The following is a 60,857-nucleotide window of genomic DNA, read 5'->3' as shown; positions in this document are numbered from 1 at the left end:
GAGGATGGAGGAGGAGGAGGAAGGAAAGGAAGAGGAGGAGAAGGAGGAAGAGGAGGGAGAAGGAAGAAAAGAGGGAATGGAGGAGGAAGAGGAGGAGAAGGAGAAGGGGAGGAAGAGGAGGATGGAGGAGGAGGAGGAAGGGCAGGGAGGATGGAGGAGAAGGGGAGGAAGAGGAGGAGGAAGGAAGGAAGGAGAGAAGGAAGAAAAAGGGAATGGAGGAGGAAGAGGAGGAGGAGAAGGGGAGGAAGACGAAGAGAAGGAGGATGGAGGAAGGAGGAGGAGGAAGAGGAGGAGGAGGAAGGAGAGAAGGAAGAAAGGGAATGGAGGAGGAAGAAAAGGAGGAGGAGGAGGGGAGAAAGAGGAGGATGGAGGAGGAGGAATAAAAGGACGAGGAAGAGGAGGAGAAGGGGAGGAGGAGGAGGAGGACGAAGAAGAGGAGAAGGAAGAAAAGGAAGAGGAGGAGGAGGAAGGGGAGGAAGAAAGAGGAGGAGGAAGGAGAAAGGGCAAGGAGGATGGAGGAGGAGGAGAAGGAAGGAAGGAGAGAAGGAAGAAAAAGGGAATGGAGCAGGAAGAAGAGGAGGAGGGGAGGAAGAGGAGGATGGAGGAGGAGAAGAGGAGGATGCAGGAGGAGGAGGAAGGGCAGGAAGAAGAGGAGGAAGAGGAAGGAAGGAGAGAAGGAAGAAAAAGGGAATGGAGGAGGAAGAGGAGGAGGAGAAGAAGGGGAGGAAGACGACGAGAAGGAGGATGGAGGAGGAGGAGGAAGGGGAGGAAGAAAGAGGAGGAGGAAGAAAAGGAAGAGGAGGAGGAGGAGAAGGGGAGGAGGAAGAGGAGGAGGAGGAAGGAAGGAGAGGAGGAAGAAAGAGGGAATGGAGGAGGAAGAGGAGAAGGAAGGAGAAAGGGCAGGGAGGATGGAGGAGGAAGAAGGGGAGGAGAAGAGGAGGATGGAGGAAGAAGGGAACGAAGAAGAGGAGGAGGAGGGTGATGAAGGCCGGGCCCAGCCCCGCCGCGGTTTCAGCACCGCGGACAGCGCCGCGATCCGACCCGGCTGCCCCCGAGCGGGAAATGGGGCGGGGGTCCCAAAACCCCCCCGGGGGTCCCCCACAACCCCCGAAATGGGGCGGGGGTCCCCAAAACCCCCCGGGACCCCCCCCACAACCCCGGAAATGGGGCGGGGGTCCCCAAAACCCCCCCGGGACCCCCCCCACAACCCCCCCGGGACCCCCCCCCCAACCCCCGAAATGGGGCGGGGGTCCCCAAAATCCCCCCGGGACCCCCCCCACAACCCCCGAAATGGGGCGGGGGTCCCAAAACCCCCTCGGGACCCCCCCCCACAGACACGGCAGCACGAAAAGTCCCGACTTTAATGAATTTGGGGAGGGGTCCCCGAAATGTCCCCAAGCCCCAGGTGTGTCCCCAGGTGTCCCCAGGTGTCCCCAGGTGTGCAGGGGGGGGTGACAATAATAAATAAATAAATAATAAATAAATAAATAAATAAATAAAAGGTGGGGAGGGGTCACCTGTGGGGGGGGGGAGGGGACACACGAGGGACACCCCCGAGATTGGGGAGGGGTCCCAGGGAGGGGCTCAGGTGCTCGGGACCCCTCCCCAGGTTGGTTCTTCTTCACCTCCAGGTGCGGCCACGGGTACAGAGGGGGGGGCTCAGGTGAGTCTGGGGGGGCTCAGGTGAGTCCAGGTGAGTCTGGGGGGGCTCAGGTGAGTCCAGGTGAGCTCAGGTGAGCTCAGGTGAGTCTGGGGGGGCTCAGGTGAGCTCAGGGGGGCTCAGGTGAGTCTGGGGGGGGGGCTCAGGTGAGTCCAGGGGGGCTCAGGTGAGTCCAGGTGAGCTCAGGTGAGTCCAGGTGAGGAGGGGGGGCTCAGGTGAGCCCAGGTGAGTCTGGGGGGGCTCAGGTGAGTCCGGGGGGGGCTCAGGTGAGTCCAGGTGAATCCAGGGGAGGGCTCAGGTGAGTCCAGGTGAGCCCAGGTGAGTCCAGGGCGGGCTCAGGTGAGTCCAGGTGAGCTCAGGTGAGTCCAGGGGGGCTCAGGTGAGTCCAGGTGAGCTCAGGTGAGCTCAGGTGAGTCCGAGGAGGGGCTCAGGTGAGTCCAGGTGAGTCCAGGGGGGCTCAGGTGAGCTCAGGTGAGCTCAGGTGAGCTCAGGTGAGTCCGGGAGGGGCTCAGATGAGTCTGGGGGTTCTCAGGTGAGCCCAGGTGAGCTCAGGTGAGTCCAGGTGAGTCCAAGTGAGCCCAGGGGGACTCAGGTGAGTCCAGGTGAGCCCAGGTAATCTCAGGTGAGCCCAGGGGGGGGCTCAGGTGTGCCCAGGTGTGTCCAGGTGAGCTCAGGTGAGTCCGGGGGGGGCTCAGGTGTGCTCAGGTGAGTCCAGGTGAGCCCAGGTAAATCGAGGGGGCTCAGGTGAGCTCAGGGGGGTCTCAGGTGAGCCCAGGTGAGCTCAGGTGAGTCCAGGGGGGGGCTCAGGTGAGTCCAGGTGATCCCAGATGAGCTCAGGTGATCTCAGGTGAACCCAGGTGATCTCAGGTGAGCCCAGGTGAGCCCAGGTAAATGGAGGAGGGGTCCCCTAGGTGCCCCGGGGCTCGGGGTGCCCCTTGAGCCCCCCGTGTCTCCTCATGTGCCAGGTGAGGGAGGCGCGCTGGCGGCAGCGGAACCCGCACAGCTCGCACCTGCGGGGGCAAGGGGGGCTCACGTGGGTGTGGGACCCCCAGGTGGGCTCAGGTGGGTGCTGGGACCCCCCAGGTGTGAGCTGGGACCCCCCAGGTGTGTCTGGGACCCCCCAGGTGAGCTCAGGTGTGTCTGGGACCCCCCAGGTGAGCTCAGGTGTGTCTGGGACTCCCCAGGTGAGCTCAGGTGTGGCTGGGACCCCCCAGGTGTCTCTGGGACCCCCCCCAGGTGGGCTCAGGTGTGTCAGGGACCCCCCAGGTGTGTGCTGGGACGCCCCAGGTGTGTCTGGGACCCCCCAGGTGAGCTCAGGTGTGTCTGGGACCCCTCAGGTGTGTCTGGGACCCCCCAGGTGAGCTCAGGTGTGTCTGGGACCCCTCAGGTGTGTCTGGGACCCCTCAGGTGTGTGCTGGGACCCCCAGGTGTGTCTGGGACCCCCCAGGTGTGTCTGGGACCCCCCCAGGTGAGCTCAGGTGTGTCTGGGACCCCCCAGGTGGGCTCAGGTGTGTCTGGGACCCCCCAGGTGGGCTCAGGTGTCTCTGGGACCCCCCAGGTGTGAGCTGGGACCCCCCAGGTGGGCTCAGGTGTGTCTGGGACCCCCCAGGTGAGCTCAGGTGTGGCTGGGACCCCCAGGTGTGGCTGGGACCCCCCAGGTGGGCTCAGGTGTCTCTGGGACCCCCCAGGTGAGCTCAGGTGTGTTGGGGAGGGGTCCCAGCACTCACTGCAGGGGGGTCTCCCCCGTGTGCGTCCTCCTGTGAACTTCCAGGTGATTCTTGCGCTTGAAGGATTTGCCACAGGTGTCACAGGTGAAGCCCCGGGCACCTGGGGAGGGAGGGGACACCTGAGAGGGGAGGGGACACCTGGGAGGGGACACCTGAGAGGTGACCACGAGCTTGCACAGGTGTTTGGCCAGGTAAAAACTCTTGGGAAGGATTTTTGGGGGAAAAAAAGGGAATTTTGGAGGGATAAAAAGGGGAATTTGAGGAGGACCAAGGTGGATTTTGGGGGTCACACACCTGGTTTCTCACCTGAGTGCACGCCCAGGTGTCTCTGCAGGTGCTTGGCCAGGTGAAATCTCTTGGGGAGGATTTTGGGGAGGACAAAGGTGAATTTTGGGGGGATAAAAGGGAATTTTGGAGGTACAAAGGTGACATTTGAGGATCACACACCTGGTTTCTCACCTGAGTGCACGCCCAGGTGCCAGCACAGGTGGGTTTTGCCCAGGTGAAATCTCTTGGGGAGGATTTTGGGGCAAAAAAAGGGAATTTTGGGAGGACAAAGGTGGATTTTGGGGGTCACACACCTGGGCTCTCACCTGAGTGCACTCCCAGGTGCCTCTGCAGGTGCTTGGCCAGGTGAAATCTCTTGGGGAGGATTTTGGGGGTACAAAGGTGAATTTTGGAGGTACAAAATGGGATTTTGGGGGTACAAAGGTGGATTTTGGAGGTACAAAGGTGAATTTTGGGATCACACACCTGGTTTCTCACCTGAGTGCACGCCCAGGTGCTGCTGCAGGTGCTTGGCCAGGTGAAATCTCTTGGGGAGAATTTTGGGGGGACAAAAAGGGAATTTGGAGGTACAAAATGGGAATTTTGGAGGTACAAAGGTGAATTTTAGGGGTCACACACCTGGGGACACACCTGAGAGGTGACCACACTCCAGCACAGGTGGGTTTTGCCCAGGTAAAACCTCTTGGGGAGGATTTTGGGAGGACAAAAAGGGGAATTTGGGGGGACAGAGGTGGATTTTGGGAGCACAAAAGGGAATTTGGGAGGTACAAAGGTGAATTTTGGGGTCACACACCTGGTTTCTCACCTGAGTGCACACCCAGGTGCCTGCACAGGTGGTTTTTGCACAGGTAAAACCTCTTGGGGAGGATTTTTGGGGGAAAAAAAGGGAATTTTGGGGGGACAAAGCTGAATTTTGGGGGTCACACACCTGGGGACACACCTGGGAGGTGACCACACTGCAGCACAGGTGCTTGGCCAGGTGAAACCTCTTGGGGAGGATTTTGGGGAGGACAAAGGTGAATTTTGGGGGGATAAAAGGGAATTTTGGGGGGACAAAAAGGTGAATTTTGGGAGGCACAAAGCTGGATTTTGAGGGTCACACACCTGGGCTCTCACCTGGGAGGTGACCACACTCCAGCACAGGTGCTTGGCCAGGTAAAAACTCTTGGGGAGAATTTTGGGGGTACAAAGGTGAATTTTGGAGGTACAAAATGGGATTTTGGGGGTACAAATGTGAATTTTGGGGTCACACACACCTGGGGACACACCTGAGAGGTGACCACACTCCAGCACAGGTGGTTTTTGCCCAGGTAAAACCTCTTGGGGAGGATTTTGGGGGGACAAAATGGAATTTTGGGAGCACAAAAGGGAATTTTGGGGGGACAAAAAGGGAATTTTGAAGGTACAAATGTGAATTTTGGGTCACACACACCTGGTCTCTCACCTGAGTGCACGCCCAGGTGCCTCTGCAGGTGCTTGGCCAGGTGAAATCTCTTCCCACAGCCGGGCTGGGGGCACAGCTGGGCCCGGCCCCTGCGGTGCTGCAGGCTCAGGTGGGTCTGGGGGGGGACAGGGACAGGTGAGGGGGACAGGTGAGAGGGACAGGACAGGTGAGGGGGGATGGGACAGGTGAGAGGGACAGGGACAGGTGAGAGGGGACAGGGACAGGTGAGAGGGGCTGGGACAGGTGAGAGGGACAGGTGAGAGGGACAGGTGAGGGGGGACAGGTGAGAGGGACAGGTGAGGGGGGACAGGTGAGAGGGGGATGGGACAGGTGAGAGGGACAGGGACAGGTGAGGGGGGATGGGACAGGTGAGGGGGGATGGGACAGGTGAGAGGGGACAGGTGAGAGGGGGGGATGGGACAGGTGAGAGGGACAGGGACAGGTGAGGAGGGGACAGGACAGGTGAGAGGGGATGGGACAGGTGAGAGGGGACAGGTGAGAGGGGGGGATGGGACAGGTGAGAGGGGACAGGTGAGAGGGACAGGACAGGTGAGGGGGGATGGGACAGGTGAGGGGGGATGGGACAGGTGAGAGGGGATGGGACAGGTGAGGGGGGACAGGTGAGAGGGACAGGGACAGGTGAGAGGGACAGGACAGGTGAGGGGGGATGGGACAGGTGAGGGGGGATGGGACAGGTGAGAGGGGATGGGACAGGTGAGAGAGGATGGGACAGGTGAGGGGGGATGGGACAGGTGAGGGGGGATGGGACAGGTGAGAGGGACAGGACAGGTGAGGAGGGGTCTGGCACAGGTGACAGGGGGTCTGAGGGGTCTGGCACAGGTGAGGGGGGGTCTGAGGGGTCTGGCACTGGTGAGAGGGACAGGTGAGGAGGGGTCTGGCACAGGTGAGGAGGGGTCTGAGGGGTCTGGCACAGGTGAGGGGACAGGTAAAGGGGAGGGGTCTCACCTGGAGGGCACTGAGGGCACCGAACTCCTCCCCACAGGGGCAGCTCAGGGGCTGGGGGGGCTCGGGGGGCTCTGGGGAGGGGTCCCGGCCCCGGCGGCTCCGGCGGCGCCTGCGGAGCTCAGGGTCAGGCCCCTCCCCCTCAGGGGGGCACAGGTGGGAGCTGGGCCTCACCTGGGGGGTCCTCAACCCCTCTGAGCATCCCCCAAATTCACCCCAAACCCCCAAACCTCAGAAATTCCCCCCCCCCATGAACCCCAAAACTCTCCCGGGTGTTTCCCACCCCCCTGGTTTACAAACTCAGGTAACGTGAACCCCCCTCAGGGACACCCCAAAAATGACCCCTGACCCCCCCAAATGACCTCTGACCTCACAGGGACACCCCTGACCCCCACCCTGGGATACCCCTGACCCAAAAAATGAACCCTGGACCCCCCAAATAACCCCTGATCCCCCTCTAGGGACATCCCAAACCCCAAAAATGACCCCTGACCCCCCCTTTAGGGACACCACTGATGCAAAAAAAATGACCTTTGACCTCCCCAAATGACCCCTGGACCCACCCCCAGATGTCCCCTGGATCCCCCCCAATGCCCCCTGACCCCCCCAGGGACACCCCTGACCACCAAATGACCCCTGAACCCCCCCAGATGACCCCTGGACCCCCCCAAATGACCCCTGGACCCCCCCAAATGACCCCTGACCCCCCTCAGGGACACTCCTGACCCCAAAAATGCCCCCCTGACCCCCCCTCTAGGGACTCCCCAAACCCCCCTCAATGACCCCTGACCCCAAAAATGAACCCTGGACCCCCCCAAATGACCCCTGGACATCCCCCAATGACCCCTGACCCCCCCTAGGGACACCCCAGACCCCAAAAATGACCCCTGACCCCCCAGGTGTCCCCCCCCAATGCCCCCTGACCCCCACAGGGACTCCCCAGACCCCCCTAGATGACCCCTGAGACCCCCCCCAAATTGCCCCTGACCCCCCCAAATGACCCCTGACCCCCCAAATGACCCCTGACCCCCCTAGGGACACCCCAAAGCCCAAAAATTACCCCTGAGACCCCCCCCCCAAATGACCCCTGACCTCCACAGGGACACCCCTGACCCCAAAAATGAACCCTGGACCCCCCAGGTGTCCCCCACCAAATGACCCCTGACCCCCTCAATGACCCCTGACCCCCCCAATGACCCCTGACCCCCCCAATGACCCCTGACCCCCCAATGCCCCCCCAGACCTGGGGGTCTCCCGGGGGATCTCGTAGATGATCGCCGACCCCTCGGGCTCCTCGGGGGGGGAGGGGTCCCGGGGGGGCTCCCGGGGGGGCTCTGGGGGGAGGGGCTCGCTGGGGGGGTGGGGGAGGGGCGGCTCCTCCTGCTTCAGCCTCAGCCCCGGGAGCTCCTCGTCCTCCTCTGATGGGGGGGGTGGTGAGACCCCCGAAATCCACCCCAAATCCAACCCAGGACCCCCCAAATCCAATCCAGGACCCCCAAATCCCCCCAAAATCCACCCCAAATCCACCCCAAATCCATCCAGGACCCCCAAAATCCCCCTCAAATCCAACCCAGACCCCCCAAATCCCCCCCAAATCCCCTCCAGATTCCCAAAATTCCCCCCAAATCCACCCCAATCCAACCCAGAGCCCCCCCAGATCCCCAAAATCCAGCCCAGATCCCCTAAAATCCCCCTCAAATCCAAGCCAGACCCACCCCAGACACCCAAAATCCCCCCAAATCCATTCCCAGACCCTCCAAATCCACCCTAGACCCCCCAAAATCCACCCCAAATCCAACCCAGGACCCCCAAATCCCCCCAAAATCCAACTAAGACCCGCAAAATCCAACTCAAATCCAACCAGACCCCCTCAAATCCACCCCCAAACCCCCAAATCCACCCCAAATTCCCCCAAAATCCCCCCAGACCCCCCCCAAATCCAACCCAGACTCCCAAATCCAACCCAGATCCACCCCCAGACCCCCTAAATCCACCCCAGACCCCAAAAATCCCCCCAAATCCACCCAGACCCCCCAAAATTCATCCCCAAATCCACCCCCAGTACCCAAAATCCATCCCAGACCCCCCAAATCCACCCCAATCCACCCAGACCCCCCAAATCCTCCCCAAAATCCCCCCCAAATCCAACCCAGACTCCCAAAATTCCCCCCAAATCAACCCCCAGACCCCCAAATCCGCCCCAGACCCTCAAAATCCAACCCAGGCCCCCCAAAACCCCCCCAAATCCAACCCAGGACCCTCCAAATCCACCCCCAGACCCCCCAAATGCTCCCCAAAACCAACCCAGACCTCCCAAATCCCCCCAAAATCCACCCCAAATCCACCCCAGACCCCAAAAATTCCCCCAGATCCAACCCAAATCCACCCAGGGCCCCCAAAATCCACCCCAAATCAACCCTCAGACCCCCAAATCCACACCCAGGACCCAAAATCCACTCCCAGACCCCCCAAATGCCCCCCAGATCCCCAAATCCACCCCAGACCCTCCCAAAATCCCCCCCAGGACCCCAAATCCACCCCAAAATCCAGCCCAGACCCCCAAATCCCCCACAAATCCACCCCCACACCCCCCAAATTCAACCCTCAGACCCCCAAATCCACCCCAGACCCCCAAAATCCCCCCAAATCAACCCCTAGACCCCCCAATCCCCCCCAAATCCACCCCAAAACCCCTCCAAATCCACCCCCAGACCCCCCCAGACCCCCCAAATCCACCCCCAAATCCATCCCAGACCCCCCAAATCGCCTCCAAAATCCCCCTCAGGACCCCAAATCCAACCCAGACCCTCCAAATCCCCCCCAAATCCCCCCCAAATCCACCCCCCCAGACCCCCCAAATCCCCCCCAATTTCCCCCCTCCCCAATTCCCCCTCCCCCCTCACCTGTCTTGGGCAGCTGGGGCTCCCCAGGGGGGGCAGGGAAGGACCCCCCCCCTTCCAGCAGCACCTCGGGCCCCCCCACCCCGAGCTGGAGCCCCCCCAGAGCCTCATAACCCAAAATGAGGAGGGGGGGACCCTGCAGGAGGGTGGGGGGGGCTCCCCCATCCAACCCCCCCCGAGTGGGGAGGGGGAGGGGCAGGGGGACACAAACCACGGCCTCCAAAGCTTCAGGGGGGGCTGGACCCCCGGGACCCCCGGAATTGGGGGTGGGACCCCCGGGAGGGGGGGCTGGGAGGGCAGGAGCCCCCCCTGGAGCTGCCTCAGAGCTGCAGGAGGAGGAGGAGGAGGAGGAGGAGGAAGAGCCAGGAGCTGTGGAGGGAAAAGGGGAGGTGAAGGAGAGACCCCCACCCCAAAAAAAAAATAAATTTGTGAGAGGTGAAATGGCCCCAAAAAATGGGCAGGGTGTTCTCAAAGATCAGCAGAGTCTCACAGCACCCCCCCAAAAATCAGCTCTGATCTCCAGGAATCCTCTCATCCCAAAAATGGACAACTGACACCACACACCACCCCAAAAACCCCCCTGTGTGCCTCCAAAACCCCAAAAAAATCCCAAAACCCACCCAAAAACCCCCTGTGTGCCCCCTAAACCCCCTCCCAACCCCCAAACACCCCCCTGTATGCCCCAAAACCCCTCTCCATGTGCCCCCCAAACCCCAAAACCCCCCCAAAAAACCCCCCTGTGTGCCCCTCAAACCCCAAAACCCCCCAAAACCCCCCGCAAAAACCACCTGTGTGCCCCCCAGACCCCACCCACACCCCAAAATCCCCCAAAACCCACCCAAAAAAAAACCCTGTATGCCCCTCAAACCCCAAAAAACCCCCAAAACTCACCCAAAATACTCCCTGTATATCCCCCAAACCCCCCAAACTCCCCCCAAAATGCCCCCCCAAAACCCCCCAGGCCCACACACCACCTCCCAAAGCCCCACAAAATCCCCCTGTATGCCCCAAAACCCCCTCCATGTGCCCCCTAAACCCCCTCCCAAACCCCAAACCCCCCCTGTGTGCCTCCCAAACCCCAAAAAAAACCCCAAACCCCACCCAAAAACCCCCCTCCATGTGCTCCCCAAACCCAAAACCCCCCAAACCTCACCCAAAAAAAAAACCTGTATGCCACTCAAACCCCTAAAACCCCTCCCAAACTTTCCAAACCCCCCCCAAAAACCCACCCTGTGTGCCCCCTAAACCCCCTCCCACCCCCCAAAACCCCATCCCAGCCCCACACACCAACCCTCAAACCCCAAAAATCCCCCAAAACCCCCTCCATGTGCCCCCCAAACCCCAAAAAACCCCCCCAAAAAAAACCCTGTATGCCCCCAAACCCCAAAAAAAACCCCAAGTCCCACCCAAAAACCCCCCTCCATGTGCCCCCCAGACCCCAAAAACCCCCCAAACCCCACCCAAAAAATCCCCCTGTGTGCCCCCCAAACCCCTAAAACCCCCCAAAACCCACCCAAAAAAATCCCTGTATGCCCCAAAAACCCCCTCCCACCCCCCAAAACCCTCCTGTGTGCCCCCCAGCCCCACTCCCAGCCCCACACACCACCTCCCATACCCCAAACACCCCCCAAAAAGCCCCCCAAAAACCCCCCTGTGTAGCCCCAGACCCCAAAACCCCCCCCAAAACCCACCCAAAAAACCCCCTGTATGCCCCAAAACCCCCTCCATGTGCCCCCTAAACCCCAAACTCCCCCAAAACCCCCCTGTGTGCCCCCCAAACCCCAAAACGCCACAAAAAATCCCCCTGTATGCCCCAAAACCCCCTCCATGTGCCCTCCAAACCCCAAAAATCCCCAAAACCCACCCAAAAAAAACCCCTGTATGCCACTCAAACCCCTAAAACTCCCCCAAAACCCCACCCTGTGTGCCCCCTGAACCCCCTCCATGTACCCCCCAAACCCCAAAAACCCTCCAAAACCCCCCCAAAACATCCCAAAAAAAAACAACCACGTGCCCCTCAAACCCTCCCTACCCCCCAAAACCCCCCTATGTACCCCCCAAAACCCCCAAAACCCACCCCAAAAAAAACCCCTGTATGCCCCAAACCCCAAAAACCCCCCAAACCTCACCCAAAAAAACCCTCCTGTATGCCCTCAACCCCCAAAAACCTCCCAAAATCCCCCCTAAAAAAAACCCCTGTATACCCCCCAAACACCAAAAACCCCCCAAAAACCACTCAAAACCCCCCTGTGTGCCCCCTAAACCCAAAAAAACCCCCCAAAACCCACCCAAAAAAAAACCCCTGTATGCCACTCAAACCCCAAAAACCCCCCCAAAACCCCACCCTGTGTGCCCCAAACCCCCCCCAAAACCCCTCCAGTGTGCCCCCCGTCCCCACCCACACCCCAAAAACCCCCCTGTATGCCCCTCAAACCCCAAAACCTCCCAAAACACACCCAAAAAAAAGCCCTGTGTGCCCCAAAAACCCCCCTCCATGTGTCTCCCAAACCCCAAAACCCCCCCCAAAAAAAAACCCTGTATACCCCCCAAACCCCAAAAAAACCCCCAAAACCCACCCAAAAAAGATCCCTGCATACCCCCCAAACCCCAAAAACCCCCCAAAACCCACCCAAAATACTCCCCTGTATGCCCCTCAAACCCCCAAAAAACCCCCAAACCCCACCCAAAAAATCCCCCTGTGTGCCCCCCAAACACCAAAAACCCCCCAAAACCCACCCAAAAAAATTCCTGTATGCCCCAAAACCCCCTCCCACTCCCCAAAACCCTCCTGTGTGCCCCCCAGCCCCACTCCCAGCCCCACACACCACCCCCCAAACACCCCAAAACCCCCCCTTTGTCCCCCAAATCCCACCCACACCCCCAAAAACCCCCCAAAAAAAAACCCCTGTATGCCCCCCAAACCCACCCAAAAAAAATCCCTGTGTGCCTCTCAAACCCCAAAAACCCACCCAAAAAACCCCGTGTGCCCCCTAAACCCCAGCCCAGCCCCCAAAACCCCTCCAGTGTGCCCTCCAAACCCCAAAAACATCCCAAAACCCACCCAAAAAACTCCCCTGTATGCCCCAAAACCCCCCTCCATGTGCCCCCTAAACCCCCAAAACCCTCCCAAAATCCCACCCTGCATGCCTCTCAAACCCCAAAATCCCCCCCAAAACCCCTCTTGTATACCCCCCAGACCCCAAAACCCCCCCCAAACCCCCCCAAACCCCCTCCATGTGCCCCCTAAACCCCCAAAACCCCCCCAAAACCCCACCCTGCATGCCTCTCAAACCCCAAAATCCCCCCCAAAACCCCCTCCATGTGCCCCCCAAACCCCCCTGTATACCCCCAAAACCCCTCCTATGTGCCCCCCAAACCCCCTTGTGTGCCCCCCAAACCCCCTCCCACACCCCAAAAACCCCCAACCCCCCCCCCGTAGGACCCCCAACCCCCCCCCAACCCCCCTCCCCACCCCCTCCCTGACCGTCGTCGCCCTCGGAGTCGCTGAGGGGCCGCAGGGGCGAGTGCAGGTCCTGGAAGTAGCGGTGGCCGCGCTCGCACTGCCACACGGCCGTGGTGTAGAGCCCCACCGAGGGGTCCAGCTCGGCCAGGCGCGGCTCGTACGGGCAGCGCTGCCGGTGATCCTCGTACCAGATCACCGCGTGCCGCAGGCAGTTCACGTTCCGCCGGCGTCCTGCGGGACGGGGGAGGGGACAGAGGGGTCAGGGAGGGTGACAGAGGGACAGGGGAGAGCCCCAGAGTGAGGGATGGTGACACAGAGTGAGGGGGACAACCCCAAAGTCAGGGGAGAAACCCAGAGTGAGAAGCCGAGTCAGAGATGGGGACAGAGGGTCAGGGGTGGGGACAGAAGGGACAGGAGGGGTGACAGAGGGACAGGAGAGGTGACACAGGGTCAGGAGTGGTGACAGAGGGACAGGAGGGGTGACACAGGGTCCGGGGAGAGCCCCGGAGTGAGGGATGGGGACACAGAGTGAGGAGGAGAACCCCAAAGTGAGATACAGCACCCCAGAGTCAGGGATGGGGACACAAAGTCAGGAGAGAGCCCCAGAGTGAGAGATGGGGACAGAGGGGACAGGGGGGGTGACACAGGGTCAGGGAGGGTGACAGAGGGACAGGGGAGAGCCACAGAGTGAGGGGAGAACCCCAGTGAGAACCCCAGAGTCAGGGAGGGTGACACAGGGGCAAGGGAGGGGACAGAGGGACAGGGGTGGGGACAGAGGGTCAGGGATGGGGACAGAGGGACAGGGGAGGGGACAGAGGGTCAGGGATGGGGACACAGAGACAGGGATGGAGACAGAGAGTGAGGGATGGTGACACAGGGTCAGGGGAGAACCCCAAAGTCAGAGGGAGAACCCCAGAGTGAGAACCCCAGAGTCAGGGATGGGGACAGAGGGGCAGGGGGGGTGACACAGGGTCAGGGGAGGGGACACGGGGGTGACACAGGGACAGGGGAGAGCCACAGAGTGAGGGGAGAACCCCAGTGAGAACCCCAGAGTCAGGGAGGGTGACACAGGGGCAGGGGAGGGGACAGAGGGGCAGAGGTGGGGACAGAGGGACAGAGGTGGGGACAGAGGGGCAGGGATGGGGACAGAGGGGCAGGGGAGAGCCCCGGAGTGAGGGATGGTGACACAGAGTGACGGGGAGAACCCCAAAGTGAGATACAGCACCCCAGAGTCAGGGATGGGGACACCGGGTCAGGGGGGGTGACACAGGGGCAGGGATGGGGACAGAGGGTCACAGATGGGGACAGAGAGTCAGGGAGAGAGCCCCAAAGTGAGGGATGGGGACAGAGGGGCAGGGGGTTTGACAGGGGGTCAGGGGAGGTGACACAGGGGCAGAGGAGAGCCCCGGAGTGAGGGATGGGGAATCCCAGAGTGAAGGATGGCACCCCAAAGTGAGGGGGAGAACCCCAAAGTGAGGGATGGGGACACAGGGTCAGGGATGGGGACAGAGGGGTAGGGGGGGTGACACAGGGTCAGGGGGAAAACCCCAAAGTGAGATACAGCACCCCAGATTGAGGGACAGGGACACAGGGGAAGGGATGGGGACAGAGGGACAGTGGGAGAACCCCAGAGTGAGGGACAGAACCCCAAAGTGAGGGATGGGGACACAGACTCAGGGATGGGGACACGGGCATGGGGGGGACACAGGGGCATGGGGAGAGAACCCCAGAGTGAGAATCCCAGAGTGAGGGATGGGGACAGAGGGTCAGGGGGGGGACACGGGCAGGGGACAGCCCCGGAGTGAGGGATGGCACCCCAAAGTCAGGGGGAGAGCCCCAGAGTGAGGGGAAGAACCCCAAATCAGGGACAGCCCCCCCAAAGTGAGGGACAGAACCCAAAATAAGGCACAGCCCCCCAAATCAGACACAGCCCCCCCCAAATCAGGCCCAGCCCCCCCAAATCAGGCCCAGCCCCCCCAAATCAGGCACAGTCCCCCAAATCAGGCACAGCCCCCCCCAAATCAGGCACAGCCCCCCCAAATCAGGCACAGCCCCCTCCCCAAATCAGGCACAGCCCCCCCCCAAATCAAGCACAGCCCCCAAATCAGGCCCAGCCCCCCAAATCAGACACAGCCCCCTCCCCAAATCAGGCCCAGCCCCCCCAAATCAGGCACAGCCCCCCAAATCAGGCCCAGCCCCCCCCAAATCACCAACTCACTTTTCTTGCGTTTGGGTTTTTTCGGGAGCTGCTCCCAGGGTTTGCTGTGGGCACAGGGACGGGGTGGGAGGAGGGGAGGGGGCTTCTGCAGGACCCCCGGCCTTCCTCCCCCTCCTCATCCTCCTCCTCATCCTGCTGAGCCCTCAACCCAACCTTCCCATCCTCATCTTCATCCTCATCCTCATCTTCATCCTCATCCTTCATCATCCCCCCCAGCCTTCCTCCTCCTCCTCCTCCTCCACCCCTGCTCCTTCCTCCTCCTCCACCCCTGCTCCTTCCTCCTCCTCCTCCTCTTCCTCAAGTTCTTCATCCTCAGAGCACCAGGAACGACCGGGAGATGAGAGAGAGGAAGAGGAGCGGGACAGGAGGGAGAGGATGAGGAGGAAGAGAATGAGGACGAAGATGATGAAAAAGAGGACGATGATGAGGATGAGGAAGAAGATGATGAAGAAGATGATGAAGATGATGAAGAAGATGATGAAGAAGAAGATGATGAGGCAGAAGAGGATGAGGATGACGAGGATGAGGAACAAGAGGATGAGGATGAAGATGATGAGGAAGAAGAAGATGATGATGAAGAAGAAGAGGATGAGGGAGAAGAGAATGAGGATGACAAGGATGAGGAACAAGAGGATGAGGATGAAGATGATGAGGAAGAAAAAGAAGATGATGAAGAAGAAGACAATGAAGAAGAAGATGATGAGGATGAGGAAGAACACGATGAGGAAGAAAATGATGAAGAAGAAGACAAGGAGGAGGAAGACGATGACAATGACAAGGATGAGGACGAACAGGATGAGGATGAAGAGGATGAAGACGATGATGAGGATGACGAGGATGAGGAAGAACACGATGAAGAAGAACACGCTGAGGAAGAACACGCTGAGGAAGAACACGATGAAGAATTACAAGATGAGGAATTACACACTGAGCAAGAACACGCTGAGGAATTACAGGATGAGGAAGAAGAAGATGAAGATGATGATGAAGAAGAAGAGGATGAGGATAACGAGGATGAGGAAGAACACGCTGAGCAAGAACACGATGAAGAATCACAAGATGAGGAAGAACACGATGAAGAAGAACACGATGAGGAAGAACACGATGAGGAATTACACGCTGAGGAAGAACACGCTGAAGCACAGCCCTTCAGCACCGCGGACAGCGCCGCTCCCTCTCCCCCGAGCCCGGCCCCGCTCTGCCCCCCAACCCTCTCCGGCAGCGCCTCCCCGACCCCCTCCCCATCCCCATCACCCCCCCCGGCTCACCCGCGCCGCCCCGCTCGCTGGCCCCGCTCCAGCCCCAGCAGGTAGGCCGCCAGCTTGGCGTCGCTCCATCCGCTGCGGCGCCGCAGCTCCACCCAGGGCCCGTGCGCCTCGCCCAGGTACACCCGCCTCACGTCGTACTTCTTGCGCGACTCGAGGCGCCGCCGGGCCCGGTCGGTCTCGGTGAGCCGGGGCCGCCCCCGAGCTTTGCGGCCCCCGCCGGGGTCGGGACCCCCGGGAGCCGCGGGGGCGCCGGGGCCGCGCTCGGCCGCGCTCATGGCGCGGCGCGCTGTGATGACGTCACGCTGTGTTTGCGCGCTGTGATGACGTCAGCGATGCGACGAAGCGGTTCAGTGCGCGGCGCGCTCTGATGACGTCTCTGCGTGGCGGCGCGGCTCCGTGCGCATGCGCACGGCCTGCCCGTTGTGGGGTTTTTTCGGGTTTTTTTTTGGGGGTGTCACCAGAGGGGGCCGCGGTCGCATCGCTACCGTGTGACCCCAGGTGAGGGGTGTGCAGGTACACCCAGGTGAGAGGTGAACAGGTACCCTCAGGTGTGCCAGGTATCACCAGGTGTGAGGTGAACAGGTGAGAGGTAAGCACATACCCTCAGGTGTGCCAGGTATCACAAGGTGTGAGGTGAACAGGTACCCTCAGGTGTGCCAGGTATCACCAGGTGTGAGGTGAGCAGGTACCCCCAGGTGTGCAGATACCCCAGGTGAGGGATGTGCAGGTATCTCCAGGTGTGAGGTGAACAGGTGAGACGTGAACAGGTGAGAGGTGAACAGGTACCCTCTGGTGAGCAGGTATCACCAGGTAAGCAGTTATCACCAGGTGAGGGGTGTGCAGGTACCCTCAGGTGAGCAGGTACCCCATGTGTGAGGTCAGCAGGTGTGAGGTCAGCAGGTGAAAGGTGTGCAGGTACCCCCAGGTGAGAAGTCAGCATGTGAGGGGTGTGCAGGTACCGCCAGGTGTGAGATGTGCAGGTGAGAGGTGAACAGGTACCCTCAGGTGTGCAGGTACCCCCAGGTGAGGCGTGAGCAGGTACCCCCAGGTGTGCAGGTATCACCAGGTGAGGGATGTGCACGTGCCCTCAGGTGTGCAGGTACCCCCAGGTGTGCAGGTGCCCTCAGGTGTGCACATACCCCCATCTATTCACTGGGGACCCCCCAAACTTTTTGGGACTCCCCCCAAAACCAGAACCCACTGAGGACCCCCCCAGATTTAGAGGGGGGGACACAACTCCCTCCCAGTTCCTCCCAGTGACCCCCAGTGACCCCCAGCACCCCCCAGCACCAACTGGGGAGAACAAACAACCCCCAACCCCCCCAAAACAGGACTCACACCCCCCAAAACCCCCCCAGGACCCCCCAAATTCCCACAGACCCCCCAAAACAGGACCCACATCCCCCCAAACCCCCCCAGACCCCCCCAAACAGGACCCACACCCCCCCCCAAACCCCCTCAGGACCCCCCCAAACCCCCCCCAGGCCCCCCAAAACAGGACCCACACCCCCCCCAAACCCCCTCAGGACCCCCCCAAATCCACCCACACCCCCCAAAACAGGACCCACACCCTCCCAAACCCCTCCAGGACCCCCTAAACCCCCCCAGACCCCCCAAACCCCCCCAGACCCCCCCAAACACCCCCAGGACCCCCCAGACCAGCGCAGACCCCCCAAAACAGGCCCCACATCCCCCCAACCCCCCCCAGGACCCCCCCCAGGCCCCCCCACACCCCCCCAAAACAGAATCCACATCCCCCCAAACCCCCCCAGACCCCCCAAATCCACCCACACCCCCCCAAACAGGACCCACACCCCCCCAGACCCCCCCAAACAGAACCCACAAACCCCACCAGGACCTCCTCAAACCCCCCCAGACCCCCCAAACAGGACCCACACCCCCCAAACCCCCCCAAACCAGGCCCCACACCCCCACCCAAACCCCCCCAGGACCCCCCCAGGACCCCCCCAGCCCCCCAAACCATCACAGACCCCTCCACTCTCAGCCTCCCTTTATTCCCCGTTATTTTTCCGGGGCTCTCCCCCTCTCTCCCCCTCCTCGGGGGGCTCCAGCCCCGCCCCGGGGGGGGTCCCCGTGCCCAACCGCGGGGTCTGGGGTCCCTCCCGGGGGTCAGCCCCCCCCTCGTTGAGCCGGAACACCACGGGGGCTCTGCCCAAAATCGGGTTCTGCTCCTGCAGCGCCGAGATCCACCTGGCCAAGGTGCGCCGGTCCCCGGCGCCAGGCACGCACAGAGCGAACACGGGACCCTCCTCCACTGAAAACGGGGCAGGGAGGGGCTCAGGACACCCCCAAAAACCCCCAAAAACCCCCACCCGACCCCTCCCCAAATTCACCTTCGTCCACATCGAACTCCTCGTCGTCCCAGGGGCCGCGCTCCAGCTCCAGCTGCAGCTCCAGGGGGAAGTAAAAGCTGCGCTCGGGGTCTGGGGGGGGGTCCTGGGGGGGCGATGGGGAGGGTCTGGAATGTTCTGGGGGTCTCTGTGCCCTCCTGGAGCCCCCTGAGGTGTGGGGACAGGGGGTTCCCCATTTGAGGAGGGTCCTGGGGAGCATTGGGGGGTTCTGGAATGTTCTGGGGGTCCCTGTCCCCTCCCAGAGCCCCCTGAGGTGTTGGGCAGGGGGTTCCCCATTTGAGGAGGGTCCTGGGGGGGATCTGGAATGTTCTGGGGGTCCCTGTCCCCCCCCCAGACTCACCCTGAGGTGTTGGGCAGGGATAGTTGAGCACTGGGGGGTTTCTGGAATGTTCTGGGGGTCCCTGTCCCCTCCTGGAGCCCCCCCAGGATCCCCCAGACTCACCCCGAGGTGTTGGGCAGGGATATTTCAGCATTGGGGGGTTCTGGAATGTTCTGGGGGGTCCCTGGAGCCCCCAGACTCACCCTGAAGTGATGGGCAGGGATATTTGAGCACTGGGGGGGTTCTGGAATGTTCTGGGGGGTCCCTGTCCCATCCAGGAGCCCCCAGACTCACCCTGAGGTGTTGGGTTCCCCATTTGAGGAGGGTCCTGGGGGGGCATTGGGAGGTTCTGGAATGTTCTGGGGGTCTCTGTCCCCTCCTGGGATCCCCCAGACTCACCCTGAGGTGTTGGGCAGGGGGTCTCCCATTTAAGGAGGGTCCTGGGGGGGAGTTGGGGGGGTTCTGGAATGTTCTGGGGGGTCCCTGGAGCCCCCAGACTCACCCTGAGGTGTTGGGCAGGGATATTTGAGCATTGGGGGGGTTCTGGAATGTTCTGGGGGTCCCTGTCCCCCCCCCAGACTCACCCTGAGGTGGGGGGGCAGGGGGTCCCCCCGTAACACGAAATATTTGAGGAGGGTCCCGCGCAGCCAGAGCGGGAACGGCCCCTCCACGAACACGGCCCGGGCGGGGTCGTGCTGGGCCAGGAGCTCCCTCTGCTCGGGGCTCTGCGAGCCTGGGGACAGGGGGGGACACAGGGGACAGCTGGGGACAGCTGGGGGACAGGGGGACAGCTGGGGACAGCTGGGGACACGGGGGGACAGCTGGGGACACGGAGGGACAGGGGGGGACACAGGGGACAGCAGGGACAGCTGGGGACAGGGGGGGACAGCTGGGGACACGGGGGGCACGGGGGGACGGGGGGGACACAGGGGGACAGCTGGGGACACAGGGGGACAGCTGGGGACACAGGGGACAGCTGGGGACACGGGGGGACAGCTGGGGACACAGGGGACAGCTGGGGACACGGGGGGACAGCTGGGGACACGGGGGACAGCGGGAGGGCACCCCAGGGACCCCGGGCCCACTCACAAAGACCCCGAGGGACCCCAAAACCTCCCCGAGGGACCCCAAAAACTGCCAAGGGACCCCAAAACCCCCTCACAGAGACCTCCAGGGACCTCAAATCCATCACAAGGAACCCCAAACCTCACTCACAGAGACCCCCAGGGACCCCAAAACCTCCCAGGGAACCCCAAACCCCCTCACAGAGACCCCCAAGGAGCCCCAAACCCCTCCCAAGGGACCCCAAACCCGGGACCAACCCCCTCTAGGGCACCCCAAATCCTCTGAAGGGGACCCCAAACCCCTCAAACCCCTTTAGAGACTCCCAAGGGACCCCAAAACCTCACAGAGACCCCCCCAGGGACCTCAAATCCATCACAAGGGACCCCAAACTCCCTCATAGAGACCCCCCAGGGAACCCCAAACCCCTCATAGAGATCCCCAAGGGACACCAAATCCTCTCAAGGGACCCCAAACTCCCCACACAGAGACCCCCAAGGAACCTCAAATCCCTCCCAAGGGACCCCAAACCCCCTCAGAGAGACCCCCAAGGAACCTCAAACCTCTCAGAAGGGACCCCAGACCCCCTCACAGAGACCCCCCCAAGAGACCCCAGACCCCCTCACTTAGACCCCCCAAGAACAAAACTTTCCCAAGGGACCCCAAACCCCCTCATAGAGACCCCCAAAGGACCCCAAATCCATCACAGAGACCCCCAAACCCCTCCCAAGGGACCCCCAAGGGACCCCAAACCCCCCCAGCCCCCCCAGCCCCCCAGCCCCAGCACTCACTGACAATGTAGGGCTGCACGGAGCCCTCATCGTCCCCTGTGTCCGGCACGGGCGGCTGTGGGGAGGGGACACGGGGTCACTGCAGGGACAGCCCTGTCCCCTCGGCTGTGTCACTGTCACTGTCCCCTCGGCTGTGTCACTGTCCCTGTGCCAGCCCTGTCCCCTCAGCTCTGTCCCTGTGCCCTCGGCTGTGTCACTGTCACTGTGTCATCCCTGTCCCCCACAGCTGTGTCACTGTCCCTGTGCCAGCCCTGTGCCCCCGGCTGTGTCACTGTCCCTGTGTCATCCCTGTCCTGTCCTGTGTCCCTGTGTCAGCCCTGTCCCCCCAGCTGTGTCACTGTCCCGTCCTGTGTCCCCTCAGCTGTGTCCCTGTCCCCTCAGCTCTGTCCCTGTCCCCCCCAGTAGTGTCACTGTCCCTTCAGCTGTGTCCCTGTCCCATCCCTGTCCCCCCATCTGTCTCCCTGTCCCCTCAGCTGTGTCCCTGTCCTGTCCTGCGTCCCTGTGCCACCCCCTGTCCCCCCACCTCTGTCCCTGTCCCCTCCCTGTACCCACCTGTATGACAGTGACAATGGCTCTGGGGTCCCCAGCAGTGTCCCTGTCCCCCAGCTCTGTCCCTGTTCCCTCAGCAGTGTCCCTGTCCCCATACCCACCTGTATGACAGTGACAGTGGCCCCGGGGTCCCCGGCCATCCGGTGCAGCCCCTGTCCCCCCCAGCTCTGTCCCTGTCCTGTCTCTGTCCCCATACCCACCTGTATGACGGTGACAGTGGCCCCTGGGTCCCCGGCCATCCGATGCAGCCCCTGTCCTGTCCCTGTCCCCCAGCAGTGTCCCTGTCCCCATACCCACCTGTATGACGGTGACAATGGCCCCGGGGTCCCCGGCCATCTGGTGCAGCCCCTGTCCTGTGTCCCCTCCCAGCTCTGTCCCTGTCCTGTCCCTGTCCCCATACCCACCTGTATGACGGTGACAGTGGCCCCCGGGTCCCCGGCCATCCGGTGCAGCCCTGTCCCCCCAGCAATGTCCCTGTCCCCATACCCACCTGTATGACGGTGACAGTGGCCCCGGGGTCCCCGGCCATCCGGTGCAGCCCCTGTCCCCCCCCCAGCAGTGTCCCCTCCCTGTACCCACCTGTATGACGGTGACAGTGGCCCCCGGGTCCCCGGCCATCCGGTGCAGCCCCTGTCCTGTCCCTGTCCCCCCAGCAGTGTCCCTGTCCCCATACCCACCTGTATGACGGTGACAGTGGCCCCCGGGTCCCCGGCCATCCGGTGCAGCCCCTGTCCCTGTCCCTGTCCCTGTCCCTGTCCCTGTCCCTGTCCCTGTCCTGTCCCTGTCCCCATACCCACCTGTATGACGGTGACAGTGGCCCCCGGGTCCCCGGCCATCCGGTGCAGCCCTGTCCCCCCAGCAATGTCCCTGTCCCCATACCCACCTGTATGACGGTGACAGTGGCCCCCGGGTCCCCGGCCATCCGGTGCAGCCCCTGTCCTGTCCCTGTCCCCCCCCCAGCAGTGTCCCCTCCCTGTACCCACCTGTATGACGGTGACAGTGGCCCCCGGGTCCCCGGCCATCCGGTGCAGCCCCTGTCCCCCCCAGCAGTGTCCCTGTCCCCCAGCAGTGTCCCCCTCCCCATACCCACCTGTATGACGGTGACAATGGCCCCCGGGTCCCCGGCCATCCGGTGCAGCCCCTGTCCCCGCCCCAGCTCTGTCCCTGTCCCCCAGCAGTGTCCCTGTCCCTGTACCCACCTGTATGACGGTGACAGTGGCCCCCGGGTCCCCGGCCATCCGGTGCAGCCCCAGGCGCGCGGCCGCCAGCCCGGGCCGGGTTGGCTGCGGGGGCAGCGGGTGCGGGTCCAGGTGGCGGAAGCGCGGCAGCCAGAACATCATCCTCTGCACCTTCCGGAGCGGGCGGCTGCGCGGCCCGAACACCCCCAGCAGCAGGAACCGCGTCTCGGCGTCGGGGATCACGCCTGGGGACATTGGGGACATCAGGGACATGGGGACATTGGGGTCACAGCAGCAGGAACCGCGTCTCGGCGTCGGGGATCACGCCTGGGGACATTGGGGACATCAGGGATATCAGGGACACTGGGGACATGAGGGTGACAGCAGCAGGAGTCACATCATGCTGTCAGACATCACACCTGGGGGACACCGGGGACATTGAGGACACCGGGGACATCAGGAACATGGGGGACATTAAGAACATCAGGACATCAGGAACACGAGGACATTGGGGACATCAGGAACATCAGGGACATCAGGGACATTGGGGACTTCAGGGACATCAGTGATATCAGGGACATTGAGAACATGGGGACACTGGGACACTGGGGACATCGAGGACATTGGGGACATGGGGGACATCAGGAACATCAGCGACATCAGGGACATTGAGAATATAAGGGAAATCAGCAATATCAGGGACATTGAGGACATGGGGACACTGGGACACTGGGGACATCAGGGACACGAGGACATTGAGAACATCAGGACCATGGGGAACATCAGGGACATCAGCGATATCAGGGATGTCAGGGACACCAGGGACATGGAGGACATCAGGAACATGAGGACATTGAGGACAGTGGAGACATCAGGAGCATGGGGAACACCAGGGACATTGAGAACATCAGGGACATGAGGGACATCAGGTATATCAGGGACATTGGGGACATGAGGGACATCAGGGACACCAGGGACATTGAGAACATCAGGGACATGAGGGACATCAGGTATATCAGGGACATTGGGGACACTGGAGACATCAGGAACATGGGGGACATCAGCGATATCTGGGACACTGAGAACATCAGGAACATGAGGGATATCAGGGACACCAGGGACATCGGGAACATCTGGAACACGAGGACATTGGGGACATCAGGAACATCAGGGACACCAGGAACACGAGGACATTGAGGACAGTGGAGACATCAGGAGCATGGAGGACATCAGGGACGTTGGGGACATCAGGGACATCAGCGATATCAGGGACACTGAGAACATCAGGAACATCAGTGATATCAGGGACATTGAGAACATTGAGGACATCAGGAACATGAGGACATTGGGGACACTGGGGACATCACGAGCACCCCAACACCGATGGCACAGCTGCCCAGACACCCCCATTCCCCCACCCGTTGCTCACCGTAGCGCTCCATCTGCTCGAGCAGCTGCAGGCCGCACTCCTGCTGCCGCGGGAACGGGAACAGCAGCCGCTGCACCGGCCCGCGCGGCACCCACGGCCCGCGGGGCAGCAGCCGCAGCAGCGCGTTGTACGCGGCCACGCTGCGCTCCACGCCCAGCGCCTCCATCGCCGCCAGCGCCGCCTCCACCAGCGCCAGGCGGCCCCCGCGGCCCGGCGGCCACCGCTCCATGGCCCGCAGAGCGGCCTCGAACGCGGCGGGGCCGCGCCGGGGGGAGCCGGGCTCCGAGGGGTCCCCGTCGCGGGGGTCCTGCTGGTGGGAATCATCGTGGTGCTGGTGGGAGCGGTGGTGTGGTGGTGGGGAACTGGAGGTGTCACCTGCCGAGGTGCCATCCCTAGAGGTGTCACCCCTAAAAGTGTCACCTCTAAAGGTTTCACCCCTAGAAGTGTCACCCCTTAAGGTGTCACCCTTAAAGGTGTCTCCTGCTGAGGTGCCACCCCTAAAGGTGTCACTCCTTGAAGTGCCACCCCTGAAGGTTTCACCCGTAAAGGTGTCACCTCCTGAGGTGCCACCCCTAAAGGTGCCATCCCTAAAGGTGTCACCCCTAGAGGTTTCACCCTTAAAGGTGTCACCCCTCGAGGTGTCACCCCTAAAAGTGCCACCCCTAAAGGTTTCACCCCTTGAGGTGCCATGCCTAAAAGTGTCACCCCTAAAAGTTTCACCCCTTAAGGTGTCACCCCCCGAGGTTTCACCCCTAGAGATGTCACCCCTAAAGGTTTCACCCTTAAAGGTGTCATCCCTAAAGGTGTCACCCCTCGAGGTGCCACCCCATGAGGTGTCACCCCCCAGGTGCCCGCGGCGGTGGTCCCGGGGCTCCGGGCCGCGCTCCTTGTCCCGTATCTCTTGGAAGTGGCGATGCCACGCCGAGGCGGCGCCCCTCGCAGTGTCACCGTCGCCCCTCGGGGTGTCGCCCCTCGCAGTGTCACCGTCGCCCCTCGGGGTGTCGCCCCTCGCAGTGTCGCCCTCGGTGGGGTGGCGCCGCTGCGGCCCGCGAGGTTTTGGGGTCCCCGCGGTGTCGCCCCTCTCGGTGGGGGCACGCGCTGGGCGCTGGCACAGACTCCGGCAGAGCTGGGGAGGGGAACAGGGGTCACCACAGCTGTCCCCGTGTCACCCCCGCCATGTCCCCAATGTCCCCACCGTGTCCCCACAGCCCCTCTGTCCCCCATGTCCCCGCTGTCCCCCGCGCCCCCAGACTCCCCCGCACCTCCGGAACTCCGGGGCTGCCCCAGAGGCCCCGGGGCAGCGCCCGGACCCAGCTCAGCCTCATGTGGCCGTTGGTGGCCGCGGTGTCGCGGTGTCACGGCCGAGTCCCGCTGTCCCCACGCCGGGTCGCGCCGCTGGGCGCCGCCATGTTGGCTCTGACCCCGCGCTTGGGGTCAGGGGGCGGGGCTTGGCGACTCAGCCAATCACGGCGCGGCTTTGCTCCTCGAGCGCGGTGATTGGCAGGGCGCGCAGGGGGCGGGGCTCGGAGGGGGTTCCCCCGTGACGTCAGAGCGGGACCCCGGGATGAGCTCAGGGACGGGGACAGGCCGTGACGTCACACGGGGTTTAACGATGACGTCAGAGCCGCTCCGGGGGGCGGAATGAGGGGTTCCCCAAATCCATGGGATGGGGGGGGAATCCTGGGTGTCCCCCCAGTCCCGGGGGGGGTCTCGGAGTCGCGGGGAGGGGGCGGGGACGGGGAGGGGGAGGGGGACATTCCCCACCCGTGACGAGTCGTGTCCCCCCCCCGAGGGGGCGGCGGAGTCCGATCCGGTGACGGCACCGAGTGGGGAACGCGGCGGGGGGAGAACCGCGGTGTCCTGGGGGGGGGGGGGGGGGGGGGTGTCCGCGATAACGGGTCCCAAATATCTGGGGGGAGACCCCAGGTGACCCCGGGGGGGTCCCCGGCCACGCGGGGTCCTGATGGGGGTCCCCGCTCTAGGGGGACACGGGGGTGACCCGGAGGGGGGACACGGGTGTGCGGGGAGGGGGGAGAACGGGACAGGGCAGCTTTGGGGCGGGGGGACTCCCCTGACCCCCCCCCCAGGGATCCCCCCCCCCACTTCGGGATCCCCCCCTCTAAATGTGGAAAAAATGACGCCATCACCCGCCCCGCCGTGACGTCAGCGCGGCGGAGGCCGCGGATTGGCTGCGGCCGGCCCGGCCCGGGGGGGGCTCCGCGCCCACCGCTCACTTTTAAAAGTGGCGGCGGCGCCGGGACGGGACCGGGAGCCACCGACCGAGGGCACCGACCCGACCCGAGGGCACAGACCCGACCCGGGACAGCCCCGAACCCACCCGGGACAACCCCGAAACCGGCGCGACCCGCCCGCCTCGACCCCCAGCGGAGCCTCCGAGACCCCCCCGGGACCCCCGAAATGTCCAACGCGCACTTCAACCGCGGCCCGGCCTACGGGCTCTCGGCGGAGGTGAAGAACAAGGTGAGCGGCACCGAACCGGACCGAACCGAGGGGATCCGGGCGGCTCCGGGCAGGTGCGACCCTCCCGGGGATGGGGAGGGGGCGGCAGCACCGGGGGCGGGCGGGGGTCGCGGCGGGACCCGGCGGGAGTGGGGGCGGGACCCGGCGCTGTCCCTGGTGCTGCCCCGGGAGGGAAGGGACGGACACCGGGACAGGGGGGCGGCACCGGGGTGTCCCCCCCTCCCCTCTCCCCATCCCCGGGGGTCCCAGCGAGCTCCGGTTTACCGGGGAGGGGGAGTCCCGCACCCCCCGGTCCCTCCGGTAAGCGGGAGGTGACGGGCACCGCGTTCCCGGTGGCGATGAGGGAGGGGAGGGGGCGACACCGGCGGAGGGGAGGGGGCGACACCGGGGGGGTCCTACCGGGCACCGGGTGGTTAAGGGTTAACGGGAGTGGGGGTTTCTCGGGATCCCCCCGGTGCCGAGCACCGGGACCCCCTCGGGGCGGGGGTCCGGGGATGGCCACACCGGGGTCACCCCCGTGAGTCCCTCCGGTGCCAGCCCCGTTAAGGATTCACCCCGGGGGGGTTCGGATGGCACCGACCCCCGATCCCGCGGGAGGTGACACCGAATTGAGGCGGGGGGAGGCCACACCGAGACCCCCCCGAGGAGAGGAGGGGGCGACACCGGCACGGAACGGGATCACACCGGGATGTCCACCCCGTGAAGAGTTAACGGGGGGGGCGGTTCGGGTGACCCGGGGGGGGGCGGGAGATGCCGGACACGGCGTGGGGATGGACACAGCGAGGGGGGTCCCGGCCCGTTAAGGGTTAACCGGGGGGGGGATCGGTGGCTCGGGGGGGCCCCGGAGCCCCCCGGCCCCGCCGTGAGCCCTTATAAGGCGGCGGAGCGCGGCGGGCGGGCGGCGGCGGCCCCGGCCCGGGGCTATATATGGACAAAGGTTCGGCCGGCCCGGTCGCCCGAGGCTCCCGGGGGGGTCGGGGCGGGGCTGGGGGGGGGGGGGGTCCGGGCACCCCCGGCCTTCCCGGCTCCCTCCGCCCCTCCCGGGAACGGGGGGAAAACGGGGGGAAGCGGGGATTGGCTGTGCTGAGCGCGGTGGACGCGTCTTGACTGAAGGTGTCCCCAAAGTTCCCTTTGGGGTGTCCCCGAAATTCCCTTTATTGTGTCCCCGAAATTCCCTTTATTGTGTCCCCGAAATCTCTTTATGGTGTCCCTGAAATCTCTTTATCTTGTCCCCAAAGTCCCCTTTGTGGTGTCCCCAAATTCCCTTTGTGGTGTCCCCGAAATTCCCTTTATCGTGTTCCCAAATCTCTTTGTTGTGTCCCCGAAATTCCCTTTGTGGTGTCCCCGAAATCTTTATGGTGTTCTCGAAATTCCCTTTATGGTGTCCCCGAAATTCCCTTTATTGTGTCCCCGAAATTCCCTTCATGGTGTCCCCGAAATCTTTGTGGTGTCCCCAAAATATCTTTGTGGTGTCCCTGAAATCTTTATGGTATCCCTGAAATTCCCTTTGTGGTGTTCCCGAAATTCCCTTTGTGGTGTCCCCAAAATCTCTTTATGGTGTCCCCAAAATCTCTTTATGGTGTCCCCAAAATACCCTTTGTGCTGTCCCCAAAATCTCTTTGTGGTGTCCCTGAAATTCCCTTTTGGTGTCCCCGAAATCTCCTTTATCGAGTCCCCAAAATCCCTTTTATGGTGTCCCCGAAATTCCCTTTGTGGTGTCCCCAAAATCTCCTTTATGGTGTCCCCGAAATTCCCTTTGTGGTGTCCCCCACGTTCTCCATGTCCCCTTTATGGTGTTCCCAAAATTCCCTTCGTGGTGTCCCCGAAATTCCCTTTGTAGTGTCCCCAAAATCTCTTTGTGGTGTCCTCGAAATTCCCTTTATGGTGTCTCCAAAATCCCTTTGTGGTGTCCCCAAAATCTCTTTATGGTATCCCCAAAAACCCTTCATGGTGTCCCCGAAATTCCCTTTATGGTGTCCCCAAAATCCCTTTTATGGGGTCCTCAAAGTCCCTTCATGGTGTCCCTGAAATTCCCTTTAAGATGTCCCCAAAATCTCCTTTATCGTGTCCCCAAAGTCCCTTTATGGTGTCCCCGAAATTCCCTTTGTGGTGTCCCCAAAATCTCCTTTATTGTGTCCCCAAAGTCTCTTTATGATGTCCCCGAAATTCCCTTTATCGAGTCCCCAAAATCTCTTTATGGTGTCCCCCACATTCTCCATGTCCCCCTCCTGTGGCCCCACATCCCCCTGGCAGTGTCCCCGTGTCCCCCTGGTGCTGTCCCATCCCCCCACGGTGTCCCCATGTCCCCAGCGTTGTCCCCAACATCCTCCCTGTCCTGCTGTCCCCCGTGTCCCCTCATGTCCGTGCTGGTGTCCCCCACATTCTCCAGGCCACCGTGTCCCCCCCGGCAGTGTCGCCGTGTCCCCCTGGTGCTGTCCCACCCCCTGACGATGTCCCCGTGTCCCCTTGGTGCTGTCCCCACGCTGTCCCACCCCCTGACGGTGTCCCCGTGTCCCCCTGACGGTGTCCCCGTGCTGTCCCCGCGCTGTCCCATCCCCTGACGGTGTCCCCATGCTGTCCCCGTGCTGTCCCCGTGCTGTCCCCGTGTCCCCCTGACGGTGTCCCCATGGTGTCCCCGCAGCTGGCCCAGAAGTACGACCCCCAGCACGAGCGGGAGCTCCGTGCCTGGATCGAGGGGACCACGGGACGCCGGATCGGGGACAACTTCATGGACGGGCTCAAGGACGGCGTCATCCTCTGCGAGTACGGCCCGTGTGACAACAGCTTGTCCCCTGGGCTGGCCTTGTCACCGCTGTCACCGTCCCCTGAGCCCGGGGGTGGAGTCCGGGATGATCCCCCTGGAACTGAGCGCGGTTTAACCCCTCCCTCACCTGGGCTGAGCTCACCTTGTCCCCAACGCCCTGTCCCCAACACCCTGTCCCCAACACCTGGTTGGATTCTGGGGTCACCTGGGCTGAGCTCACCTTGTCCCCAACGCCCTGTCCCCAACACCCTGTCCCCAACACCTTGTCCCCACTCCTGGCTGGCTTCTGGGGTCACCTGTGCTGCCCTCACCTCTGCTGAGTTCACTTTGTCCCCAACAACTTGTGCCTGTCCCCAACCCCTGGCTGGATTCTGGGGTCACCTGTGCTGAGCTCACCTTGTCCCCAACACCTTGTCCCCAACACCCTGTCCCTGTCCCCAACTCCTGGTTGGATTGCGGGGTCACCCCTGCTCACCTTACCTGTGCTGACCTCACCTTGTCCCCAACACCCTGTGCCCCACTCCTGGCTGGATTCTGGGGTCACCTGTGCTCTCCTCACCTTGTCCCCAACGCCCTGTCCCTGTCCCCAACCCCTGGCTGGATTCTGGGGTCACCTGTCTGTCCTCACTTTGTCCCCAACTCCCTGTCCCCACTCCTGGCTGGATTCTGGGGTCACCCCTGCTGAGCTCACCTTGTCCCCAGCACCCTGTCCCCAACACATTGTCCCCAACACCCTGTGCCACTCCTGCCTGGATTCTGGGGTCACCAGTGCTGCCCTCACCTTGTCCCCAACACCCTGTGCCCCACTCCTGGCTGGATTCTGGGGTCACCTGTGCTGATGTCACCTTGTCCCCAAGATCCTGTGCCTGTCCCCCACTCCTGGTTGGATTGTGGGGTCACCCCTGCTCTCCTCACCTGTCTGCCCTCACCTTGTCCCCAACACCCTGTGCCACTCCTGGTTGGATTCTGGGGTCGCCTGTGCTGAGCTCACCTTGTCCCCAACACCCTGTCCCCAACTCCTGACTGGATTTTGGGGTCACCCCTGCTCTCCTCACCTGTCTGCCCTCACCTGTGCTGCCCTCACCTTGTCCCCAACACCCTGTCCCTGTCCCCAACACCCTGTGCCACTCCTGGCTGGATTCTGGGGTCACCTGTGCTGATCTCACCTTGTCCCCAACACTCTGTCCCTGTCCCCACTCCTAGCTGGATTCTGGGGTCACCTGTGCTGTCCTCACCTTGTCCCCAACACCCTGTCCCTGTGCCACTCCTGTCTGGATTCTGGGGTCACCTCCACTGACCACACCTTGTCCCCAACTCCCTGTGCCACTCCTGGCTGGATTGTGGGGTCACCTGTGCTGAGCTCACCTGTCTGCCCTCACCTGTCTGACCTCACCTTGTCCCCAACACCCTGTGCCTGTCCCCCACTCCTGGTTGGATTCTGGGGTCACCTGGCCTGAGCTCACCTTGTCCCCAACACCCTCTGCCACTCCTGGCTGGATTCTGGGGTCACCCCTGCTCCCCTCACCTGTGCTGATGTCACCTGTCTCCCCAATGCCCTGTCCCTACTCCTGGTTGGATTCTGGGGTCACCCCAGCTCCCCTCACCTGTGTGCCCTCACCTGTGCTGATGCCACCTGTGTCCCCTCACCTGTGCTCCCCCCTCCAGGCTCATCAACAAACTGCAGCCGGGCTCGGTGCCGAAGGTGAACGAACCCGTCCAGAACTGGCACAAGGTGAGGGGGGAAAACTCCAAAAAAAAACGGGAATTTGGGTTTGGGGTGGGGAATTTGGGTTTGGGGAGGGGTCCCGACCCCAAACGTGGCTCTGAACCCCCCTGGGCACAGCTGGAGAACATCGGGAACTTCCTGAGGGCCATCACACGCTACGGGGTGAAGCCCCACGACATCTTCGAGGCCAACGATCTGTTCGAGAACACCAACCACACCCAGGTGCAGTCCACCCTCATCGCCCTCGCCAGCCAGGTCAGCCCCTGGGGGGTGGGATGGGCTCCTGGGGGCTCCTGGGGGGTCCTGAGGGGTCTTGGGGGGTTCTGGGGGGGTCCTGAGGGAGTTCTGGGGGGTCCTGGGGGGTCTTGGGGGGGTTCTGGGGGGTTCTAGGGGGTTCTGGGGGTCCTGGGGGTTCTGGGGGGTCTTTGGGGGATCCTGGGGAGTTCTTGGGTGGGTTCTGAGGGGTCCTGGGGGGACTTGGGGGGTTCTGGGAGGGTCCTGAGGGGTTTCTGGGGAGTTTTGGAGGGGTTCTGGGGGGTTCTAGGGGGTTCTGGGGGGTCCTGAGGGGGTCCTATGTGGGTTCTGGGGGGTCCTGGAGGGATTCTGGGGGGTTCTGGAGGTCCTGAGGGGTTCTGGGAGGGTCCTGAGGAGTTCTTGGGGGTCCTGGGTGGGTTCTGGGGGGTTCTGGGGACTCTGGGGGATCCTGAGGGAGTTCTGGGGGGGTTCTAGGGGGTCCTGGGGAGGGCTTGGGGGTCCTGGGTGGGTCTTGGGGGTCCTGGGGGGTCCTGGGGGGGTCCTAAGGGGTCTTGGGGGGGTTCTGGGGGGTTCTAGGGGGTCCTGGGTGGGTTCTGAGGGGGTTCTGGGGAGTTCTTCGGGGGACTTGGGGGTCCTGGGGGGTCCTGGGGGGAATCTGGAGGGTCTTGGAGGGTCCTGGTGTCCCCTTGGAGGACACAAAGGCACACGCTGCTCCCTCATCTGGGGAAGGGGCTCCTGAGGGGGCATTTGGGGTCTGGGGAGGGTATTTGAAATTTGGGGAGGGTATCTGGGGTCTGGGGAAGGTATTTAGGGTCTGGGGGGATGCATTTGGGGTTTGGGGAAGGGGTTTGGGGATCTGGGGAAGGGATTTGAGGTCTGGGGAGGGTATTTGGGGTCTGAGGAGGGTATTTGAGATTTGGGGAAGGGCATTTAGGGTCTGGGGAGGGTATTTGAAATTTGGGGAGGGTATTTGGGGTCTGGGGAAGTTATTTGGGGTCTGGGGAGGGCATTTGGGATCTGGGGAAGGGGTTTGGAGTCTGGGGAAGGTATTTAGAATCTGGAGAGGGTATTTAGGGTCTGGGGAGGGTATTTGGGGTCTGGGGAAGGTATTTTGGGTTTGGGGAAGGGGTTTGGGATCTGGGGAGGGCATTTAGGGTCTGAGGAGAGGATTTGGGATTTAAGGAAGGGATTTAGGGTCTGGGAAGGTATTTGAGATTTGGGGAGGGTATTTTGGGATCTGAGGAGAGGATTTGGGATTTGAGGAAGGGATTTGGGATTTGGGAAGGGCATTTGGGATTTGGAGGGACCCCGTGAGCCCCCCCCCACCCCCCCCCCTTCTCCTGCAGGCCAAGACAAAGGGGAACAACGTCGGGGGGCTGGGGGTGAAGTACGCCGAGAAGCAGCAGCGGCGCTTCCACCCCGAGAAGCTGCGCGAGGGCAGGAACATCATCGGGCTCCAGGTGACACTGGGGACACCTGGGGACACCTCAGAGGGGCGGTGACAGCGGGCTGGGACGGTGAGTGACGCTGTGGCTGTCCCCAGATGGGCACCAACAAGTTCGCCAGCCAGCAGGGGATGACGGCGTACGGGACACGGCGACACCTGTACGACCCCAAATTGGGGACAGATCAACCCCTGGACCAGGCCACCATCAGCCTCCAGATGGGCACCAACAAGGGAGCCAGCCAGGTGGGGACATGGGGACAGGGACAGGGACAGGGGACAGGGACAGGGGACAGGGGACACAGGGACACCTGTACGACCCCAAATTGGGGACAGATCAACCCCTGGACCAGGCCACCATCAGCCTCCAGATGGGCACCAACAAAGGAGCCAGCCAGGTGGGGACATGGGGACACTGTGGGGACACAGGGACACTGCAGGGGGACAGGGGACAGGCCACCATCAGCCTCCAGATGGGCACCAACAAAGGAGCCAGCCAGGTGGGGACATGGGGACAGGGACAGGGGGACAGGGACATAGCAGGGTGACAGCCAGGTGAGGACAGGGACACTGCAGGGGGACACTGAGGGGACACGGGGACACTGCAGGGGGACAGGGGACAGGGACACTGAGGGGACACAGGGGACACCTGTACGACCCCAAACTGGGGACAGATCAACCCCTGGACCAGGCCACCATCAGCCTCCAGATGGGCACCAACAAAGGAGCCAGCCAGGTGGGGACATGGGGACAGGGACAGGGGACAGGGACACTGAGGGGACACAGGGACACTGTGGGGACACGAGGACACTGCAGGGACAGGGACACTGAGGGGACACAGGGACACCTGTACGACCCCAAATTGGGGACAGATCAACCCCTGGACCAGGCCACCATCAGCCTCCAGATGGGCACCAACAAAGGAGCCAGCCAGGTGGGGACATGGGGACACTGTGGGGACACAGGGACACTGCAGGGTGACAGCCAGGTGGGGACAGGGACAATGCAGGGGGACAGGGACACTGTGGAGACACGGGGACAGTGCCACTGCAGGGGGATGTGGGGACACTGCCACCCTCTGGGGACACAGGGACAGGGACACTGCAGGGGGACAGCCAGGTGGGGACAGGGACACTGAGGGGACACGGGGACACTGCAGGGGGACAGCCAGGTGGGGACAGTGACAATGACACTGCAGGGGGACGTGGGGACACTGCCACCTTCTGGGGACACAGGGACATGGGGAGAGATGGCACCAGGGCACTTTGATGTCCTGGATTAGGGGGACAAAGGGACTTCGGGGACAAAGTGACCCCTCGGGGTGGCCGTGGTCACTTTGGGGACACCCAAAGCTGGCTCCTCATGCCCAGAGGGGACAAGGGGACTGGAAGCAGGAATTAAAGACACCTTGGGGACAAAGTGACCTGGAGCAGCCACTAAAGGCACTTTGGGGACAAAGTGACATGAAGCAGGGACTAAACATGTGGGACCTTGGGGACAAAGGGACTGCAAGCAGGGACTAAAGATGTGGCACTCTGGGGACAAAGGGACCTGAAGCAGGGACTAAAGACACTTTGGGGACAAAGGGACCTGAAGCAGCCACTAAAGGTGTGAGACCTTGGGGACAAAGGGACCTGAAGCAGGGATTAAAGACACTTTGGGGACAAAGTGACCTGGAACAGGCACTAAACATGTGGGACCTTGGGGACAAAAGGATTGCAAGCAGGCACTAAAGACACTTTGGAGACTCTCCCCAATCAGTGATGACAGCCCCAGGGGAAAAAGGGACCTGAAACGGGCACTAAGCCACTTTGGGGACAAAGGGACTGCAAGCAGGGATTAAAGGTGTGGCACCTTGGGGACAAAGGGACCTGAACCAGCCACTAAAGACCCTTTGGGGACTCTGGCCAGTCAGTGATGACAGCCCCAGGGGGACAAAGTGACCTGAAGCGGGCACTAAAGCCATTTTTGGGGACAAAGTGATATGAAGCAGGGACTAAAGTTGTGGCACCTTGGGGACAAAGTGACCCGAACCATCCACTAAAGCCATTTTTGGGACTCTCCCCAGTCAGTGATGACAGCCCCAGGGGGACAAAGTGACCTGAAACGGGCACTAAAGCCATTTTTGGGACTCTCCCCAGGCCGGGATGACAGCCCCAGGGGGACAAAGGAACTGGAAGCAGGGACTAAAGTGTGGCACCTTGGGGACAAAGGGACCTGAAGCAGGGATTAAAGACACTTAGGGGGACAAAGTGACCTGAACCATCCACTAAAGGCATTTTTGGGACTCTCCCCAGGCCGGGATGACAGCCCCAGGGGGACAAAGTGACCTGAAGCAGGGACTAAAGTTGTGGCACCTTGGGGACAAGGGGACTGGAAACAGGAATTAAAGGCACTTTGGGGACAAAGGGAACTGAAGCGGGCACTAAACGTGTGGGACCTTGGGGACAAAGGGACTGGAAGCAGGGACTAAAGGGACCTTGGGGACACCCAAAGCCTGCTCCTCATGCCCAGAGGGGACAAGGGGACTGGAAGCAGGAATTAAAGACACCTTGGGGACAAAGTGACCTGGAGCAGCCACTAAAGGCACTTTGGGGACAAAGTGACATGAAGCAGGGACTAAACATGTGGGACCTTGGGGACAAAGGGACTGCAAGCAGGGACTAAAGGTGTGGCACTCTGGGGACAAAGGGACCTGAAGCGGGGACTAAAGGGACTTTGGGGACTCTGCCCAAGCGGGGATGACAACCCCAGGGGAACAAAGGGACCTGAAGCAGGGACTAAAAGTGTGGCACCTTGGGGACAAAGGGACCTGAACCAGCCACTAAAGACCCTTTGGGGACTCTGCCCAGTCAGTGATGACAACCCCAGGGGGACAAAGGGACCTGAAGCAGGGACTAAAGTTGTGGGACCTTGGGGACAAAGTGACCTGAAGCAGGCACTAAAGGGACCTTGGGGACTCCCAAATCCAGCTCCTCATGCCCAGAGGGACAAAGGGACTGTAGGCAGGGACTAAAGGTGTGGCACCTAGGGGACAAAAGGACAGGAAGCAGGAATTAAAGACACTTTGGGGACAAAGTGAGGTGAAGCAGGGATTAAAGGTGTGGCACCTTGGGGACAAAGTGACCTGAACTAGTCACTAAAGACCCTTTGGGGACACCCCCCCAGGCCGGGATGACAGCCCCAGGGGGACAAAGGGACTGGAAATGGGGACTAAAGACACTTTGGGGACAAAGTGACCTGGAGCAGGCACTAAACGTGTGGGACCTTGGTGACAAAGGGACCTGAAGCGGGCACTAAAGACACTTTGGGGACTCCACCCAGGTGGGGATGACAACCCCAGAGGGGGACAAAGGGACCTGAAGCGGGCACTAAAGCTGTGGGACCTTGGGGACAAAGGGACCTGAAGCAGGGATTAAAGATGTGGGACCTTGGGGACAAAGTGACCAGAACCACCCACTAAAGGCAGTTTTGGGATTCTCCCCAGTCAGTGATGACAGCCCCAGAGGGACAAAGTGACCAGAACCAGCCACTAAAGCCACTTTGGGGACCCCACCCCGGCCGGGATGACAACCCCAGAGGGGACAAAGGGACTGGAAATGGGGACTAAAGAGACCTTGGGGACAAAGTGACCTGGGACTAAAGGGACCTTGGGGACAAAGTGACGTGAAGCAGGGACTGAAAGTGTGGGACCTTGGGACAAAGGGACCTGAAGCGGGCACTAAAGCCCCTTTTGGGACTCTCCCCAGGCCGGGATGACAGCGCCAGGGGACAAAGTGACCTGGAATGGGCACTAAAGGCATTTTTGGGGACAAAGGGACTGCAAGCAGGGATTAAAGGTGTGGCACCTTGGGGACAAAGTGACCTGAAGCAGGCACTAAAGCCCCTTTTGGGACTCTCCCCAGGCCGGGATGACAGCCCCGGGCACCAAGCGGCAGATCTTCGAGCCGGCGCTGGGCATGGAGCACTGTGACACCATGACCATCGGGCTGCAGATGGGCAGCAACAAGGGCGCGTCCCAGCAGGGCATGACGGTGTACGGGCTGCCCCGGCAGGTCTACGACCCCAAGTACTGCGGGGGCCCCGAGCTCTTCGGCCACGACGCCTTCGACGGCCACGACGGCCTCTACAACTCGCAGTAGCCGCCGGGCACCGCGGCCGCTTGCACCCCCAACACCGCTCGTCACCGGCCTCACCGCGGAGCTGGCACCGGGGAGGGGACACCGGCACCGGGGAGGGGACTCCGGCACCGGGGAGGGGACACCGGCACCGGGATCGGCCCGGGGATTGATCCTGGAGGAGGGGTTTGGCCTCTCCTGGGGGGGAAAAGTTTTGGGGTTGATTCTGGGATTGATTCTGGGAGGGGAAAGATCCTGGGATTGATTCTGGAGGAGGGATCCCACCCCCAGGAGAGGAAAAAATCCTGGGATCGATCCTGGGATTGATCCTGAGTGGGGAAAGATCCTGGGATCGATCCTGGGATTGATCCTGACAGGGAAATGATCCTGGGATCGATGCTGGGATTTATCCTGACAGGGAAATGATCCTGGGATTGATGCTGGGATTCATCCTGGGGTTGATCCTGAGAGGGAAAAAATCCTGGGATTGATTCTGGGATTGATCCTGAGAGGGAAACGATCCTGGGATTTGATCCTGGAATTGATTCTGGGATTGATCCTGAGAGGGGAAAGAGGATATCCTGAGATTGACCCTGGGATCGATTCTGAGATCGATTCTGAGGGGGAAAAAATCCTGGGATCGATCCTGGGATCGATCCTGGGAGGGGAAAGATCCTGGGGTCGATCCTGGGATTGATCCTGAGAGGGAAACGATCCTGGGATCGATCCTGGGATTGATTCTGGAGCAGGGATCCTGTCCCCAGGAGAGGAAAAAGTCCTGGGATTGACCCTGGGATTGATCCAGAGGGGGAAACGATCCTGAGATCGACCCTGGCATTGATCCTGAAGGAGAAATGATCCGGAATTGACCCTGGGATCGATCCTGGGATTGATCCTGAGAGGGAAACGATTCTGGGATTGATTCTGGGATTGATCCTGAGAGGGAAACGATTCTGGGATTGATTCTGGGATTGATCCTGAGAGGGAAACGATTCTGGGATTGATCCTGGGAGGGGAAAGATCCTGGGATTGATCCTGGAATTGATTCTGGGATTGATCCTGAGAGGGAAAAGATCCTGGGATCCATCCTGAGATTGATTCTGGGATTGATCCTGAGAGGGAAAAAATCCTGGGATTGATCCTGGAATTGATTCTGGGATTGATCCTGAGAGGGGAAAGATCCTGAGATTGATTCTGGGATCGATCCTGGGATTGATCCTGGAGGAGGGGTTCAGCCTCCCCGGGGGGGAAAAAGTCCTGGGATTGATCCTGGAATTGATTCTGGGATTGATCCTGAGAGGGAAACGATCCTGGGATTGATTCTGGGATCGATCCTGGGATTGTCCTGGAGGAGAGATCCAGCCCCCAGGGGAGGAAACAATCCTGGGATTGATCCTGGGATTGATCCTGGGGCGGGGATCCAGGATCCAGCCCCCAGGACAGGGAACAATGTTGGGATTGATTCTGGGATTGATCCTGGGGTGGGAATCCAGGATCCAGCCCCCAGGACAGGGAACAATGTTGGGATTGATTCTGGGATTGATCCTGGGGTGGAGATCTGGGATCCAGCCCCCAGGGAAGGGAAAACCCCCAGGATCTCCCCGGGATCAGCCCCGGGGTCGGTACCAGCCCCGGGGGGGTTCGGCCCCCGCCACGTGTGAAGCCACCGAGGCACAATAAAAGCCACACGCAAAAGGTGACGCTGCTGTGATGGGGTTGGGGACACTCAGGGGACACCAGAGAGGTGGCAGGGACAAGGGACACCAGCACGGGGCGTTTATTGTGGGGCAGCTCTGCCAAAATGTGTCACCTGTCCCGCTGTCCCCACGGGGACAAGGACGAGTGTGAGGTCCAGAAATGTCACCCCACATCGGGTCCTGGGGGTGTCACCAGGTTCTAGAGAGTGTCACCAGGTCCTGGAGGGTGTCACCAGGTTCTGGAGGGTGTCACCAGGTCCTGGGAGGTGTCACCAGGTTCTAGTGGGTGTCACCGGGTTCTGGAAGGTGTCACCAGGGTCTGGGGGGTGTCACTTTGTCCTGGAAAGTGTCACCAGGGTCTGGGGGGTGTCACTTTGTCCTGGAGAGTGTCACCAGGGTCTGGGGGGTGTCACCAGGTCCTGGGGGGTGTCACCAGGTTCTAGTGGGTGTCACTTTGTCCTGGGGGGTGTCACCGGGTCCCGGGGGCTGTTGTCACCCCCCCAGGGCTCTGGGGACAGGGCAGTGTCCCCTCCCCGGCTGTCACTGGTTGGCGGCTTCGCAGGCGTCGATCCAATCGCTGTAAACGTCCACGGGCTCCGACAGGTCTGGGGGCGCCGTTAAGGCTCCGACACCGATTTTGGGGCGGGGGGAGGGTCCCGGTGGGGTCACGGGGGGTGGGTCCCGGTAAGGATACAGGTGATGGGGGTCTGGAACTCCTCCAGGCACACGGTGCACGAGATCACCCCGGTGTTCCGGGCACGGTCCCTGCGGGGGAACGAGAGGGTCGGGACCCCCCCCCCGGGCTCTGCCCCGAACCCACCGGGACCCCCCCGGGGCTCTGCCCCGAACCCACCGGGACCGTCCCGTGCCTGGACCCCGCCCCGCGGCCGTGACACCGCTCCCGGCTCACCCCCTCCCGTGTCCCCCCTCTCCGCTTCCTCCCCGGTTTCCTCCGCCGCCCTTTCCGCGCTGCCGCCATCCCCGCGTCCCGCCCCCGGTGTCCCCCCGGTGTCCCCCCGGTGCCCCCCGCTCACATCTTGACGTCGCAGGACTTCTCGTGGTTGCAGAAGGGACACGTGAACTGCGTCTCCAGCGTCCCCGTCATCTTCTTCTTGGGCGGCGGCTTCCGCTTCGACTTGCGGCGGCCCATGGCGGCCGCACCGGAGCCGAGAAGCGGGAACGGCCTCGGGAACGGGAACGACACCGGGATCGGCCCCGGGAGCCGCCTCGGAGCGGCCCCGACGCGCTCCGGGACGTGCCGGGGGCGGCTCGACCCCTCCGGGACCCTCCCGGTCCCTCCCGGTTCCTCCCGGTCGCTCCCGGTTCCTCACGCCGCGCTCCCGCCGCGTTCCCGGAAGTGCCGCCCCTCCGCCCTCAGCCAATCAGCAGCGGGAACAGCGCGCTCTGCCCCACGTGACCATCAAACGCCCCGCTCATTGGTTGATACACACAGCGCTCCCGCCAATCAACAGCGGGAACAGTGCGCTTTGCTCCACGTGACTCGCAAGTGCCCCGCTGATTGGTTGATACACACAGCCAATCAGTAACGGGGACATAAATTACCGCGGACTGTCCCGCCCACTAAGTGATTGACGTTAATTCCAGCCAATCAGCAGCGATAGAGGCGTGGTCAGTGCCTCAGGCTCCGCCCCCCGCGGTTTTGGGGCGAATCGCGGCGATTTCGGGTCCGTCAATGGCGGCGGCGCCGTTCAAAGCGTTTATTGGGGTCGTTGGTCACGGGCGGGGGTCGCAGTGCCCCCCCAGCTGTCCCCAATGTCCCCTGCGGTCATTGCTCAGTGTCCGGTCCCCCAAGGGGTCAAAGGTCGCAGGATGTCCCCAAAACCAGTGGTCCCAGTGTCCCCCAAGGGGTCAAAGGTCGTGGAGTGTCCCCAAAGCGAGTGGTCCCAGTGTCCCCAAAAGGGGTCAGAGGTCTCAAGTGTCCTCCAGTGAAGGGGTCCCAGTTGTCCCCAATGTCCCCATCTGTCCCCAGTGTCCCCAGGGATGGGATCTCAGTGTCCCCAGTGTCCCCGGGGAAGGGATCCCAGTGTCCCCAGCTGTCCCCAGCTGTCCCCAGTGTCCCCAGGGAAGGGGTCCCAGTGTCCCCAGCTATCCCCAGCTGTCCCCAGTGTCCCCAGGGAAAGGGATCCCAGTGTCCCCAGTGTCCCCAGCTGTCCCCAATGAATGTCCCCTGAGGGATTCAGAGATCAGGGGATGTCCCCAGCTGTCCCCAGGGATGGAGTCCCACCTGTCCCCAGTGTCCCTAGCTGCCCCCAGCTGTCCCCAGTGTCCCCAGCTGTCCCCAGTATCCCCAACTGTCCCCAGCTGACCCCAATATCCCCCAGGGAAGGGATCCCAGCTGTCCCCAGGGGAAGGGGTCCCAGCATCCCCAGCTGCCCCCCAGCTGCCCCCAGTGTCCCCAGCTGTCCCCAGTGTCCCCAGGGGAAGAGGTCTCAGTGTCCCCACCTGTCCCCCACCTGTCCCCAGTGTCCCCAGTGTCCCCAGGGGAAGGAGTCCCAGTGCCCCCACCTGTCCCACACCTGTCCCCCAGCTGTCCCCAGTGTCCCCACGCACTCAGGGGTGCCGGGGTGGCAGCGTGACGCGGTGCAGGACGCGGCCGGTGGCCTCCAGGAAGGTGACAGTGACAGCGCCGGGCTCCAGGCGCAGGTGGGCGAAGCCGCCGGGGCTCGCGGGGCTCCCGAAGAAGAAGCGAAGGGACCCGGGCGGCACCGAGCGCTCGTGGGGCCGCGAGTCCTCCATGAAATTCCCGGCGCCGCTCAGGATGTAACCGACGCCACCCTCCTCCAGGTACTGCGGGGACAGAGGGGACACAGGTGGGGACAGGTGAGACACTGCTGGGGACATGGGGACACAGCTCAGGATGTAAGCGACGCCACCCTCCTCCAGGTACTGCGGGGACATGGGGTGAGAGGGGACATGGGGACAGGTGAGACACAGCTGGGGACACAGCTCAGGATGTACGCGACACCTCCCTCCTCCAGGTACTGCGGGGACAGGGGGACACAGCTGGGGACAGGTGAGACACAGCTGGGGACAGGTGAGACACAGCTGGAGACATGGGGACACAGCTCAGGATGTAAGCGACGCCTCCCTCCTCCAGGTACTGTGGGGGGACATGGGGACACAGGTGGGGACACTTGGGGACGGGGGGACACACCGGGAACACACCTGGGGGACAGAGCTGAAGGGACACACCTGGGGACACACCTGGGGACACGCCTGGGGACACGGGGACACACCTGGGGACACACCTGGTTGCCTGGACAGGATTTAGGGGGTCCCTGCACACCTGGACACTCCACACTTTGGGGACAATTTGGGACAGAGTTTGGGATTTTCCCCACACACCTGGGCAGGGAATTTTTGGGGACACCGTTACAGTGCCACTTTTGGGACAGAATTTGGAGCTTTTCCTGCACACCTGAGCAGGGAAATTTTGGGAACACCATTTCAATGCCACCTTTGTGACACAACTCAGCGCTCTCCCCACACACCCCACACTTTGGAGACAATTTGGGACAGAATTCTGAACATTCCCCGCACACCTGGGCAGGGAAATTTTGGGAACACCTTTAGGGCAGAGTTTGGGACTTTCCCAACACACCTGAGCAAGGAAATTTTGGGGACAATTTGGGACAGAATTCGGGACTTTCCCTACACACCTGGGCAGGGAAACTTTGGGGACACCTTTGGGACAGAATTCGGAGCTTTCCCAACACACCTGAGCAGGGAATTTTTGGGGACATCATTTCAGTGCCACGTTTGTGACAGAACTTGGAGCTTTCCCTGCACACCTGGGCAGAGAAATTTTGGGGACACCTTTGTGACAGAGTTCGGGGCTTTCCCCTCACACCTGGACACCCCACACTTTGGTGACAATTTAGGACAGGGTTTGGGACTTTCCTCGCACACCTGAGCAGGGAAATTTTGGGGACACCATTTCAGTGCCACCTTTGGGACAGAATTTGGGGCTTTCCCCGCACACCTGGACAGGGAAATTTTGGGAACACCTTTAGGGCAGAGTTTGGGACTTTCCTCCCACACCTGAGCAGGGAAACTTTGGGGACACCTTTGGGGCAGAATTCAGGGACACCTTTGGGACAGAATTTGGGACTTTCCCTGCACACCTGAGCAGGGAAATTTTGAGGACAATTTGGGACAGAATTCGGGACTTTCCCCGCACACCTGAACAGGGAAACTTTGGGGACACCATTTCAGTGCCACCTTTAGGACAGAATTCAGAGCTCTCCCCGCACACCCCACACTTTGGAGACAATTTGGGACAGAATTCTGAACATTCCCCGCACACCTGGGCAGGGAAATTTTGGGAACACCTTTAGGGCAGAGTTTGGGACTTTCCCAACACACCTGAGCAAGGAAATTTTGGGGACAATTTGGGACAGAATTCGGAGCTTTCCCTGCACACCTGAACACTCCACATTTTGGGGACACTTTTGGGACAGGGTTTGGGGCTTTCCCTGCACACCTGAGCATGGAATTTTTGGGGACATCATTTCAGTGCCACCTTTGGGACAGAATTCGGGGCTTTCCCTGCACACCTGAGCATGGAAACTTTAGGGACACCATTCCTTTAGGGACACCATTCCAGTTCCACCTTTGTGACACAACTCAGCGCTCTCCCCGCACACCCCACACTTTGGGGACAATTTGGGACAGAATTTGGGGCTTTCCCCGCACACCTGAGCAAGGAAATTTTGGGGACACCTCTGGGACAGAATTCAGAGCTTTCCCTGCACACCTGAGCACTCCACATTTTGGGGACACTTTTGGGACAGAGTTTGGGACTTTCCCTACACACCTGGAAAGGGAAACTTTGGGAACACCTTTAGGGCAGAGTTTGGGGACACCTTTGGGACAGAACTCGGGGCTTTCCCTGCACACCTGGACACACCAAACTTTGGGGACAATTTGGGACAGAATTCAGAGCTATCCCTACACACCTGAGCAGGGAAACTTTGGGGACACCTTTGGGACAGAACTCGGGGCTTTCCCAACACACCTGAACAGGGAAATTTTCTGGACACCTTTAGGGCAGAGTTTGGGACTTTCCCAACACACCTGAGCAGGGAAACTTTGGGGACACTTTTGGGACAGAATTCAGAGCTTTCCCTGCACACCTGAACACCCCACACTTTGGGGACACCTCTGGGACAGAATTTGAAGCTTTCCCAACACACCTGAGCAGGGAATTTTTGGGGACATCATTTCAGTGCCACCTTTGGGGCAGAACTCGGGGCTTTCCCTGCACACCTGAACACTCCACACTTTGTGGACAATTTGAGGCAGAGTTTGGGACTTTCCCCGCACACCTGAGCAGAGAAATTTTGGGGACACCGTTTCGGTGCCACCTTTAGGACAGAATTCAGGGCTTTCCCCTCACACCTGGGCAGAGAAATTTTGGGAACACCTTTAGGGCAGAGTTTGGGACTTTCCCCGCACACCTGAGCAGGGAAATTTTGGGAACACCTTTAGGACAGAATTCAGAGCTTTCCCTGCACACCTGAACACTCTACATTTTGGGGACACTTTTAGGACAGGGTTTGGGACTTTCCCAACACACCTGAGCATGGAATTTTTGGGGACACCATTTCAGTGCCACCTTTGGGACAGAATTTGGAGCTTTCCCTGCACACCTGGACACTCCACATTTTGGGGACACCTTTAGGGCAGAGTTTGGGACTTTCCCTGCACACCTGAGCAGGGAAACTTTGGGGACAATTTGGGACAGAATTCAGGGACACCTTTGGGACAGAATTTGGAACTTTCCCTGCACACCTGAGCAGGGAATTTTTGGGGACACCATTTCAGTGCCACCTTTAGGACAGAATTCGAGGCTTTCCCTGCACACCTGAGCAAGGAATTTTTGGGGACAATTTGGGACAGAATTCTAAACTTTCCCCGCACACCTGAACAGGGAAATTTTGGGGACACCTTTAGGGCAGAGTTTGGGACTTTCCCTGCACACCTGAGCATGGAATTTTTGGGGACACCGTTTCAGTGCCACCTTCAGGACACAATTTGCGACTCTCCCCGCACACCCCACACTTGGGTGACAATTCGTGACCCACCCCCGCGTTTCCCCCTCCCCTCCCCGCCCACCCTCACCTGCAGGTTGTGGTCGTGGCCGCACAGGTAAGCCGTGACCCGGTGGCGCCGCAGCAGCGGCCGCAGCAGCCGCAGCAGGCACGGGGTGGGGCCGTGCTTGGCCACTGACCACACCGGGTAGTGTCCGGCCACCAGCACGAAACTGTCCCCGGCCGCCGCCTCCAGCTGTGCCCGCAGCCAGGCCAGGTGAGCCCCGGCGGCCACCGCGTCCCGGGGACCCTCGGGGATGTCGCCGAGGCCGAAATCATCGGAGTGGCCGCAGAGCAGAACCGTGTCCAGCACCAGGAGCCGCGCGGAGGAGTTGGAGCCGGGGATGTGCAGGCGGAGGGTGTAGTAGGGGTGGGGGAAGTGCCTGTGGGGACGTTTGGGGACGTTTGGGGACACGGTGGGGACACCCTGAGGGGGTTTGGGGACAGTCTGGGGACACCCTGAGGGGGTTTGGAGACAGTCTGGGGACACCCTGAGGGGTCTTGGGGACAATCTGGGGACACCCTGAGGGGGTTTGGGGACACTTTGAGGGGGTTTGAGGACAATCTGACAGTCTGGGGACACCCTGAGGGGGCCTGGGGACACCCTGAAGGAGTTTGGGGACACCCTGACGGGCCTTGGGGACAATCCGGGGACACCCTGAGGGGCTTGGGGACACTCTGAGGGGGTTTGGGACACCTTGAGGTGGCCTGGGGACAGTCTGGGGACACCCTGAGAGGGCTTGGGGACACCATGGGGACACCCTGAGGTGGCCTGGGGACACCCTGAGGGGCTTGGGGACACCCCGAGGTGGTCTGGGGACAATCTGGGGACACCCTGAGAGGGCTTGGGGACACCATGGGGACACTCTGAGGTGGCCTGGGGACACCCTGAGGGAGTTTGGGGACACCCTGAGAGGCTTGGGGACAATCTGGGGACACCCTGAGGGGGTTTGGGGACAGTCTGACAGTCTGGGGACACCCTGAGGGGGTTTGGGGACACCCTGAGAGGCTTGGGGACAATCCGGGGACACCCTGAGGGGGTTTGGGACACCTTGAGGTGGCCTGGGGACAGTCTGGGGACACCCTGAGAGGGCTTGGGGACACCATGGGGACACCCTGAGGTGGCCTGGGGACACCCTGAGGGAGTTTGGGGACACCCTGAGAGGCTTGGGGACAATCTGGGGACACCCTGAGGGGGTTTGGGGACACTCTGAGGGGCTTCGGGACGGTCTGGGGACACCCTGAGAGGCTTGGGGACACCCTGAGGAGCTTGGGGACAATCTGGGGACACCCTGAGAGGGCTTGGGGACACCATGGGGACACCCTGAAGGGCCTTGGGGACACCCTGAGGGGCTTGGGGACAATCTGGGGACACCCTGAGGGGGTTTGGGGACAGTCTGACAGTCTGGGGACACCCTGAGGGGGTTTGGGGACACCTTGAGGGGCTTGGGGACAGTTTGACAGTCTGGGGACACCCTGAGGGAGTTTGGGGACAATCTGGGGACACCATGAGGGAGTTTGGGGACACCCTGAGGGGCTTGGGGACAATCTGGGAACAGTCTGACAGTCTGGGGACACCATGAGGAGGCTTGGGGACACCCTGAGGGGGTTTGGGGACACCCTGACGGGCCTTGGGGACAATCCAGGGACACCCTGAGGGGGTTTGGGACACCTTGAGGTGGCCTGGGGACAGTCTGGGGACACCCTGAGAGGGCTTGGGGACACCATGGGGACACCCTGAGGTGGCCTGGGGACACCCTGAGGGAGTTTGGGGACACCCTGAGAGGCTTGGGGACAATCTGGGGACACCCTGAGGGGGTTTGGGGACAGTCTGACAGTCTGGGGACACCCTGAGGGGGTTTGGGGACACCTTGAGGGGCTTGGGGACAGTCTGACAATCTGGGGACACCCTGAGGGAGTTTGGGGACAATCTGGGGACACCATGAGGAGGCTTGGGGACAATGTGGGGACACCCTGAGGGAGTTTGGGGACACCCTGAGAGGACTTGGGGACAATCTGGGAACAGTCTGACAGTCTGGGGACACCATGAGGAGGCTTGGGGACACCCTGAGGGGGTTTGGGGACACCCTGAGGGGCTTGGGGACAATCTGGGGACACCCTCAGGGGCTTGGGGACACCCTCAGGGGGCCTGGTGACAATCTGGGGACACCCTGAGGACACTTGGGGACAATCTGGGGACACCATGAGGGGCTTGAGGACAATCTGGGGACATCCCAGCGCCACACCCGGGGTGTGGCAGGGGTGGGGGAAGTGCCTGAGGGACGTGAGGGCACTTGGGGACACGGTGAGGACATGTGGGGACATGCCAGGCAGGGCTGGGGACACCCTGAGAGGGCTTGGGGACACCATGGGGACACCATGAGGAGGCTTGGGGACATCCTGGGGGGCTTGGGGACACCCTGAGGGGTCTTGGGGACAATCTGGGGACACGTTTGGGGACATCCCCGGGGGAGCCTTGTGGGATGGAGGAGGGGGCTTGGGGACACTCGAGGACACTCGAGGACACTCGGTGACACTCGGGGACACTCGAGGACATTTGGGGACACTCGGGGACACTCGAGGACACTCGGGGACACTTGGGGACACTCGGGTGACACTTGGGGACACTTGGGGACACTTGGTGACACTTGGGGACACTTGGGGACCCTCGGTGACACTCGGGGACACTCGGGGACACTTGGGGACACTTGAGAACACTTGAGGACCCTCGGTGACACTTGGGGACCCTCGGTGACACTTGGGGACACTCGGGGACCCTCGGTGACACTTGGGGACCCTCGGTGACACTTGGGGACACTTGGGGACAACCTGGGGACACTCGGTGACACTCAAGGACCCTCGGTGACACTCGGTGACACTCGGTGACATTACCAGCGCGGCGAGTGGCGGCTGTAGCGCAGCTGCGCGGTGACATTCCCGGCGTGGTCGTGGTTCCCGGCCATCACGTACCAGGGGACACCGCGGAGCCCCGGCGACACGAACACGCGCTCGAAGGTGTCCTGGGGACATTGGTGACATTGGTGACATTTGGTGACATCGGTGACACTGAGCATTAACCCCTCCCCGCCCGGATTTCGGGGTTACCTGGAAGCGCGGGTCCCACTCGTCGCGCACCCCCTCGTAGTAGAAATTGTCCCCAAGTGCCAGCACGAAGTCGCCTCCCCGCTCCGAGGCCACCTGGCCCATGGTGGCCGCCGTGGCCACCTGGCGGGGGGTGACAAAGGGCGGGTCCGGGACCCCTCCCCAGTCCCCCAGGGCCAGGAAGGTCAGAGCGCCCCCGGGGTCACCCCCCGATGTCACCGATGTCACCAGGGCCAGCGCGGTGAGGCACAGCAGGGCTGGCATCTGCGGAGGGGACAGCAGGGGACATGAGGGGACAGCAGGGGACAGCAGGGCTGGCATCTGCGGAGGGGACAGCAGGGGACATGGAGGGGACAGCAGGGGACAGCAGGGCTGGCATCTGCGGAGGGGACAGCAGGGGACATGAGGGGACAGCAGGGGACAGCAGGGCTGGCATCTGGGGAGGGGACAGCAGGGGACGTTGGGGACAGCAGGGGACATGAGGGGACACTGAGGGACACGGGGGGACACGGGAGGGACATGAGGGGACAGCAGGGGACATTGGGGGGACATGGGGGGACATTGGGGGACATGAGGGGACATTGGGGGACATGAGGGGACATGGGGGGACATGAGGGGACAGCAGGGCTGGCATCTGGGGAGGGGACATTGGGGACATTGGGGACATGGGGACATGAGGGGACACGGAGGGGACATGAAGGGGACAGCAGGGGACATGAGGGGACATTGGGGGGGACATGGGGGGACAGCAGGGGACATGAGGGGACATTGGGGGGACATTGGGGGACATGGGGGGACACAGAGGGGACACGGGGGGGACATTGGGGACACGGGGGGGACATGAGGGGACATTGGGGACATGAAGGGACATGTCCCTGTCCCCGTGCCCTCCCCGTCCCTGTCCCTGTCCCCTCAGGGGGGGTCAGCAGTGCCACCCCCTCCCCTCCCCCCACCCGGTGTCACTCACCGTCCCCTCGTGTCCCCTCGTGTCCCCTCGCTGTCCCCTCGTGTCCCCTCGTGTCCCCCCCGTGTCCCCCCGGTGTCACTCACCGTCCCCTCGCTGTCCCCTCGCTGTCCCCTCGTGTCCCCTCGTGTCCCCTCGCTGTCCCCCCGTGTCCCCCCGGTGTCACTCACCGTCCCCTCGTGTCCCCTCGTGTCCCCTCGCTGTCCCCCCGTGTCCCCCCGGTGTCACTCACCGTCCCCTCGCTGTCCCCTCGCTGTCCCCTCGTGTCCCCTCGTGTCCCCTCGCTGTCCCCCGTGTCCCCCCGGTGTCACTCACCGTCCCCTCGTGTCCCCTCGTGTCCCCTCGCTGTCCCCTCGCTGTCCCCCCGTGTCCCCCCGGTGTCACTCACCGTCCCCTCGCTGTCCCCTCGCTGTCCCCTCGCTGTCCCCCCCCCCTCGGCCACCCGGGCCCTTTATGGCCACAAAAGGGGAAGCGGGGTCGCCACCCCCCCCTGTCCCCCCCCGGGCCAGCTGTCACCTGACAGCCGCGGGGACACTGGGAGCGGGGGAGGGAACTGGGAGCACTGGGGGAGGGAACTGGGAGCACTGGGAGAGCGGGGGGAGGGAACTGGGAGCACTGGGAGCACTGGGAGAGGGAACTGGGAGCACTGGGAGAGCGGGGGGAGGGAACTGGGAGCACTGGGGGAGGGAACTGGGAGCACTGGGAGAGCGGGGGGAGGGAACTGGGAGCACTGGGAGCACTGGGGGAGGGAACTGGGAGCACTGGGAGCACTGGGAGAGGGAACTGGGAGCACTGGGAGCACTGGGGGAGGGAACTGGGAGCACTGGGAGAGCGGGGGGAGGGAACTGGGAGCACTGGGAGGGGGGAATCGGGCTACTGGGAGCACTGGGAATACTGGGACAGGGGAGGAGGGGACACTGGGAGCACTGGGAGCACTGGGGGAGGGAACTGGGAGCACTGGGAGCGGGGGGGAGGGAACTGGGAGCACTGGGAGAGTGGGGGGAGGGAACTGGGAGCACTGGGAGGAAGGCAATGGCCGGGTACTGGGAGTACTGGGAGCACTAGGAGCACTGGAAATACCGGGAGAAGGGAGGGCAGGTTACTGGGAGCACTGGAGGAGGGCACTGGGAGCACTGGGAGCACTGGGACAGGGGAGGAAGGGACACTGGGAGCACTGGGAATACTGGGAGAGGTGGGGCGGGCTACTGGGAGCACTGGGAGAGCGGGGGCAGGGAACTGGGAGCACTGGGGGGGGGGGAGGGAACTGGGAGCACTGGGAGCACTGGGAGCACTGGGAGTACTGGGAATACTGGGAGAGGGGAGGGAGGGCTACTGGGAGAACTGGGAGAAGGGAGGGCAGGCTACTGGGAGCACTGGGAGAGGTGGGGGCGGGCAACTGGGAGCACTGGGAGGAAGGGAAAGGCCGGCTACTGGGAGCACTGGGAGCACTGGGAATACTGGAAATACTGGGAGAGGGGAGGGCAGGCTACTGGGAGCACTGGGAGAGCTGGAGGAGGGCACTGGGAGCACTGGGAGCACTGGGAGAGGGAACTGGGAGCACTGGGAGGGGAGAATCGAGCTACTGTGAATACTGGAAATACTGGGAGAAGGGAGGGAGGGCTACTGGGAGCACTGGGAGAAGGGAGGGCAGGTTACTGGGAGCACTGGGAATACTGGGAGAGGGGGAATTGGGCTACTGGGAGCACTGGGAGCACTGGGAATACTGGGAGAGGGGGGGTCGGGCTACTGGGAGCACTGGGAGAGGGAGGGGCGGGTAACTGGGGGAACTGGGAACTGGGAACTGGGAACTGGAAATCATCTGGAAATTCCCGAAATTCCCGAAATTCCCCGAATCCGCTCGAGCCGCGGGACCGAGGGGCGGGGACACGGCCCGGGGGGGGCGGGAGACCCCAAAATCAACCCCAAATCCCCCCAAAAATCACCCCCAGACCCAAAAATCACCCCCAGACCCCCAAAAATCACCCCAAAATCACCCCCAGACCCCAAAATCAACCCCAGACCCCCCAAAAATCACCCCCAGACCCCAAAATCACCCCAAAATCTTCCTCAGATCGCCCCTCAGACTCCAAAAATCCCCCCCAGACCCCCCAAAATCACCCCCAGACCCCAAAATCTCCCCTTGTCCCCCTCAAATCCCCTCCAGGACCACAAAATTCCCCCCAGACCCCCCAAATCCCCCTCAGATCCACCCCAGACCCCCCAAAATCCCACCCCAGACCCCCTAAATCCCCTCCAGGTTCTCCCCAGAACCCATAAATCTCCTCCAGACCCCCCAAAATCCCCCTCAAATCCACCCCAGACCCCCAAAATCACACCCAAATCCCCCCCCGGACCCCCCAAAATCCACCAGACCCCAAAATTTCCCCCCAGACCCCCCAAAATCCCCCCCAAATCCTTCTCAGATCGCCCCCCAGACTCCATAAATCCCCCCTAGACCCCCTAAATCCCCCCCAGACTCCGAAAAATCCCCTCAGATCCCCCCCAGACCCACAAAATCCTCCACAAGGCCCCCCAAAATCACCCCCAGACTCCCCCAAATCACCCCCAGACCCCAAAATCACCCCCAGAACCCCCAAAATCCCCCCCAAATCTTCCTCAGATCGCCCCTCAGACTCCATAAATCCCCCCTAGACCCCCAAAATCTCCCTCAGATTCCACCCAGACCCCCGAAAATTCCCCCAGATCCCACCCAAATCACCCCCAGACCCCATAAATCTCCCCCAGACCCCCCAAGTTCCCCCTAAATCAACCCCCAGACCCCCAAAATCCCCTTCAAATCCCCCCAGACCCCCATAAATTCCCCAGACCCCCCATAAATCCCTCTCAGATCCCCTCCAGACCCCCAAAAATCACCCCCAGACCCCCAAAATCCCCCCGGACCCCCCCAGACCCCCCCAAATCCCCCCCAAATCCTTCTCAGATCGCCCCCCAGACTCCATAAATGCCCCCAGACCCCCCAAAAAATCCCCCCCAGACTCGGAAAAATCCCCTCAGATCCCCCCCAGACCCACAAAATCCTCCACAAGACCCCCCAAATCAGCCCCAGACCCCCAAAATCTCCCTCAGATTCCACCCAGACCCCCTAAATCCCCCCCAGACCCCCAAAATCCCCCCCAGACCCCCCAAATCCCCCTCAGATCCCCCAAAATTCCCCATAAATTCCGCCCAGACCACCCCAAAATTCCCCTCAAATCACCCCCAGACCCCGAAAATTCTCCCAGACCCCCCCAAAATCCCCCTCAAATCCACCCTCAGACCCCAAAATCACCCCCAGACCCCCAAAATCCCCCTCAGATCTCCCCCAGACCCCCCAAAATCCCCCCGTACCCCCCTCAAATGACCCCCAGACCCCCAAAATCCCCCCCAGACCCTCCCAAAATCTCATTCCAGACCCCGAAAATTGCCCCCAGACTCCCCAAAATCCCCCCCAGACCCCCCCAAATCCTCCTCAGATCCCCCTAACCCCCCCCAAATCCCACCCCAGACCCCGAAAATTCCCCCCAGGACCCCAAAATCCCTCTCAGACCCCCCAAAATTCCCCATAAATTCCCCCCAGACCCCCTAAATCCCCCCCAGACCCTCCCAAAATCCCACACCAGACCCCGAAAATTCCCCCCAGACCCCCAAAATTCCCCCAGATCTCCCCCAGACCCCCCAAATCCCCCCTCAGACCCCCCCAAATCTCTCCGTGCCCCCCCTCAAATTCCCCCCAGACCCCGAAAATTGCCCCCAGACCCCCCAAAATCACCCCCAGACCCCCAAAATTCCCCCAAATCTTCCTCAGATCGCCCCCCAGACTCCATAAATCCCCCCCAAGACCCCCAAAATCTCCCTCAGATTCCACCCAGACCCCCCAAATCCCCCACAAGACTCCCCCAAATCCTCCTCAGATCCCCAAAATCTCCCTCAGATTCCACCCAGATCTCCCAAAATCCCCCCAGACCCCCCAAAATTCCCCATAAATTCCCCCCAGACCCCCTAAAATCGCCCCCAGACCCTCCCAAAATCCCACCCCAGACCCCGAAAATTGCCCCCAGACCCCCAAAATGCCCCCAAATCCCCCCCAGACCCCCCAAATCCCCCCTCAGACCCCCCAAATCCCCCCTCAGACCCCCCCAAATCTCTCCGTGCCCCCCCTCAAATTCCCCCCAGACCCCAAAAATCACCCCAGACCCCTAAAATCCCCCTCGACCCCCCCCAAATTCCCCCCCAGGACCTCATAAATCCCCCCCAAGACCCCATAAATCCCCCCTAGAACCCCCAAATCCCCTCGCCCCCCCCAAATTCCCCCCCCGGGGGGTTCCCAGGCGCACTCAGCGGGTAACGACACTTTTATTTCCTTTTTTTTTTTTTTGGGTTTTTTTTTCTTTTTTTTAATATCCTTTTTCCGCCCCTTTTTTTTTTTTCCGCGGTTTTTTTTTTTTTTAATTTTTTTTTCCTCATCCCGCGATGGGGGGGGGGGGAGGGGGGAGTGTGGAATGGGGGGGGGGGGGAGGGGCAAACCCCACCCCCCACCCATGGAAATGACGTCACTACCACGTGCAAGGGGGGGGGTGAGGAGGGGGCGAATTGGGGGTGGGGGGTCCCCAAAAAAATGTGCAACGCTGGTGTGGGCAAGTCCCGAGCGACGCCCCCTCCCCAAAAATCGCCCCCCCCCCCCACTCAGGGAATTTTGGGGAGGGGGAGGGGTTAAAAATTGGGGGTGCCCAGAAATGGGGGAGGGGTCGCATTGCTGGTGGGGGGGGGAGGGGAGGGGTCCCCAAATGTTGGGGGTCCCATTGCTGGTGGGGGGCGCCCCGAAATGGGGGGAGCCCAAAAATTGGGGAGGGGGCGCAAGGAGAGGAGGGGGGAGGGGTCCCAAAAATCCGGGGGGGTCACCAAAATGGGGGGGGGAGGGGTGGGATGATTGTCCCCATTTTGGGGAGGGGTCTCGGGGTGGGGGGGGAAGGCACGCGGGGGGGTCTAAGGCAAATGCGATTTTGGTCCGTGTGACCCCAAAATCCGGGGGGGGGGGGAGGGGAAAGGGGGGGGGAGGGGAGGGGAGGGGGGGGGGGCTCATCCCGGCCCCTCCCCCCACACCGAAATCAGCCCAAGGTGCAGAAAAACCCCAAAAATGAGCGAAACCCCCCAAAAATTCCCAAATTTTTTTTCCCCTCCTGTTGGGAATTTTGGGGTCCTCGTGACCCCCCCCCAGAAAGCGAATTTGGGGCGAAATTATCCAAAAAAATTTTAAAAAAAATTTAAAAAATAATAAAATTGAGGAGGGGGGGGAAGGAAATCAGGGAAATTTTGGGGTTTTTTTTCTCCCCCCACCCCAAAAAAAAGCACTTGGAGAGAGGGAGGGGGAGGGGAGAGACCCGAAAAGGGGGGGTTTGACCCCAAAATGGGAGGGGGGTTTGACCCCAAAAAAGGGGGAGGGGGAGAGAAAAAAAGGGGAGGGGAGCCCCAAATGGGGGGGGACCCCAAAATGGGGAAGGGGAGCTCAAAATGGGGGGGGGGAAAATTGGGGTTTGACCCCAAAATTGGGGGTTTGACCCCAAATAAGGGGTTGACCCCAAAATTAGGGGGGAGCCCCAAATTTGGGGGAGGGGGGAAATTGGGGTTTGACCCCAAAATTGGGGGGTTTGACCCTAAAATGGGGGGGTTGACCCCAAATAAGGGGGGTTTAACCCCAAAATTGGGGAGGTTTGACCCTAAAATGGGGGGGGTTGATCCCAAAATGGGGGGGTTTGACCCCAAAATTGGGGAGTTCACCCCAAATAAGGGGGGTTTCACCCCAAAATTGGGGGGGCTTGACCCCAAAATTGGGGGGGGGTTTGACCCCAAATAAGGGGGGGGGTTGACCCCAAAATTAGAGGGGAGCCCCAAAATGGGGAGGGGGAAATTGGGGTTTGACCCCAAAATGGGGGGGTTTGACCCCAATTAAGGGGAGTTTGAGCCCAAAATGGGGGGGGTTCACCCCAAATAAGGGGGGTTTAACCCCAAAATAGAGGGGGTTTGACCCTAAAATGGGAGGGTTCACCCCAAAATTGGGGGGGTTTGACCCCAAATTTGGGAGGGACCCCAAAATGGGGAGGGGGAAATTGGGGTTTGACCCCAAATAAGGGGGGGTTTGACCCTAAAATGGGGGGGTTCACCCTAAATAAGGGGGGGTTTAACCCCAAATTTGGGGTGGGGGGGGGTTTGACCCCAAAACGCGGGAGTTTGACCCCGGGGGGGGGTTGGGGGAGGGGCGTGGGGGGGGGTAATTGCACTTAATTAAAAAAATGAGCGGGAGGATTGAAAGGGGGGGGTAAAAAGGGGGAGGGGGGGGTTGGACCCCAAAGCTCGGGGGGTGTTTTTGGGGGGGGGTCGGGGGGTCGTGGCCCCCCCCTGCCCCCCCTCTCGCTGGCCTGCAGCGAGGGGGGGCCCCCCCCGATCGCGCGTGAGTGCTGGTGATTGAATTTGGGGGGGGGGGCACACGCGGGGGGGGGCTCGGCTTTTTTTTTTTAATTTTTAAATTTTTTTTTAGGGGGGTGGGATAAAGATTTGGGGTGGGGGGGATTTTTTTTCTTGTTATTTTTTTTTTTAAAGGGGGGGTGCGACCCCCACCCACCCCCCCCCCTCCTGTTCCCTCCGGGGTGACCCTGTGTGTGCCGGGGGGGGGGGGATTGTTTTTATTTTAATTTTAATATTTTTTTGTTGGTTTTTTTTTTGGGGAGGGGGACACATCAGAGAGGCCGAACCCTCATCCACGTCGTGAGGGGAGGGGGGGGTCGGACGGATTTGGGGGGGGGGTCCAGGTTGGGGTTTTTTATTTTGGGGAGGGGGGAGAGGTGGGGGAAAAAAGGGGGGGGGGGGCTGCGGCTTTTTTTTTTTTTTTTTTTTTTGTGATTTTTGTGGCTGGTTGTTTTTGTTGTTTTTTTTGTATTTTTTGTTTTCTTTTTTCCCGTTTTTCTCCTTTTTTCCGGGCGGTTTCTCCTCGTCCGGGGGCGGCGTCAGAGGAACCAGGACTGGGGGGGGGGGAAGATTTTGGGGAGGGGTCACCAAAATTTGGGGAGGGGGCAGAAAGACCCCCACCCCAAAATCCCCCCCAAAACATCAAACCCCCCCCCAAAATATCAAAACCCCCCAAAATCCCCCCTCAAAACATCAAACCCCCCTCCCCAAAAAATCCCCTCATGACATCAAACTTCCCCCCCCTCACCTGTGGAATTTGGGGGGGGGGGGTCGTAACCCCCCAAAAAATTAAAAAATTAAACTCGGGGATCGCTGTAAAAAGTGGGGGGGCGCACCTCAAATTCTCCTGACCCCCCCCCCAAAAAAAAATAAATTTTGGGGACCCCTCCGAGCTCAGGGGTCTGGGACCCCCCCCCCAAAATGGGGACCCCAAAATGGCGGGGGGGGCATGAGGGGGACACTCCCCCCCCCCCCCCTCACGGTTTGGCCACGCCCCCGGCCCGCGCGAGCCGCGCCGCCATTGGCTGAGGCGCGGCCGCACCACCGCGCGCAGCCAATGGGATCGCGCCGTGCCGCCGCAGCGCCCTGCCGCTGCCAAGGCCCCGCCGCTGCCAGCCAATCAGCGCTGGCTCCGCCCCCTCCTCCCTCACGGTGCCAGCCAATCAGGCCGCGCCTTGCTGGGCCCGCCGAGAGCCCCCATTGGCTGCCTGCCCTGAACCCCCTCCTTCCGCCGCCTCCTATTGGCTCCGCGCCCCGCCGCGGTCCCGCGCCCCGCGCCAGCCAATCAGCGGGCGGCAGCGCTGGGCAGGCAGCCAATCAGCGGGCGGCAGCGCAGGGCAGGCAGCCAATCGGGCGTCGTGCCACGAGGCCGCGGGCAGCCAATGGCGGCCGCGCTGGGGTGGCTTGGACACGCCCCCCTTTGTCCCCCCGCGGTGATGTCATCGGGGGCGTGGCCTGGGGGACACCAAGGGGGACACCAAGGGGGGGGGGGCTGAGGGGTGACCCAAAATTCTGGGAGGGAATCCCAGGTGTGGGGGGGCTCAGGTGTCCCCCCACAGGTGTCCCCCCAAATCCGGGGGGGGCTCAGGTGTGCAGGGAGAGTCCATTTGTCAATGGGGGGGGCTCAGGTGTGCAGGGAGAGTCCATTTGTCCAATGGGGGGAGCTCAGGTGTGCAGGGAGAGACCATTTGTCCAAGGGGGGGCTCAGGTGTGCAGGGACGGGTCCATTTGTCCAGGGGGGGCTCAGGTGTGCAGGGAGAGTCCATTTGTCCAAAGGGGGGGCTCAGGTGTGCAGGGAGAGTCCATTTGTCCAAGGGGGGGAGCTCAGGTGTGCACGGACAGTCCATTTGTCCAAGGGGGGTGCTCAGGTGTGCAGGGAGAGTCCATTCGTCCAAGGGGGGGGTTTAAGTGTGCATGGGAGAGTCCATTTGTCCAAGGGGGGGGGCTCAGGTGTGCAGGGAGAGTCCATTTGTCCAAGCGGGGGTTTCAGGTGTGCAGGGAGAGTCCATTTGTCCAAGGGGGGGGGAGCTCAGGTGTGCAGGGACGGGTCCATTTGTCCAAGGGGGGGTGCTCAGGTGTGCAGGGAGAGTCCATTTGTCCAAGGGGGGGTGCTCAGGTGTGCAGGGAGAGTCCATTTGTCCAAGGGGGGGTGCTCAGGTGTGCAGGGACGGGTCCATTTGTCCAGGGGGGAGCTCAGGTGTGCAGGGACGGGTCCATTTGTCGAGGGGGGGGTCCCAGGTGTACCGGAAGTGGGGAGGGGCCGTACCTGCTGCTGGGGGAGGGTCAGAAAGTTGCCGTCGCGGGGTCCGAGGCCGACAAGGCGGGGGGCAGCGGCGGCGCCTGACGCTGCGAATGCTGCGGGGAGAGCGGGCTCAGCCCGGGGAGGGGGCGGGACACGCGGGGGTGCCACCAAACCCCCCCCTCCAGGTGTCACACAGCGCTGGCGGAGCCCCCTCCCCACCCCCCCACTCCGTGCTCCATCACACCTGTGTGAGACCCTCGTGAAGGGCGCGGCGACGAGGACGAGACCCCCCCCTCTCATGGAGCCCCCTCCCCACCCCGTACTTACCTGTGCGACCCCAGACCCCCCCAGGTACCCCCCACCCCCCGAGGATGGAGCATCCAGGTGTCACCTGCCCTCGGGGGGGGGCACGCAGGTGAGTCCGGGTCCAGGATCCCCCCCCCCCAACCTCAACCCGCGCTTGCCCCCCTCCCCCAGAGCGAAAATGGGGTAAAAAGGGGGGGAAATGGCGAAGGAACCGGGCTGGAATGGGGGGGATGAGGCGCCGGGCCGGTGACAGCGATGACGATGCAGGTGATGATGCACGGGCAGCCGGGCCGGGCGGGGGCACCTGTCACCTGGGGCACCCCCGGGTCACCTGCGGGCTCCTGGCACCTGCCCCGGGGACCCTCTTGTCACCTGGGTAACCACTGTCACCTGTGCTGGGGGCACATCGAGCAGTCCCTGTCACCTGGGGCACTGTGTCACCTGTCTCAGGTGCTCCTGTCACCTGGGGCACTGTGTCACCTGTCTCAGGTGCTCCTGTCACCTGTGTCACCGTGTCACCTGTCTCAGGTGCACCTCAGACAGTTCCTGTCACCCTGGGGCACTGTGTCACCTGTCTCAGGTGCCCCTGTCACCTGGGGCACTGTGTCACCTGTCTCAGGTGCCCCTCTCACCTGGCTCACTGTGTCACCTGTCTCAGGTGCTCCTTGGACAGTCCCTGTCACCTGGAGCACTGTGTCACCTGTCTCAGGTGCCCCTCTCACCTGGGGCACTGCGTCACCTGTCTCAGGTGCTCCTGTCACCTGTGTTACTGTGTCACCTGTGCTGGGGGTACATCGGGGTAACTCCTGTCACCTGGAGCACTGTGTCACCTGTGTCAGGTGTCTCTGTCACCTGGGGCACTGTGTCACCTGTCTCAGGTGCTCCTGTCACCTGTGTCACTGTGTCACCTGGCTCAGGTGCTCCTGTCACCTGGGGCACTGTGTCACCTGGCTCAGGTGCCCCTGTCACCTGTCTCAGGTGCTCCTGTCACCTGGGTCACTCCTGTCACCTGTCTCAGGTGCACCTTGAGCAGCCCCTGTCACCTGGGCACTGTGTCACCTGTCTCAGGTGCTCCTGTCACCTGGGGCACTGTGTCACCTGTCTCAGGTGCACCTTGAGCAGCCCCTGTCACCTGGGCACTGTGTCACCTGTCTCAGGTGCTCCTGTCACCTGGGCACTCTGTCACCTGTCTCAGGTGCACCTTGGACAGTCCCTGTCACCTGGGGCACTGTGTCACCTGTCTCAGGTGTCTCTGTCACCTGGGGCACTGTGTCACCTGTGTCAGGTGCTCCTGTCACCTGGGGCACTGTGTCACCTGTCTCAGGTGTCTCTGTCACCTGGGGCACTGTGTCACCTGTGTCAGGTGCTCCTGTCACCTGGGGCACTGTGTCACCTGTGTCAGGTGCTCCTGTCACCTGGGCACTGTGTCACCTGTCTCAGGTGCTCCTGTCACCTGGGGCACTGTGTCACCTGTCTCAGGTGCACCTCGAGCAGCTCCTGTCACCTGGGTCACTCCTGTCACCTGTCTCAGGTGCACCTCGAGCAGCTCCTGTCACCTGGGGCACTGTGTCACCTGTGTCAGTTGCCCCTGTCACCTGGAGCACTGTGTGTCACCTTTCTCAGGTGCACCTGAAGCAGCTCCTGTCACCTGGGCACTGTGTCACCTGTCTCAAGTGCACCTCGGACAGTTCCTGTCACCTGGGTCACTGTGTCACCTGTCTCAGGTGTCTCTGTCACCTGGGGCACTGTGTCACCTGTCTCAGGTGCTCCTGTCACCTGGGGCACTGTGTCACCTGTCTCAGGTGCTCCTGTCACCTGTCTCAGGTGCACCTCGGGCAGCTCCTGTCACCTGCTGCCCACCCCTATCACCTGTCCCAGGAGCACCCCGAGACCACACCTGGGTCCCAGGTGCCACCAGCCCTGAGGTCCCCAGGTGTCACCTGCACCCCACACCTGAACACCTGCACTCCACTGCTCTGCACCTCACACCTGGGCACCTGAATCCCACACCTGGCACCTGAATCCCACACCTGGGCACCTGCACCTCACACCTGAACACCTGAATCCCACACCTGAACACCTGAATCCCACACCTGGGCACCTGAATCCCACACCTGAACACCTGAATCCCACACCTGGGCACCTGAATCTCACACCTGGGCACCTGAATCCCACACCTGGGCACCTGAATCTCACACCTGGGCACCTGAATCCCACACCTGGGCACCTGAATCTCACACCTGAACACCTGAATCCCACACCTGGGCACCTGAATCTCACACCTGCACACCTGCACCTCGCTCCTGCACCCCCCCCACCCCAGCCCCCACACCTGGGCACCCCCTACACCTGGCTGGCGCCCCCCACACCTGCCCCCTGCACCTGGGCCCCCCCCTGCCCCCCGCCCCCCACGGCCAGGGCCCGGCTGCGGGCGCGGTGGGTGCCGTGGGGGGGTGCCGTGGGGGGGGTCCGTGGGGGTGGGGGGCGCACTGGGGTGCAGGGGGGCACTTACGGGGTGCGGCGGGGGCTCCGCCCGGGGGGCCGCTGGGGGCTTTGGGCTCCGGCGGGGGCAGGGGCAGGGGTCGGGCCAGGGGGGCCCCCGCAGCCCCCCCAGCCCGGCCCTGCGCCCCGCACGGCTGCAACGAGAACACGGTGACGGGACCCCCGGGAGACCCCCCGGGAGACCCCCCGGGACTGGGCGGGGGTTGGGGGGGTGGGCAGTGGCACGGGGGTGGTTTGGGGAGGGGGCTTCGCAGCCCCTCGCACCTGGCACAGGGGGGGTTCCACCTGGGGGTCCCTACGTGGGGATTCCCCCCCCAGGTGGGAGGTCCCCAGGTGGGATTTTAGGGGGGTGTCCCCATGTTGGGGGTCCCCAGGTGGGATTTTTTTTTGGGGGGGGGTCCCCGTCACCCCCTCCTGGCTCTGCCGCAGCCAGCGCGGCCACCTGCGCTCATTTGCATACAGGCCCCGCCCTCCGCCGGGTTCATTTACATACAAACTCCGCCCCTCTCTCCTCATTTGCATACCGCACACCTATTCGCTTTACCGACACCTAATTTGCATACACGCCCCGCCTCCTCACCCTCATTTACATAAAGCGCGGCGGCCTCGTTCTGAGCCAGGCCCCGCCCACTCCCGATGGGGCGTTCCCGGTGTTCCCCCCCCCCCCCAATTCCCACGCGTGTCCCCCGCGACCCCCGGGCCTTTCCCGCGACCCCCGGGCCGCCCCCGCGCCCGTCCCCGCCGCACCTGGGGGCCCTGGGCGGCGCCGTCGGCGCAGACGAACTGCACGAAGTCCTTGAGCGAGTCCTGCCCGTGGTGGTAGCGGATGGTGGGGTGGGCGAAGTAGGGGCTCGACTGGGGCAGGAGGGACCCCGACGGGAAGTGCAGCGCCGAGGCCGTGGCCCGCGGGCTGCCTGCAGGGACCCTCAGCGCCAGCACCGGCGGCCACGGGACCCCGGCGGCCACGGGGAGCCCCCCACCCCGATTTGGGTTGGACCGACCCCCGCCCTCCCCCCTCCTCCAGGGGTGTCCCCACCACCCCCGGCTCGCCCC

At 62.1% G+C, this 60,857-nt stretch overlaps 6 protein-coding genes and 1 long non-coding RNA gene across 14 annotated transcripts in view; 1 reads left to right on the top strand and 6 right to left on the bottom strand.

Annotated features, from left to right (window-relative positions):
* Positions 1-2,507: 2,507 nt before the first annotated feature.
* ZNF653 (zinc finger protein 653) lies at positions 2,508-16,206 on the bottom strand. Its single transcript, XM_033083683.1, has 9 exons — positions 15,932-16,206; positions 14,664-14,707; positions 12,467-12,676; positions 8,986-9,351; positions 7,326-7,500; positions 6,086-6,194; positions 5,120-5,234; positions 3,388-3,487; positions 2,508-2,670 (listed from the first exon to the last, which is right to left on the bottom strand). Exons 1-9 carry the CDS (start codon positions 16,204-16,206, stop codon positions 2,568-2,570), a joined length of 1,497 nt encoding a protein of 498 aa, XP_032939574.1. The 3' UTR covers positions 2,508-2,567.
* Positions 16,207-17,927: 1,721 nt separating this feature from the next.
* ECSIT (ECSIT signaling integrator) lies at positions 17,928-25,064 on the bottom strand. The gene is made up of 8 exons (XM_033083682.2): positions 24,894-25,064; positions 24,412-24,757; positions 23,632-24,006; positions 22,224-22,447; positions 20,476-20,530; positions 19,207-19,355; positions 18,286-18,388; positions 17,928-18,206 (listed from the first exon to the last, which is right to left on the bottom strand). Exons 1-8 carry the CDS (start codon positions 24,954-24,956, stop codon positions 17,944-17,946), a joined length of 1,578 nt encoding a protein of 525 aa, XP_032939573.1. The 5' UTR covers positions 24,957-25,064; the 3' UTR covers positions 17,928-17,943.
* A 911-nt stretch (positions 25,065-25,975) lies between these two features.
* Positions 25,976-36,676, top strand: CNN1 (calponin 1). The gene is made up of 7 exons (XM_033083772.2): positions 25,976-26,112; positions 28,754-28,875; positions 30,542-30,608; positions 30,720-30,857; positions 32,204-32,317; positions 32,401-32,547; positions 36,207-36,676. Exons 1-7 carry the CDS (start codon positions 26,050-26,052, stop codon positions 36,441-36,443), a joined length of 888 nt encoding a protein of 295 aa, XP_032939663.1. The 5' UTR covers positions 25,976-26,049; the 3' UTR covers positions 36,444-36,676.
* A 1,693-nt stretch (positions 36,677-38,369) lies between these two features.
* Positions 38,370-39,466, bottom strand: ELOF1 (elongation factor 1 homolog). Its single transcript, XM_033083775.2, has 3 exons — positions 39,151-39,466; positions 38,811-38,881; positions 38,370-38,721 (listed from the first exon to the last, which is right to left on the bottom strand). The coding sequence occupies exons 1-3, from the start codon at positions 39,264-39,266 to the stop codon at positions 38,657-38,659; spliced, it is 252 nt and encodes an 83-aa protein (XP_032939666.1). The 5' UTR covers positions 39,267-39,466; the 3' UTR covers positions 38,370-38,656.
* A 1,183-nt stretch (positions 39,467-40,649) lies between these two features.
* Positions 40,650-48,806, bottom strand: ACP5 (acid phosphatase 5, tartrate resistant). Of its 2 annotated transcripts, none has more exons than XM_033083781.1 (5): positions 48,684-48,806; positions 47,335-47,595; positions 47,122-47,249; positions 44,261-44,612; positions 40,650-40,924 (listed from the first exon to the last, which is right to left on the bottom strand). In XM_033083781.1, exons 2-5 carry the CDS (start codon positions 47,593-47,595, stop codon positions 40,688-40,690), a joined length of 978 nt encoding a protein of 325 aa, XP_032939672.1. In that variant the 5' UTR covers positions 48,684-48,806; the 3' UTR covers positions 40,650-40,687. The 2 variants fall into 2 exon arrangements, with proteins under 2 accessions (XP_032939672.1, XP_032939673.1); XM_033083782.1 differs by lacking the exon at positions 48,684-48,806 and adding an exon at positions 48,611-48,641.
* A 6,417-nt stretch (positions 48,807-55,223) lies between these two features.
* The window catches only part of NFIX (nuclear factor I X), an 18,279-nt gene continuing 12,645 nt past the window's right edge, over positions 55,224-60,857 (bottom strand). For 4 of the 6 annotated variants that reach the window (XM_033083832.2, XM_033083835.2, XM_033083837.2 and 1 more), the window contains 3 exons: positions 60,552-60,718; positions 57,021-57,109; positions 55,224-55,308 (listed from right to left, as the gene is read on the bottom strand). In XM_033083832.2, coding sequence (XP_032939723.1) covers positions 57,038-57,109; positions 60,552-60,718 — 239 coding nt within the window. In that variant the 3' untranslated portion in view covers positions 55,224-55,308; positions 57,021-57,037. The remainder of the gene's footprint in view (positions 55,309-57,020; positions 57,110-60,551; positions 60,719-60,857) is intronic. The other 2 variants (XM_033083834.1, XM_033083836.1) reach the window with 2 other exon arrangements.
* Positions 57,736-59,581, bottom strand: LOC117009586. Of its 2 annotated transcripts, XR_004420500.1 has the most exons (7): positions 59,354-59,581; positions 59,187-59,291; positions 59,018-59,132; positions 58,451-58,772; positions 58,362-58,400; positions 58,064-58,249; positions 57,736-57,804 (listed from the first exon to the last, which is right to left on the bottom strand). It is a non-coding gene; the product is annotated as an uncharacterized LOC117009586 (long non-coding RNA). The 2 variants fall into 2 exon arrangements; XR_004420501.1 differs by lacking the exons at positions 57,736-57,804; positions 58,064-58,249 and adding an exon at positions 58,269-58,293 and having other exon boundaries at positions 58,346-58,400; positions 59,187-59,581.

Source organism: Catharus ustulatus, chromosome 33, assembly GCF_009819885.2.
Source record: "Catharus ustulatus isolate bCatUst1 chromosome 33, bCatUst1.pri.v2, whole genome shotgun sequence".
Classification (NCBI taxonomy): Eukaryota; Metazoa; Chordata; class Aves; order Passeriformes; family Turdidae; genus Catharus; species Catharus ustulatus.
This window is presented reverse-complemented; position numbering and strand designations above follow the sequence as displayed.

Bases quoted from the DNA above. Each gene is read 5' to 3' on its own strand.
- ELOF1 (XM_033083775.2), bottom strand. From the start codon at position 39,266: ATGGGCCGCCGCAAGTCGAAGCGGAAGCCGCCGCCCAAGAAGAAGATG. The intron at 38,882-39,150 runs GTGAGCGGGGGG...GTTCCCCCGCAG, and splicing joins AAGTCCTGCGACGTCAAGAT to GGACCGTGCCCGGAACACCG. The intron at 38,722-38,810 runs GTATCCTTACCG...CGGCGCCCCCAG, and splicing joins GTTCCAGACCCCCATCACCT to ACCTGTCGGAGCCCGTGGAC.
- CNN1 (XM_033083772.2), top strand. From the start codon at position 26,050: ATGTCCAACGCGCACTTCAACCGCGGCCCGGCCTACGGGCTCTCGGCG. The intron at 32,318-32,400 runs GTGACACTGGGG...GGCTGTCCCCAG, and splicing joins GGAACATCATCGGGCTCCAG to ATGGGCACCAACAAGTTCGC. The intron at 32,548-36,206 runs GTGGGGACATGG...GACTCTCCCCAG, and splicing joins CCAACAAGGGAGCCAGCCAG to GCCGGGATGACAGCCCCGGG.
- ACP5 (XM_033083781.1), bottom strand. From the start codon at position 47,595: ATGCCAGCCCTGCTGTGCCTCACCGCGCTGGCCCTGGTGACATCGGTG. The intron at 47,250-47,334 runs GTAACCCCGAAA...CAATGTCCCCAG, and splicing joins AGTGGGACCCGCGCTTCCAG to GACACCTTCGAGCGCGTGTT. The intron at 44,613-47,121 runs GTAATGTCACCG...ACGTCCCCACAG, and splicing joins AGCCGCCACTCGCCGCGCTG to GCACTTCCCCCACCCCTACT.
- ZNF653 (XM_033083683.1), bottom strand. From the start codon at position 16,206: ATGAGCGCGGCCGAGCGCGGCCCCGGCGCCCCCGCGGCTCCCGGGGGT. The intron at 14,708-15,931 runs GTGAGCCGGGGG...CTGTGCCCACAG, and splicing joins CAGCGAGCGGGGCGGCGCGG to CAAACCCTGGGAGCAGCTCC. The intron at 5,235-6,085 runs GTGAGACCCCTC...GTCCCCCCCCAG, and splicing joins GTGCCCTCAGTGCCCTCCAG to ACCCACCTGAGCCTGCAGCA.
- ECSIT (XM_033083682.2), bottom strand. From the start codon at position 24,956: ATGAGGCTGAGCTGGGTCCGGGCGCTGCCCCGGGGCCTCTGGGGCAGC. The intron at 24,758-24,893 runs GTGCGGGGGAGT...TCCCCTCCCCAG, and splicing joins GCAGCCCCGGAGTTCCGGAG to CTCTGCCGGAGTCTGTGCCA. The intron at 24,007-24,411 runs GTGAAACCTTTA...GCACCTCGGCAG, and splicing joins TAGGGATGACACCTTTAAGG to GTGACACCTCCAGTTCCCCA.